This window comes from Crinia signifera, chromosome 9 (genome assembly GCF_055691185.1).
Source record: "Crinia signifera chromosome 9, ASM5569118v1, whole genome shotgun sequence".
Taxonomy (NCBI): Eukaryota; Metazoa; Chordata; class Amphibia; order Anura; family Myobatrachidae; genus Crinia; species Crinia signifera.
Window position 1 is genome coordinate 53,733,413 of NC_139225.1, and position 72,089 is coordinate 53,805,501.

Sequence of the window (72,089 nt, forward strand, 5' to 3'; positions counted from 1 at the left end):
AAAAATTGTAGATCTAATACTTGCTACTCATGACCAGCTTGTAGGCAATGTAGGAAACCAGATAGTTGCTTGTACCTTTTTCAATTGCTACTTGGATGGCTGCACAGTGGTTTGCCATTATCTCTTTAAATTGATATTATATCTTGCCCACATAGTATAAACCACATTGGCAAAACAGTATTTATATAATAAAGTGAAATACAGTAAGTACATGTTATCAAACAATTAATGGCACATTTTTGTACCAGTTCTTGGAAAAATATCTTCACTTATGAGTGACCTGCATGTCACACAACCGATGCAGCAGTGTATGTATGGGCAGTGGTGTAACTATGGAGGGTGCAGGGGATGCAACTGCTATGGGGCCCAGGCCTTTGGGGGCCTCAAGGGCTTAGCAGGTAATCCCCTGCACCCTTGAGTATTTTTTTTAAAGTTGTGGCTCGGCAGTGGAGCTGTCCCTTACATCTTTGCCCATTCCCCCACCTCCCCACCAGCATGTATGGTTTGCTTAAAGGAGGGGGAGGTGCCAGTCTGACTAATTCAGCCTCTGCTCTACCTTTATCCTACCTCTCTGATACTGCCAGGGCTCAACAGTCCCGGCGCAAAAATGAAAGAGATGCTGTGCTGCCTGCGGTGGGGTTTGCAGGAGACCCAGGGCTGGCACCACTATGGAGCCAGAGTACTAGAGAACTGGCATTGCTGTGGAATTCCGGTGCTGCTGTGTAGTCCCAATGCTGCTGAGGAGACCTGGTCGAGTCCCAGCACTGCAGAGGAGACTCGGCGCTGAAGAGGAGTCCCGGCGCTGCTGTGGAGACCAGGCGCCACATATGGTGGAGGTACACAGTGCAATTTACACTGAAGAAGGGGGAGGCACAGTGCAACCTGTACTGTACTAATTATATATTGTCTTAATTCTTACAAACTACTGCTCCCCCCCACACACATTTCCCCCCTCTCTCCTAATTTTTTTCTATCTCACATTACCTCCCTCCCCCAGCCTCCCCCTTTACTGTATGTCTCTCTGTCTCATCTTTTTCACTATCTTCTCTCTCTTGCCCTCTCTCACCCCCCCCCCTTTCCCTCTGTCTCACCTCTCTCCTATTTTGCGCTGTATCATACTCTGCCCTTCTCTCCCTGACACCCCCTCTTGTTCTTTTCTCACTCACCCCATTTCTCTCTCACTTCACCTACCCCTCACTGTCTAACCCAGCCCCCATCACCTGTTACCCCCCACTCACTCACCATCCCTCTGTCTCACCTCTCTCCTATTTTGCACTGTATCATACTCTGCCCTTCTCTCCCTGACACCCCCTCTTGTTCTTTTCTCACTCACCCCACTTCTCTCTCACTTCACCTACCCCTCACTGTCTAACCCAGCCCCCATCACCTGTTACCCCTCACTCACTCACCCTCCCTCTGTCTCACCTCTCTCCTCTAGCTATCTTTCTCTATCCCCCTAACCGCACTAAGGGGCCGACTCAGACCTCATCGCTAAGATTCAAATTCATCCCCATCCCCAATGGGTTTGCGCATGCATGAATATGCACATATGCAATCCCCCCTTTATCACACTCACCGGGGCATTTGCTGCGGTACTTGTTTCCTAGCACGGCCACAATCGCGGGCATCGCAGGTAAGTTTTAGTGGTCTGCGATGCGACCGACGCGATGCCCGCGATTTCCCATTGAAATGCATTGAAAAAAGTCAAAATCACGTTGGTCGCATCGCATGCGGCCAAAAAAAGCATGCGATGGTCCCGACGCGATGCCCGCGATTTCCCATAGGGAACAATGTTAAATGCCTCAATTTACCCAAATCAACATAGGGAACAATGTTAAATGGGCCAGAAACCCCAAAAAACACCCCAGAACAGTGAAATGGCCCCCCAAAATTAGTTAACGCCACCCCACGATGAACGTGAACCCGAAGCGTGGCGAGCGCAGCGAGCCCGCGAGGGGCGGCGGTACGCGTCCTCCGACCTTTTCATACCCCCATTTCATACTAGATGGGATGGGTGGGTGGGGTCTGTGTCCTGGCACTGCTTGTTCTGAATGCTGCCTCCCCCACTGGCCTGACTATTTAAACCCCTCCAGGCTCCCCCCTGCTCTCTCTGACTGGCTGGCCGGAGCACCAGGTGTGAAAGGAGGGGGTCAGGCCTACCTGCCTGCCCCCTGACCTTCCCGTCATTCGGACTTGGTCCGCCACTGCCCCGCCCCCCTATGGCTCTCGTGCAGCCGGTTGGCCTGCCGTCGACAGCTAGAGCCTGGCGTGCGGCCCGACCGAGGGTGAATCTGCAAACCTCAGCTGGCTCCTCCTGTCCCGTTGCCTTGCGCACTGCTTCTTCCCGCCACTGAGGCCCCTCTACCTGCCCCAGGGCCGAAAAACCCCCACCCTGCCGCTTCCACTTAGTTAAGCCCCCCGGCGCCTTTGCGTGCATTGCCCCTTTGCCCCTGTATAAGCCTGGTGCCTTCTGAATGCTATCCGTGCGTTGTATGATGCTTCACCTCTGAAATGCTTTTAAGCATTTTCGTCTTCCGCTGGCGCTCCCTTGTGCGCCTCTTGCCCGGCCGACCTGGGACTGTAAAATGCGCAACTCTGGCCCTCGCACTTTTGCCCATGCCAGGTTGTCCCGCACTGTTCCCTTAAAATCCAGGGACCTTATCCTCCCAACGTCGTTGCCGCCCAGGCGTCTTAACAACCGCCCCCGTGCAGCCCATTGCTCGCTCCTCGCACCTTGGTGCCTCCCCGAGCCCCCCCACCTCCCTGCCTGTCCGAACCAAAATACTTCCACTCCACACAAGGGGATGCTGCGCTGCCGCGACTCCCTCCTGCCTCCTGACTCGCTTAGGAAATGCCATGATGTCCATAAGAACATTACTTGTACTGATCTCTCCAACCATACATACCTTCTGGCCCTGCATCTGCAATACAGATTGCCCAACTGTGTGACTGCTATCACCTTGAGGGGGTGAGGAGAATGCGGCCCCCCCTCCTTCTCCCAGACCTAGCCTAGCATCTGTGTGCCTGTTATCACTATGGGAGGGTGAGAGGAACACAACTCCCCCCCCCCCTCCCCTCTTCCCAGACCCAGCATAGGATCTGTGTGGCTGTTATCACCCTGGGGGGTGAGGGATACCACCTCCCCCCTCCTCCCTAGGCTACTTTCTGCCATGAAAACCATGGCAACTACTAACCTGCCCTCTTGCCGTTTAACAAAGGAATTCCTATGGTCTCTCAGGAATGACTGAAAATGTCCATTATACCTCATTGCGAGCAATACTCCATAGCCAATGTCCATAAAATTCATTTTACAGTGGCTAATTTTTTTACCCCTTGTGATGGCGATAAGGCCATGCCTTTTAATATAGATTGGCCATATGTTTTGCTTTGTTATCACCCATAGCTTTGCTAGAATTTGGCTCTTATAATGCATAACCTCCCAGCATTGCTAGACATTCTACGTCCCCTGGCATGCTACCTAGCCTTGCTAACTCTCTGTTTTTTCTTGGATAATGCATACTGGCATACTATTATTATTATTATTATTATTATTATTATAAACTTTATAACCCACAGGGGTTATGCTAAAAGGGCCTGCCTTTTAACATAGCTGCATTTTGCAACCCGTCCTAGGCACCCCTACAATATCACCCCTAGCATCGCCAACATTCTGGTTCTCATAATGCATAACTTTCTAGCATTGCTAAACATTCTACGGCTAACATTCTGGACGGCTAACATTCTGGGTAATTATTGCCATCCCTTCTTGGCGTATTATATCCTGGATCAGGGGCGTAGCTAAGGGTTCATGGGCCCTGGTGCGAAAGGTCAAAAACAACAAAACAACAAAATTCTTTCCCCCCCCCCCCCCCCCTCCTCTGTAGCAGCAAAGACCTACAGCAGCCTGTTTATGTTACCTACTGCTGGGGTGCACGGAAAGCTCAGATTTAAAAAAAAGTGTTCTTTTCAAAGGCAAGGAAAGATGTCTGTAGAATGTGTAGAGTGTGTTAGAATCAAGTCCTTTGAAGTGTTGCAATTTATACCACTTTACTTACCTTAGAATTATCACCATCATAATCATTTATTTATACTATAGCACAGCTTCCATAATTCCTGACATTCATAAGTAAAAGTATTCAAATTTGGAGAGGAGACTTATGTGTAGGCGGCGGCGGCCAGTGAGCACCGGGACACACGCGAATACGCAGCGGCGACTGTCCTTCCTCTAACACCGCTCTATCTGCAGCATCAGGGGGAACCGGAGCCGCTGCAGCCAATCACAGCTCCGATACGGCCACCGTGTCCCGTCCCCAGCCGCAGGCAGCCAATAGGAAGGGGAACCCCCCCCCCCCCCCCGGGGAGGGTACGTGCCAGAGCCGCGTGACGTCAGCGCGACGCACGCTGGCCGGGCCCGCAAAGCACCACTGGGAACGGGTGCTGTTCGCTACCCTCATCCAGGACGGCCGGACAGTGGCGGGGGTTGGGCCCCCCTGGCTCAGGGGCCCGGTCACAGTTGCGACCGCTGCGACCCCTGTAGCTACGCCACTGTCCTGGATAATGCCTACTGGCATACTATTATTATTATTGTCATCATTTATTTATAAGGCGCCACAAGGGAAACAGTAACTACTAGACAGCCTTGCTAACCTTCTGGATAATGTATATAGAGCTCATGGTATCCTACATAGCATTGCTAAAATTCTGTATACCATCTACCTTGGCATCCTACACATTTTTCAGGTTATCAACATTTTCTTACCAATCCTGTGCGTCGTTAGTATTGCTCCTGCTTTGACCCTGGAAAACCTCTTCTCATGCCACCCGTTACCCGCGCCGAGCAATGCGCAAGGAGGTGAGCAAATGGATTCTGGCTGAGACTATGTGAATGCTGAAGCCACGCCGATCATAGCGGTGCCCGTACTTTGCTGTCCTGCCTGCTCACTGCGGCCTGATGGCCTGCCTTGACGCCTTCTTGGGCCGATGTATGTGCTCCTTCCATGTGGGTATTTGCTCATCTGCGGTGATGTGCTCCCATCTTCCATCCAAGCTGATAAACATGCTCACCCTGATGAAAATCTTGCTTCTGCCTCTTCTAAACGAAGTGCGCGGCTGCAGCCGACCCTTATTTCTCAAATTTCTTCTTTTTCCATGAAGTCCTCTTTTCCTGACCACCCTCTCATAACTCTCTTTTCCCGGCAACATTTTTATCTCTCATGGTCGACTGGTCATAAGGTCGACATGGGGTTTTTCACTGTTTTTTGAGCTGACATGTGCCGACAAGCGGTATTTCATGCCCTAACATCCACTAGGGCGTGGAGGAGGTTATTAAAGCTGTGGCGAGCGAAGCGAGCCACCGTGCCCGAAGCATCGCGAGCGATTCTCATTGCCAACTGTGTCCATGTCGACTGTGTCGACATTCGGATCAAAAAACAGTGAAAAACCCATGTCGACCTTATGACCAGTCGACCTTCCTCATGTCGACCTTTATGCAAATTCGACCTTAAGTCATGTCAACCTTGGCCCATGTTGACCTTAGATCAGGTCGACCTTCCTGCCAGTCGACCTAGTGGGGTCGACCTAATGACTGTAGACCTAAGTTCATTCTGATAGATGTACCGATTCCGTCTGTCTATAGGGGCTGTGCTGGAGGGCCTGGGGCATGTGAATATGATGTGACAAGTCTCCCTATTTGTGGGGGGGACTGGGGGCTGTGCTGGAGGGGGATCTGATTACGTGACATGTCTGCCTATGGGGCTGGGGGATGTACTCAGGCCCGGCGTCAGGAGGGTCAAAGGGTGCAGCTGACCCGGGCCTCGGCGTTCTCAGGGGCCTCAAAGCATGGCTGCGGTGATGATGCACTCAGCCGCCTACACAGCACCCTACTCAGCCGACCGCCCACTCAAACCTCCTGCTGCGCAAGTTCCTTCACCCACCACCCAGCCACACTGTGGGCGTTACATGTATAGGCGTCATTACTACTGCGGGCATTATGTGTATAAGTGTTGTTACTACTGTGGGCGTTACATGTATAAACGTTGATACTACTGTGGGCATTACATGTATATTTGTCATTACTACTGCGGGCGTTATGTGTATAAGTATCGTTACTACTGTGGGCATTACGTGTACAAGTGTTGTTACTACTGTGGGCATTACGTGTACAAGCGTTGTTACTACTGCTGGCATTATGTGTATAAGTATCGTTACTACTGCTGGCATTGTGTATAAGTATCGTTACTACTGCGGGCATTATATCACGCATTGATTATTGCAATGGTCTCCTTACCGGTATTCCTAAGCAGAGCCGGCCCTAGCCTAAATGATGCCCTAGGCAAGATTTTGGCTGGTGCCCCCTAGCACCGCCACTAGTTCCGCCTCTGACACTGCTCCCCTTTCCCAGCACCATCAACCCTCATCATAGCAGTCATCATTTTGGTGCTCCTACCTGCAATATTTGAAATAGAAACAGTGCACACATTTGGTGCGCAGCCCAAATAGGGGTGCGTTCTTGCTGGGAAGGGGCATGGCCACACAATTTTACCCCAAATTCAAATTATGCCACACAGTAGTGCAACTTTATTCACATTATATCATGTGATAGTGTCCCTTATTCATGTTACATCACATTGTAGTACCACTTTACCTTATATACATTACTCATCAAATTATACCCTTAGAAAAAAATCCTGAGAAAATATTGTATTTTAACCACCTCCATGGCCACACTGCAACCCAGCACAAAGCAGTGTGTGCTGGGCAGAGGAGAAGAGCTGCAGCTGCTGCTGTCACTTAAGGGGAGGGGGCCCAGGGCCCCCACTGGGCCCTCCCATCAGGCTTTGGCCTGGGTAATTTGTACCCCCTACCCCTTTCTCTCGGCACCCCTGATAATACCACACAGTAATGCCCCTTACACATGACACACATTATTTATGTCCTTATAACCGTAATGCCCCTTACACATTATGCCAACCTTTATTGATGCCCTTCATACACATGACACACATAATGCCCCTTACACATATGTTTCACATTATTAATGCCCTTATACACATGACACACATAATGCTTGTTACACATATGTCGCACATTATTAATGCATTTATACATGACACACATAATGCCCCTTACACATATGCCGAACACTATTGCACAACCAACCCACCCGCAGACAGCACTCGCACAGCCGCTAATACTGTGACCTCTGCCTCTGCTTAGATTCAGATGTTTCCTCATACATCTTGTCTCAATAGTCCATGCAGCTCCTGGCCCTTCTGCTTACGTTGGGTGCCTTTTTTGCTGAAAATTTGTCTTATTTGCATTGTTATGACCAGCACACACAAGGAGCTTCCGATGATTAAAATGATATGCGGCATGCCTATATTTTGTGTGCGACTGTGGCTGTACCTGCATACGGAATGCTATGTTACAGTGATTTCCATGAATACACTATTTCATATGCAGATACAGCCTCACTCACACAGAATATAGGCATGCTGCATATCATTTTAATCAGCAGAAGCTGCAGATGCCCCTAGGAATTCCAAATGCCCTAGGCAATTGCCTAGTGTGCCTATGCCTAAGGCCGGCCCTGTTCCTAAGAAAAGACTCTCACCACTACAATCCATTTTGAATGCAGCTGCGAGCCTGATCTTCCCGGCTAGACGTTCATCGTCTGCTGATCCGCTCTGCCAGTCCCTCCATTGGTTACCTGTATATTACCGCATTCAATATAAAATACTTCAATTTACATACAAAGCCATCACTCTGACTACACCGACTTATATCTCTTTGCTTATCTCAAAATATATCCCCACCGACCTCTCCACTCTGCACAAGATCTGCGTCTCTCATCCACATTCATTACTCGCTCCCACTTACACTTGCGGGATTTTTGTCGGGCAGCACCCACCTTATGAAATGCCCTTCCACGCACACTAAGACTCTCCTCTAGCCTCCAAAATGTCAAGCGTTCCCTGAAAACTCACCTCTTCAGGCTAGCTTATCATATTCAGGACCCCCACACAACCTCCAGTAGCATTCATATCTAATTGCATCCCATCAGGACCGTCTAGTAATCTGATGGAACTGCCATACTATGGAATTCTATCCTTATGTATCCCTCCTATTATCCCTATAGATTGTAAGCTTGCGAGCAGGGCCCTCCTACCTCCATGTCAGTTTGTCAGCCCAAATTTGATGTGTTTGACATCCCCTCCGACCCAATGAGCAGTCCTGTGCGCATCGGGTGGAGTGGGGAGGTCGGACAGGTTGCACATTAAATTTATTGAATCTGACCCATCATTTTTTTAGTACATCCTGCCCACTGTCTGCTGAACAGGGCTGATAGGTAAGCGGTAAGGGGCGCAGCAGATTCCAGCCCCTTCAGCAAGCCCATTTCTTGGTAATTAGTACCTGATCCCCCTTCTCCTCTCAACAGCCCTGATGGTGTGAGGTTGCTGTGCTGCTTCAAGACCTTGTCTACTTAAAATAATTGATGGCATCATGAAATCTGCTCTTTTTAAGAATTGTTTAATGAGAAAGTCTGGTCATCCGTCTTGACCTGAATGTGCAATTGGGTTATGCAACAAGACTGAAGGATGATAGCAAGTGCACCTCTAAAGTTGAGGGGCAATACATTTTTTTTTCACATGGGTAATAGATGTTTTTGGAATTTTTTTTTTTCTTTTTTTATTAAACCTTTTTATTAAAGTATTATTCAATCACAAAGACATAGAAAACATGACAATCTAAATTCAATTCATCTCCATTTTTGTCCGTCAAATTGCAAAAATGAGTAAAATTTCTTATTATACCTTTACTCTTTTATATGCCTTCTTGCCCTCCGCTATTCTTTCCTATCGAAGGACCGTTACTCATTTGGAATATTATGGTATTCTAACCACGGGGACCAGGTTTCCTTGAACATTTCTGTTTTCTCATCTACAATACTTGAGAGGAGTTCCATCTGATATATATGCCAAATGACCTCTTTTATGGTGTTAATGGAGGGGATTGCCTTAGTTTTCCAATTAGTGGCTATTTTTATCTTTACCGCTGCCAGAGAAAACATATACATTTTTGTATTGAGTTATCTACCCCTGGCATTTTTTGAGGAAGTATTAAGTATTCCGGGGCAATGGGAATGTCTGTCCCTGTTACCCGCTGAATTAAGTTAGCCACTTTCTTCCAAGTCTCTTGGATTCGTGGGCAACCCCAGTATATATGATTTAATGTGCCCTGTTCACCACATTCTCGCAAACATTGATTAGTAGCATCAGGGTAAATATGCTGGAGGGGGATCTGATTACGTGACATGTCTGCCTATGGGGCTGGGGGATGTACTCAGGCCCGGCGTCAGGAGGGTCAAAGGGTGCAGCTGACCCGGGCCTCGGCGTTCTCAGGGGCCTCAAAGCATGGCTGCGGTGATGATGCACTCAGCCGCCTACACAGCACCCTACTCAGCCGACCGCCCACTCAAACCTCCTGCTGCGCAAGTTCCTTCACCCACCACCCAGCCACACTGTGGGCGTTACATGTATAGGCGTTATTACTACTCCGGGCATTATGTGTATAAGTGTTGTTACTACTGTGGGCGTTACATGTATAAACGTTGATACTACTGTGGGCATTACATGTATATTTGTCATTACTACTGCGGGCGTTATGTGTATAAGTATCGTTACTACTGTGGGCATTACGTGTACAAGTGTTGTTACTACTGTGGGCATTACGTGTACAAGCGTTGTTACTACTGCTGGCATTATGTGTATAAGTATCGTTACTACTGCTGGCATTGTGTATAAGTATCGTTACTACTGCGGGCATTATATCACGCATTGATTATTGCAATGGTCTCCTTACCGGTATTCCTAAGCAGAGCCGGCCCTAGCCTAAATGATGCCCTCGGCAAGATTTTGGCTGGTGCCCCCTAGCACCGCCACTAGTTCCGCCTCTGACACTGCTCCCCTTTCCCAGCACCATCAACCCTCATCATAGCAGTCATCATTTTGGTGCTCCTACCTGCAATATTTGAAATAGAAACAGTGCACACATTTGGTGCGCAGCCCAAATAGGGGTGCGTTCTTGCTGGGAAGGGGCATGGCCACACAATTTTACCCCAAATTCAAATTATGCCACACAGTAGTGCAACTTTATTCACATTATATCATGTGATAGTGTCCCTTATTCATGTTACATCACATTGTAGTACCACTTTACCTTATATACATTACTCATCAAATTATACCCTTAGAAAAAAATCCTGAGAAAATATTGTATTTTAACCACCTCCATGGCCACACTGCAACCCAGCACAAAGCAGTGTGTGCTGGGCAGAGGAGAAGAGCTGCAGCTGCTGCTGTCACTTAAGGGGAGGGGGCCCAGGGCCCCCACTGGGCCCTCCCATCAGGCTTTGGCCTGGGTAATTTGTACCCCCTACCCCTTTCTCTCGGCACCCCTGATAATACCACACAGTAATGCCCCTTACACATGACACACATTATTTATGTCCTTATAACCGTAATGCCCCTTACACATTATGCCAACCTTTATTGATGCCCTTCATACACATGACACACATAATGCCCCTTACACATATGTTTCACATTATTAATGCCCTTATACACATGACACACATAATGCTTGTTACACATATGTCGCACATTATTAATGCATTTATACATGACACACATAATGCCCCTTACACATATGCCGAACACTATTGCACAACCAACCCACCCGCAGACAGCACTCGCACAGCCGCTAATACTGTGACCTCTGCCTCTGCTTAGATTCAGATGTTTCCTCATACATCTTGTCTCAATAGTCCATGCAGCTCCTGGCCCTTCTGCTAACGTTGGGTGCCTTTTTTGCTGAAAATTTGTCTTATTTGCATTGTTATGACCAGCACACACAAGGAGCTTCCGATGATTAAAATGATATGCGGCATGCCTATATTTTGTGTGCGACTGTGGCTGTACCTGCATACGGAATGCTATGTTACAGTGATTTCCATGAATATACTATTTCATATGCAGATACAGCCTCACTCACACAGAATATAGGCATGCTGCATATCATTTTAATCAGCAGAAGCTGCAGATGCCCCTAGGAATTCCAAATGCCCTAGGCAATTGCCTAGTGTGCCTATGCCTAAGGCCGGCCCTGTTCCTAAGAAAAGACTCTCACCACTACAATCCATTTTGAATGCAGCTGCGAGCCTGATCTTCCCGGCTAGACGTTCATCGTCTGCTGATCCGCTCTGCCAGTCCCTCCATTGGTTACCTGTATATTACCGCATTCAATATAAAATACTTCAATTTACATACAAAGCCATCACTCTGACTACACCGACTTATATCTCTTTGCTTATCTCAAAATATATCCCCACCCGACCTCTCCACTCTGCACAAGATCTGCGTCTCTCATCCACATTCATTACTCGCTCCCACTTACACTTGCAGGATTTTTGTCGGGCAGCACCCACCTTATGAAATGCCCTTCCACGCACACTAAGACTCTCCTCTAGCCTCCAAAATGTCAAGCGTTCCCTGAAAACTCACCTCTTCAGGCTAGCTTATCATATTCAGGACCCCCACACAACCTCCAGTAGCATTCATATCTAATTGCATCCCATCAGGACCGTCTAGTAATCTGATGGAACTGCCATACTATGGAATTCTATCCTTATGTATCCCTCCTATTATCACTATAGATTGTAAGCTTGCGAGCAGGGCCCTCCTACCTCCATGTCAGTTTGTCAGCCCAAATTTGATGTGTTTGACATCCCCTCCGACCCAATGAGCAGTCCTGTGCGCATCGGGTGGAGTGGGGAGGTCGGACAGGTTGCACATTAAATTTATTGAATCTGACCCATCATTTTTTTAGTACATCCTGCCCACTGTCTGCTGAACAGGGCTGATAGGTAAGCGGTAAGGGGCGCAGCAGATTCCAGCCCCTTCAGCAAGCCCATTTCTTGGTAATTAGTACCTGATCCCCCTTCTCCTCTCAACAGCCCTGATGGTGTGAGGTTGCTGTGCTGCTTCAAGACCTTGTCTACTTAAAATAATTGATGGCATCATGAAATCTGCTCTTTTTAAGAATTGTTTAATGAGAAAGTCTGGTCATCCGTCTTGACCTGAATGTGCAATTGGGTTATGCAACAAGACTGAAGGATGATAGCAAGTGCACCTCTAAAGTTGAGGGGCAATACATTTTTTTTTCACATGGGTAATAGATGTTTTTGGAAATTTTTTTTTTTCTTTTTTTATTAAACCTTTTTATTAAAGTATTATTCAATCACAAAGACATAGAAAACATGACAATCTAAATTCAATTCATCTCCATTTTTGTCCGTCAAATTGCAAAAATGAGTAAAATTTCTTATTATACCTTTACTCTTTTATATGCCTTCTTGCCCTCCGCTATTCTTTCCTATCGAAGGACCGTTACTCATTTGGAATATTATGGTATTCTAACCACGGGGACCAGGTTTCCTTGAACATTTCTGTTTTCTCATCTACAATACTTGAGAGGAGTTCCATCTGATATATATGCCAAATGACCTCTTTTATGGTGTTAATGGAGGGGATTGCCTTAGTTTTCCAATTAGTGGCTATTTTTATCTTTACCGCTGCCAGAGAAAACATATACATTTTTGTATTGAGTTATCTACCCCTGGCATTTTTTGAGGAAGTATTAAGTATTCCGGGGCAATGGGAATGTCTGTCCCTGTTACCCGCTGAATTAAGTTAGCCACTTTCTTCCAAGTCTCTTGGATTCGTGGGCAACCCCAGTATATATGATTTAATGTGCCCTGTTCACCACATTCTCGCAAACATTGATTAGTAGCATCAGGGTAAATATGTTTCAGTCTATTTGGGGTTAGGTACCAGCGCGTATAAATCTTATACGTATTCTCTCTGTATCGGATCGATTGAGAGAATGAAATCAGGTTCTGTCTGATTCTGTTCCATTCCTCCGGTGTCATCTGTTTCCCTATCTCCCCTTCCCAAGCTACTTCATGTGTCAATCTGCTCGACTTTTTATAGTTCAGTAGTAATTTATATATAATTGATATTAAACCTCTGGATGTTGCCCTCCTCTGACAAAGATCTTCTATCGTAGTCTTAGGGTAAGCGGTACTTGTTTCCTAGCACGGCCACCCCGACTTACATCGGGGTGGTCGTGTCGGAAAAATTGCGTCAATCGCATCGCATGCGATTTGGTTGCATGCGATGCGATCGATGCGACCGACCCGATTTTTTGATTGAATCAAATGTAAATCGGGTCCCTGGGACCCGATTTTACATTGGAATCCATGTAAAATATTCCCTAGACCCCCAAATTTTACTACGTAAACCCCACCCCACGATAGATGCCAACCCGAAGCGTGGCGAGCGCAGCGAGCCCGCGAGGGGCGGCGGTGCACGTCCTCCGACCTTTTCATTCCCCTACTATCCACGTCGGCGTGGAGTTGAGAATATATAGTGTGGCGAGCTCAGCGAGCCACCGAGCCCGAAGCGTGGCGAGCGGACGCATATAACTTCATGGGGTGACGACGGGGCCATATATAATGTGAAATGGGTCATATTGGCCCATTTCACATTTTTCACATTTTTTTCAATGTGAGATGGACTTAATCAAGTCCATCTCATCTTGTGCCATTATAATGGCACAAGACCGACGCGATGCTCACGATTTCAATGTTAAAAAATATTTTAACATTGAAGCCTATGGCAAAATCGGGGGCATCGCGTTGGTCGCGTCGGGACCAATGTCAATGGTCCCGACCGCTGCGATGCCCCCGATTTTGTACCTTTGCCGGCAAAATGGACCTGATTTCAAAGGAAATCGGGTCCATCGTGGGGATCGTGTACCTTAACTTAAAGGTACAAGATCCCCACGATTGTGGCCGTGCTAGGAAACAAGTACCGGGTAAGCTTTTTGTTTTTTGCTAGCTTTCATAAAGTAGCTGCGTATTTGAAGATATTGGAAAAAAAGCTTTAGATGGTATCTCATATTTTCCCTTAAGGTCCTCAAAGGAGGGAAAACCGCCAGAGTTTTCCAGTTCGTTAATAAATAATATATCCGTTTTTGCCCAAATTTTCTTTTTTTTTCATGGTATGAAATGATCATTTAAAAAAAAAGTTTTGTTTACTCAGGTTGACTTATATTTAATTTGTTTTAATATCTAACATCAGGTAAATATGACTAATATACAAAAATAGACTTGTTACCTGTATCCAGCACTCATTACCTGCAGTCCAGCACCTGTTACCCAGCACTTGTTACCTGGAATCTAGCACCTATATCCAGCACTTATTAGCTGGGACCTAGCACCTTGTACCCTGTACTTGCTGCCAGTTACCTGCACTCACTGCCAGTTAGCTGCACCTGATGACAGTCATCTACATATGCTGCCAGTTACCTGCACTCACTGCCAGTTACCTGCACCTGCTGACAGTCATTTACATCTGCTGCCATTCCTAACCAGTGTCCCCAGAGCCCACAATATGACTTACATAATTATGGAAGATGAAGCCCGGCCACAGCGCTGCTGCTCCTTGTTTCTCTCCCCTCTCAAGCTGACATCATCAGCCTGAGAGGTGCTCCCCCTGGCTACCAGCAGCTGTATCTGCAGCTCATTGCAGCAGCAGCAGCAGCAGGGAGGAGGGAGCCGGACGGAAGCACACGCAGCCATCTTCATTTCGGGCACAGTGCCGCGGCCCAGCACGGAGATGCTGCGGTGACCCAGTTAGGTAGGATAGCGGTCCATTCTGATATAAAAGGTGCCGGGCCCACCGGGAAACAGCCCGGTTTCTCGGTGGGCCAATCCGCCCCAGTATATATGTGGGGCATCCAGACCAGGTTTTGGAAGAAGTAGCAGAATACCTGGTGTGTAGCAGCACCTGGGATTCCTGGCATAAGGGTTTCCAGGGCAGCGTCACCTTGCTCTTAATGGTGGAATAGCTGCCCAAGTGATAGGCCGGGGGTGGGTGGGCTATTGTAGGGACCACTGGAGCCTTTGCAAAGTCTGTGATGCTGAGATTGCCTGTACACTACTACCTGTAATAAGGATTGCATTAACCTGAGAGGCTGTTCAAAATGAACAACAAAGTCTTCATCTGAGATATATATATATATATATATATATATATATATATATATATTTGCAAAAAATGGAGAAAAAGCGCACTCGTGAGTATATAAAAGTATAAATTTACTAATGCACATATGCTCACATACATCAAGGTTCAGGATAATCAGCTTGCCAGCATAATAGGGTACATCAACCGGTACGATGGAACAAGTAGGGAGACGTCAGATGGTATCAGGAAGGACCTTCAAGGCAGACCGCTCTCACCGCCGCACTCGCAGGCCTGTATCCAGGGACGTAACTCCACCACACTCCGGGACCTCTCACAAGTAAGCTGGAAGAAGAATCTTTTTATTGCACAATATTCCTTGACAAAGGGGTAATATAGACCCCGAAACGTTGGAAGCTACTTTTGCTACAATACACGTTTTATGCTTAAATTCCCAGAGTGCCGCGTTTGTTTTCTTCTATCAAAACTTCTATACCATTGATCCGGAGGGCACCTGGGTCCTGTACCTTACTGGAGGAGTGCCAGGCCTACTCCTATCGCTTATATATACTGTGTATATATATATATATATATATATATATATATATATATATATATATATATATATATATATATAAACCAAAATATAGCGAGCGCTAAGTAGTATTCCACCACCTGATACGAGTGTAATTTTTCACTTCATAGATTGATACATACGACTTTGTATAAACAGGATATTTTATTAAAACTTTATTTAAAAATCCACTGTTGTGTTCTTTCGAGATGTCAACAAAAATAACCCAACGCGTTTCGCCTATCAGGAAGGCTTCATCAGGGGGTTTTTTTATGCACACATGCACTGCAAGTGGTAGAAAGAATGCCAAACATAGATAAATAAATAAATAAGGGTCAGCGCCAATCCCTTTAGAATTTGGATTATACCCAGCAAGCGGAAGCCTGCTTCAGGTGAACCGCACAGCTGGAACGCATGTAGCGTTTCCAAATAGCAATAGCGTTAACCTTCACCTTCAGGTTGTATTATGCCAGGGATTAACCTAAGGTGTGGCTCTCCGACCCCAACTATGCCTAAAGTAAAATTATAAGTCCCAGGACTTTAAAAAACCCCCATAAATTACTTTTACACCTCTGGTCAGAACCGGATATGACCTCATCGGAGACTGCTATAAAAGAATCCACTGAGTACATCTAAGATCAGTCTGGTGGAAGTCTCACTAGGGAGAAGTCGTCTCTAGGTAAGGTTGCATTGGGATGTACTGGGCTATGTATTTGCTGTACCTCTGTATAAACATATCCTGAAATGTTGTATTTTAACAAATGAATTCTGTTTAAACAGCATGTTGAACTGCCTTTATGGTAGGTTTAACATGACTGGATTTGGAATAAGGGTAAAATCATACCAATGAAAAAACATGTTATGCATATACTGCATTATTTTTTATTTTCTATCAATTAAGTGTTTTGTGCCATTGAAAATCTCATTAAGGGAAATCAAGGCATATTGATGGATTAAAAAAGGTCTTTTAAGCCTGTTAAATACATCCCAGCTAATAAAGGGGACAGTAATAAGATCTCTTCTATATAAATCCGAATCATTCTGCTGAATGCTATATATTGTCCCTATAGGTATTTGCCACTTGCTTCCTGTGGACAATAGGAAAAACCTCTCCATCAGATTGTGAAATATTTTTATTTTATGCGTGGTATGTAAAACTTATGTCTTCACATGTTCCACAAACACCACAACAAAGTGGCATCTATGCTAATTATACACTATCTCCCTATTGATAGGCTTATAGCCTTTTTAAAGGTTGTGGAAAGTCCTCACTACTAGTGGGAAAGGATCCTTCTACCCAATTGTTGGATAGATCTCCCCCCACATGCGGTAGGTAAAACCTTTGTATACTGCTTATATACCTTAATCAAGCAGTTTAGGGTTAATATTACGCATTAGGCGGTACGTAAGACCTTTGTATACTGCTTATATACCCTATCTAGCACTTTAGGGCTAATACCACACACTCTTCCTACAGATAGGCTATCTCGCCTCTCCTATAATCCCTCAAAAAGGGCCACGAATAGTGAAAAGACCGATCCGGGCAGTTCTGCCTTCGGACCCCATATTACCATCGTAGGTACCATCTATTTCTACATGCTATCCTCCTCATTCGTTTTTTCCTCCTAAAAACCAGATTAAGAAAATTACTTTATCTCTCTAGATTGTGGGAAGTCCTATTAAAAACCTACACTTCCGTCAGTGATTGATTTTGCACTGTTCTTTCTCGGTATGTACAGATGGGGCCGGGCTCATCTTTGCAGGGGATGGCGATGGCGACGCCATCGCCATTCCCTGCTCCCGCGCCATCTGTGTGTCGGAAGGGGACGCGCGCGCACGAGGTGCGCGCGCGTCCCCTTCCGACGGTGCTGCCGTACCCTTCCGACGGTCGCCCGGTGCCCACACCGGGCGCCCGCACCCCCCCACAGCCTCCTCGGGTCCCCCCAGCCCCCCTCGAGCGGGAGGCGGACAGTATTGCGTCCGCCTCGCCGCCCGGCCGCCCGGATACTGAGACGCGCGTGCGTGGGGGACGCACGCGCGTCTCAGTCAGATGGCGCGCCGTGTTGCTGGCGGATCGCCAGCAGCATGCTGCTGGCGATTCGCCAGCAAGCATAAGGCCGGCGCTATCTGTACCTCCTTCATTATCGTACCACATCATTGTATATTTTTAAACCAAAAACATTGAATGAACAGTGTGATTTATTTATTTATTTATTTATTTATCTATCTATGTTTGGCATTCTTTCTACCACTTGCAGTGCATGTGTGCATAAAAAAAAACCCTGATGAAGCCCTCCTGATAGGCGAAACGCGTTGGTTTATTTTTGTTGACATCTCGAAAGAACACAACAGTGGATTTAAAAAAAAAGTTTTAATAAAATATCCTGTTTATACAAAGTCGTATGTATCAATCTATGAAGTGAAAAATTACACTCGTATCAGGTGGTGGAATACTACTTAGCGCTCTCTATATTTTGGTTTCTACATTTCTCAGTTTTGTCTCCCGCTAACAGGGGTGACATATAGAGTAGCTGCTTCCTGGTGGCGCACTTGAGGTCATCACCCATTTTATATATATATATAAAGCAGGGCCCTCATACCTTGGAGTGTCTATAAATACCCAGGTTTTTGTATCACTGTCTCCTTTGTAAAGCGCAACAGAATATGCTGTGCTATATAAGAAACTGTTAATAAATAAATAAAATATATAAACACGACCTTCCCCATGTCAACCTAATGCTTGTATCGACCTAACGACCTAACCCATGTCGACCTTCATGCATGTCGACCTTTATTCAAGTCGACCTCATGCATGTTCACCAGTGGCGTAACTTGAAATTTTGTGGCCCCCAACCAAAAAAGTATTCCCCCCCCCCCGCCCCCAACATTCAACATATTTTTTTTTTTTGTACCTACATGCTCATTGCCATTCAGTACATACACAAAAATATATATATGGGTTGCTTATGGCTGCTCCCACCATGCCCTGAGTGCATTTTGTCACGCCCCCCACCACCAGAGGCATATCCAGGAAAAAATTACAGGGGGGAAGGGTGATAAGGGAACATGGTTGTGGCTGTGTGGCCAGATGGGGGACTGGTGATGTGGCACCATACATCTGCTGTGAATATGTAGTGTCCACTTATAGTTGTTAGGGTTTAGGCTGCAGGAGGGTGGGTTATATTTAGGGGGAGGTTAGAGTTTAAGCTGCGGGACGGTTTTGAGTAAAGGTTGCAGCACATTAGAGTTGGCTGCAGGAGGGAAGGTCAGGGTTTATGCTGCAAGAGGGATGGTCAGGATTTAGGCTGCAAGCGATCTTGTTTTAGGATACGGGAGGAAAGGTCATAGTTTAGGCTGTTGGAGGGAATGTTAGGGTTTTGGATATGGGATGGAAGGTCAGGGTTTAGGCTGTGGGAGGGGATGATTAGGGATAGGCTGTGGAAAGAAAGGTCAGAGTTTAGGCTGCTTGCTGAAGGGTTGGGGTTTAGGCTTTGGAAGGGAAGGTACTGTAGGGGTTTTGGCTGCAGGAGGGAAGGTCAGGGTTTTGGCTGTGGGAGGGAAGGTCAAGTTGCAGGAGGGGAGGATTAGGGCTAGGCTGTGGAAAAGGTCAGGGCTTAGGCTTTGCAAGGGATGGTCAGGGTTTAGACTGTAGGAGGGAAGATCAGGGTGCAGAAAGGGAGGATTAGGGCTAGGCTGTGGAAAAGAAGGTCGGGGCTTAGGCTGCTGGCTGGAATGTTGGGTTAGGCTGCGGAAGGCTTGGTCTCACCCCTTAAATCCGCCTCTGCCTGCCGCAAAACTAGGCGGATTGCAGTGGCTATGTCGCCGGGTGCTACTCCCGCCCGGCAGAGGATATGGGGAAGCAGGGAGGTGCCGGGCAGCAGATCACCACACAATGACAGGCAGCATAATACTATAAGGGGCAGGCTGGGTATTTTAAAGGTGCCCCACAGATTCCATCGGCGCTGGCTCCCCCAAGCCACCACGGAATCTGCCTCACCATACTTACATCAATGATGTCGACCTTCAGTGGTTGACCTAATGCTTAGAGACCTAATGTATGTCTATCCAATGATCCCATTCCAAAAAAAGCGGATGCACTGCCCACCAGTAAAAGCACACACATACGTGCTTTTACCCCAGCCCCTCCCTTCCTTCCCACCTAGAAGATGCTATATCCAATTGGAATTGCTCTATCTAACGCCATCTAGTGGCCACCAGCATGCATATCACTGGAATTGCCCAATGGAGGTGAGGACCAGTTTAAGCCTTTTATTATATGGGATTATTAATCACACACGGCTGTTTTTATATATACATATATATATATATATATATATATATATATATATATATATATATATATATATATATATATACATATACAAGGGGTGGTGAATACACAGCGCTTCGAAATCACTCAGTCCAGCAATAGAAAGCCTGTGTCAAGGCTATATAGTCACTAAAGTCCCAATAAATTCGGACTGCAGCTCCCTCTAAAATAGATTCCCTGGATCCTCAGGAATAGAAGACATCTGTAAACAATAGAGAGACAGAGGGGCGCTCCATAGTGCATAAAAGTTTTATTTTCAAAGAAGCACACAGCAGGATGAACAAGCCAAAAGATATTGCTCGTACCATAAAATTCATCAGTTGTGGGCTGGATACCACAAGGTTACAACATATAACCAGGCCAGGCACGTCCAGCATCAGTCCGGGGCCCCGACAGGATACCCGGAAAAAGCAGCGTGGGCTGTATACATACAGCCCACGCTGCTTCTTCCCTCACGGGTTAGGGCAGCGTGCCGATATCCTTTGCGGGAACAGACAGCGGGAGGACTCCTGGACCAACACACACAGCGAGCGTCACCGTAGCCACGCCCTAACGCGTTTCGTGGAACACTTCGTCAGAGGGCGTGGCCTACGGATGCTCGCTGACCATCTTTATGAAGGGACGCAACCACTCATTGCGTACCAGATACTGACAGGCAGATGTCTCGGCCTATCATCGCGGGGTTTTTTTCCCGCTATCGTCACAGCCTTTTGGCCTATCAAAATGTGGTATTAGTAATGACGGGCAGTTATTTGGACCAATAGCTTTATGCACACGTCAGAAATGAGCCTGTTACAATTTGAAACCGGACTTCATTTGTAAACATTACCACTCGCAATATGAATATCATTAAGGCTTTTCCTTAAGCAACAATAAAACACATAATGAGCAACCTTATTATAAAAAACAGCATTCCGCTGCGTTGACACAGTAAATACAGTTAAAAATAAGGTTAAAAATAATGATGATAACATTTTAGCGATCTTCATCTATACATATAACATGATTCTTAAAGGCATAGTACCTATAAATAAAAAACCATGAAAAACATATAACCATCATGCAATTCACCACGTAGAAATGACAAATCTCAGTACCATCAAAATAAAAGAGGTTTTGTGCATATAATAGTTTTGAACGATTAAGATCAACTAATGACGATGTATATTCTGAGAGGCATTTTTTAGACCAGGACCCTACAAAACAGGGACCCCGACCGCCATCTTTGATGGTTTAAACCCCAGTAGGCCTAAAAAGAGGACGAGGGGAAAGAGAGGAACAGGAAGCTCTAGAAAGAGAGCCCAAAATGCGGAACCTGAGATAAACACTGAGATTACTAATATCTTTAACCTCTCAAAGAGAAAACTCACCCCCATAGAAACTAAGGTCCTACAAAAAGGGTTATCTTTTGCCCCATCAAGGCAACCCACCAAATTTGACCTCTACATTGATTTAAATCTCTTTATAAGAAAGTTAACTATTAAGAGACACTTCCTGAGAAAATCAGACGCCCCCATAAGAAACTGGGAGAATAGTAGTCAAAGTCATGAGAGGACCATAAATACATCGGGACTACGTCCTAAGTCCACTTTCTTCCCTGTGGAATCAAAGGGTGTCCACATTGATATGTTCTCTGATTTAGTTAAAAGAGATTTTGAAAAACTATATGAAAAAAAGAACTCCAATAATTTTCATAATAGACATATACAGACACACCAAAAGAACTTAAATAAAGCGGAGTCTGAGGCTTTGAAAAATTTGGCCACAGACACCAATATTGTTATAAAGTGTGCGGATAAGGGGGGTGGGATAGTTTTGATGGACCGAGAATTTTATGTTGCTGAGGCTTATAGACTTTTGAATGACGATGTTTCATACAAAAGGCTGGGGAATAATCCTACTAAGGTCTATATAGATGAATTGCAGTCTCTTTTAAAGAGGGGTTTGGATTCTCATGTTATAGTAAATGATGAATACAAATATCTGTTAAATCTGACACCTTACTATGCCACCTTTTATCACCTGCCGAAGGTGCATAAGAATGCACAAACACCTCCCAGCAGGCCCATAATAGCTGGGATTGGGTCCTTGACCTCAAGAATCTCGGAATATGTCGATGTTTTTCTGAAAAAATATGTTCCGATGCTTGATTCTTATGTTAGAGACTCGACACATATGTTGCAAATTTTGAGAGATGTGGTATGGGAATCAGAGTATAAATTTGTAACTATTGATGTTGCCTCTCTATATACATCAATACCACACAATAAAGGTATTGATGTGGTAAGAAAAACTCTAGAAGGAGATCCCGATATATTGGAGGATAAGACTGACTTTGTTTGTGATTGTTTATCTTTTATTTTAAGTCACAATTATTTTGAGTTTTTAGACGAGTGGTTTGTGCAGACTTGGGGCACGGCGATGGGGACGATATGTGCCCAAGCCTGGCAAACTTATATATGGGGGACTGGGAAACCTCCACCCCCATGATATCACAAAATGAGCATATAAGAGTCTATAAACGATGTATCAATGATATATTGATCATATGGAGTGGAGGAGAAAGTGAATTTGGGGGTTTCATGGAAAAAATAAATTCAAATCCGTACAACCTCAAGTTCACATACAATATACAATCTCATAAAATAGAGTTCTTAGATCTCTTACTCAGTGTTGAGAATTTTCCTTCTATTACTTCTATAGAAACATCAACTTTTTTCAAGGAAGTCGATAGCAATAGCTATCTGGAGTACTCCAGTTGTCATTTAGACTCCTGGAAGAATAATATACCATACTCGCAATTCCTGCGCTTAAGAAGGAATTGCACAAATATAGAAGTGTTTGAAAAACAGGCAGAAGTATAGAAAGACAGATTTAGAGAATGGGGATACCCCACTAGTCTGGTACAATCTGCATTTTCGAGAGCCAAATCCCTAAACAGGGAAGATACTTTGAAATATAAGCAAAAGAATCTCAACACAGATGATGAAAAATTAAACTGTCTCTTTGTTACAAAATATAGTGACAGACAAAAAGAGATAAAAAGTATTATGGAAAAAAACTGGCATATCCTGAAGATGGACCCAGTTCTAAGAGAACATATTGAGGATAGGCCAAAGGTGATCTTTAAAAGAGCAGATACTGTAAAATTCATGGTGGCAAAAAGCCAATTAGTGAACCCCACCTCAAATGAAACCCCACGTAATATGCTGGATATCAAGGGATGTTTCCCGTGTGGACGATGTAAGGTGTGTCCACACATAGAAAAAGGGGATAAAATTAGAGATAACAAACGGGTTAAGCAATTCATAAATTGTAACACAACTTTTGTAGTTTATTTACTTACTTGCGGATGTGGAAAAGCTTATGTTGGTAAAACCAAGCGTTGTTTAGAAATTAGGATGCTAGAACACATCCGCAACATTAAGAATGGAGTTTTAAACCACAGTGTGCCACGCCATTTTAAACAGTTTCACAATGGAGACCCATCAAGTCTAAAATGTAAGGGTATTGAAATTGTGTATCCCAATAGAAGAGGGGGGGATAGGGATCAAGATTTGATCAAAAGAGAATCCTTCTGGATTTTAAATCTGAATACCCTGGTCCCTGAGGGATTAAATGAAGGATATGAAATTACCCCCTTCCTGCGTTGATTTTTAACATATATATTTTTAATATATGTATTTTTATATTATATTTATATATTTGTACTTTGTATTTTACATGTATTTTTTTGATGTATTTTATATATGATGAATTGATGAATATTGTATGGGTCACATTACCAAAGTGATGAATTGCATGATGGTTATATGTTTTTCATGTTTTTTATTTATAGGTACTATGCCTTTAAGAATCATGTTATATGTATAGATGAAGATCGCTAAAGACGGTCTCTCCTACCCATACAATGTTATCATCATTATTTTTAACCTTATTTTTAACTGTATTTACTGTGTCAACGCAGCGGAATGCTGTTTTTCATAATAAGGTTGCTCATTATGTGTTTTATTGTTGCTTAAGGAAAAGCCTTAATGATATTCATATTGCGAGTGGTAATGTTTACAAATGAAGTCCGGTTTCAAATTGTAACAGGCTCATTTCTGACGTGTGCCTAAAGCTATTGGTCCAAATAACTGCCCGTCATTACTAATACCACATTTTGATAGGCCAAAAGGCTGTGACGATAGCGGGAAAAAAACCCCGCGATGATAGGCCGAGACATCTGCCTGTCAGTATCTGGTACGCAATGAGTGGTTGCGTCCCGTCATAAAGATGGTCAGCGAGCGTCCGTAGGCCACGCCCTCTGACGAAGTGTTCCACGAAACGCGTTATGGAGTGGCTACGGTGACGCTCGTTGTGTGTGTTGGTCCAGGAGTCCTCCCGCTGTCTGTTCCCGCGAAGGATATCGGCACGCTACCCTAACCCATGAGGGAAGAAACAGCGTGGGCTGTATACATCCTGTCGGTGCCCCGGACTGATGCTGGACGTGCCTGGCCTGGTAATATGTTGTAACCTTGTGGTATCCAGCCCACAACTGATGAATTTTATGGTACGAGCAATATCTTTTGGCTTGTTCATCCTGCTGTGTGCTTCTTTGAAAATAAAACTTTTATGCACTATGGAGCCCCTCTGTCTCTCTATTGTTTACATATATATATATATATATATATATATATACAAAGTGGTGGCAATTGCTTTGAATTATCGAGGGTATATCAGAATGTATATTTGATTAGAAATGTTAACTTACAAACAGAAGACTAGAAGTGCGAACACTACGGTATGTAAGTGACTCACTGAGATGCGTGGGAAGGCATTTGCCCCCTATCACCTCTACCATTGGCTCTTGCTTTCAAATTAACAGCAAATAAAATGTCAGGTGTTTGCACATTTGGTAACATCCATTAGTCTGTTTGTACAGTGTGGACAGCACTCAAAGTGAGCCAATTCTGACAGCCCTGTGTGTGCTAATCATAAACCTCTCACCTCTCCCACACTCCATCACACATTGCATCTCACGCACATAAGAATATCAATAAATATTATCTGCAGTATGATTGTGCTAATATTTCTGTCCCAGTAATTTAGTAATTCTGTACAATATGCGATCTCTTGGTTCTAGTTCTTTTTTTACTCTCAACCTGATTATTTTAACATGTATGGTAACCTTGAAATATTGTACAAACATAAATGTCAATTGCATTACAAGATTGCTGCTAATAATAGGTGTACACAATGCATACAAATACATTGAAGTGAACTGAACTACTCTTTCACATCAGGTTCTATGTGTCTTTATTGTTTGTATTCAGATATTTCTAATGATACAGTATGTTTCCGTGTGCTATGTATGCCACTTGGTATTTCAGAAAAAAAGTTACAAATATATCAGCCAGAATGCAACTACAGGTACTTGTATTTTATAGTAATTAAGGTTCAGCTAAATAAATGTATTTAATTCCCTGCCTGGGACAACGGTAAAAAAAAATGTTAATTGATTTTACTCAATGATCACAAACTCTACTTTGCACCTTTTACACCTTATAATGTAAATCTAAAATCTACAGTTGTCTCTAAAGTGGTGTAAAAATGTTTAATGTTTAAATTCTAGAGCTGCTCCATAAACTCAGTCCAAGGCTTTCCTTAATGTGTTTGGGAATTATCCTGTCAAGTTTGATCTAAAAGCTACAATATTGTACATACAGTACACACATGAACTCATTATATTAGAAACATTAGATGTTTCTAATATAAAGGTGTACAGATGGAGCCGGACTTATTGTTGCTGACGAACCGCCAGCAGCATGTTGCTGGCGATCCGCCAGCAGCATGTTGCTGGCGATCCGCCAGCAACACGACGCTCCATCTGACGGAGACGAGCGTGCGTCCCCCACGCACGCGCGTCTCAGTATCCGGGCAGCGGGGCGGCGAGGCGGACGCAATACTGTCCGCCTCCCGCTCGAGGGGGCTGGGGGGGACTCGAGGACACTGCGGGGGGTGCGGTCGCCCAGTGTGGGCACCGGGCGACCGAGGGCAGCACCGTCGGAAGGGGACGTGCTCGCACCTCGTGCGCGCGCGTCCCCTTCCGGCATACAGAAGGCGCGGGGCAGGGGATGGCGGCTGGCGTCGCCATCCCCTGCAAAGATGAATCCCGCTACATCTGTATGTTCCAAAAAGATATATTCTAGCGCTTTCCAAAAATAAACTTCAAAACCATATATACAGTACACTACTGTTCAAAGTTTGGGGTCACTTATAAATGTCCTTATTTTGGAAGAAAAGCACAGTTTTTTTCAATGAAAATAACATTAAATGAATTAGAATTAATTTATAAAGGCCATTTCTCCCTTCTTATTCTTCTAGATCTCTCAGTTGCCTTTGAAACTGTCGACCACTCTCTTCTCATACAAACACTACAATCCCTAGGTCTTCAGAACACAGGCCTTTTTTGGTTCTCATCCTACCTATCTAATCGCTCTTTCAGTGTTCGCGTCTCTGATTCTACCTCCTCCTCACTGCCTCTGTCCATTGGAGTACCACAAGGTTCAGTCTTAGGTCCTCTGCTTTTCTCAATCTATACCTCCTCACTTGGGAAAATACTCAACTCTTTTGGATTTCAGTATCACCTGTACGCTGATGATACTCAAATCTATCTAAAGGCCCATACACACTAGTAGACTTTCATTTCAAAAGACTTTGCCAAAATCTTTGATAGATATATCTTTCACCAAAGTAGTGCGTACACACTAGACTATTTTCCTCAAAGAGCGAGAGATTTTCAGGAGGCGAAAGACTTTGCTGAAAATCTTTCATATACAAGGCTATTTACATAATAGTCTGGGTTTGAATTCCAAGGGTGGGAGCAGGGTCCATTTTAATCAGTGCATTCCTGTTCTTGGTGCCTGATTCAGAACTGATTGCTGGCAAAATCCCGCCCACGTGCACGGCAAACATTTTATTTGTAGCCGTGCACATAGGGAGAAAATTATTCACACCATCATGTCCATTACACATTATACCACATACTAGAACGCCCATTACACAATATGCCACACACCATTGGGTGATCGGCAGTGGGTGATAGTGATGGATAGCGGGTGACAGCAGTGTAAGGGTGGTGGATGAGGGTGACGGGCAGTGGGTGATAGTGACAGATAGTGGGTGACAGCAGCATGAGGGTGATGGGCAGTGGGTGATAGCAATGGATAGTGGGTGATAGCGATGGATAGTGGGTGACGGCAGCATAAGGGTGACATCGGTGTGAGGGTGACGAGCAGTGAGTGATAGTGATGGATAGTGGGTGACAGCAGCATGAGGGTGGTGGATGAGGGTGACGGGCAGTGGGTGACAGCAGCGTGAGGGTGATGGGCAGTGGGTGATGGTGACGGATTGTGGGTGACGGCAGCGTAAGGGTGGCCGGTGATGGTGACGGATAGTGTACTGGCTGGGGGGGCACATGCCATCCTGCCACCCTGCCACCCGACACAGTCCGCTACTGGAACTTGGGCCCCTAGGATTATGGGGCCCTAGGGCAACTGCCCATCAAGCCCTTGCATTAAGATGTCCCTGAATATATACATTGCTGGCCTGTGCCAGCAATGTATATATTACTTGCTAATACGTAATCATTGGTGCCCTGTGGCACCAATAATATATACATTGCTGGTCTGTGCCAGCAATGTATATATTACTGGCTTATTAATAACATTGGTGCCCAGTGGTGCCAGTAATATATACATTGCTGGCATGTGCCATCAATGTATATATTAAAGGATTATTAATAACAGTGGTGCCAGTAATATATACATTGCTGACCTGTGCCAGCAATGTATATATTACTGCATTATAAACATTATTGGTGGCCAGTGGTGCCATCAATATACACATTGCTGGCATGTGCCAGGAATCTATATATTAATGGATTATTAATAACATTGGTGCCCAGTGGTGCCAGTAATATATACATTGCTGACCTGTGCCAGCAATGTATATATTACTGGCTTATTAATAACATTGGTGCCCAGTGGTGCCAGTAATATATACATTGCTGACCTGTGCCAGCAATGTATATATTACTGCATTATAAATATCATTGGTGGCCAGTGGTGGCAGAAATATATACATTGCTGGCATGTGCCAGCAATGTATATATCACTGCCTTTAACATTGGTGGTCAGCGGAGGAGCAGGGAGGATGCGGCCAGTGGGCTGGGGGCGGGGCGTTCGGCTGGGGGGGGCGGGGCGCTCCGACGTGCTGCTGTGTACTGTAGCCTGGAGGAGGGGGAGAGGAGGCTGCGCTGCGTGCATATCTGCAGCCTGTGACCGGACAGCCTGGGAGCGAGGAGGGGTGAGTATAAGCAGGGGGAGGGAGCAGGCAGTCAGCTGGGCTGAAAGTCTGTGATCTTTCAGCCCGGCTGCCGTACACATTTAGCGATGATGGCTAAAAAAACAGCCATCATCGCTAGATGTGCTGGTAAAACCAGCAGACTTCCCACCTCGCTAGCGATGATGCGGGAGCGCGCATCATCGCTAGTTGGGGATCTCTGGCCCATACACACTAGGCGATTTTCAGCTGAAAATCATCAAGTGTGTATGGGCCTTAACCTCCCCGGAATTGTTACCATCAGTATTGCTCCGTGTCTCTGAATGTCTTTCTGCTGTTTCATCTTGGATGTCATCTCGCCACCTCAAACTCAACATTTCGAAAACAGAATTAATTATATTCCTGAAAGCCAAGAGTAGTTACCAACCTGATATCTCTATCACTGTTGAGAACATAACAATCAATTCTACTCCACAAGCTCGCTGACTAGGGGACATCCTCGACTCTAAACTGTCCTTCATTCCTCACATTCAATCTGTCTCTAAATCGAGTTAGATGCATGCATCTAAAAAACATATCCAAAATTCATCTTTACCTTTACACCTTGCAAAAACTCTAATCCATGCACTCATTATATCACGCATTGATTATTGCAATGGTCTCCTTACCGGTATTCCTAAGAAAAGACTCTCACCACTACAATCCATTTTGAATGCAGCTGCGAGCCTGATCTTCCCGGCTAGACGTTCATCGTCTGCTGATCCGCTCTGCCAGTCCCTCCATTGGTTACCTGTATATTACCGCATTCAATATAAAATACTTCAATTTACATACAAAGCCATCACTCTGACTACACCGACTTATATCTCTTTGCTTATCTCAAAATATATCCCCACCCGACCTCTCCGCTCTGCACAAGATCTGCGTCTCTCATCCACATTTTTCATCTTGGATGTCATCTCGCCATAAGGAACTGTCACACACCCTATTTTCTACTAGAAAGGAATCTAGGACGCGAGGGCATGAGTATAGTTTAGAAGAAAAAAGATTTCATTCAGCTAGTAGAAAGAATTTCTTTACGGTCAGAACAGTCAAACTCTGGAACTCTCTTCCCAGAGAGGTGGTAACGGCTGGCTCATTAAATGCGTTCAAGGCAAAGTTGGACAAACATTTACTGGAGAAAAACATCCATGGGTACAAATAAGAAATATAATTTGTCTGTAAAATACCAGAACCTACCAAATTAGCAATGGATATCTATACCAGGTTGAACTAGATGGACGCAAGTCTTTTTTCAGCCTTACCTACTATGTAACTATATGTAACATTCATTACTCGCTCCCACTTACACTTGCAGGATTTTTGTCGGGCAGCACCCACCTTATGAAATGCCCTTCCACGCACACTAAGACTCTCCTCTAGCCTCCAAAATGTCAAGCGTTCCCTGAAAACTCACCTCCTTCAGGCTAGCTTATCATATTCAGGACCCCCACACAACCTCCAGTAGCATTCATTGCATCCCATCAGGACCGTCTAGTAATCTGATGGGACTGCCATACTATGGAATTCTATCCTTATGTATCCCTCCTATTATCCCAATAGATTGTAAGCTTGCGAGCAGGGCCCTCCTACCTCCATGTCAGTTTGTCAGCCCAAATTTGATGTGTTTGACATCCCCTTCGACCCAATGAGCAGTCCTGTGCGCATCGGGTGGAGTGGGGAGGTCGGACAGGTTGCACATTAAATTTATTGAATCTGACCCATCATTTCTTTAGTACATCCTGCCCACTGTCTGCTGAACAGGGCTGATAGGTAAGCGGTAAGGGGCGCAGCAGATTCTAGCCCCTTCAGCAAGCCCATTCCTTGGTAATTAGTACCTGATCCCCCTTCTCCTCTCAACAGCCCTGATGGTGTGAGGTTGCTGTGCTGCTTCAAGACCTTGTCTACTTAAAATAATTGATGGCATCATGAAATCTGCTCTTTTTAAGAATTGTTTAATGAGAAAGTCTGGTCATCCGTCTTGACCTGAATGTGCAATTGGGTTATGCAACAAGACTGAAGGATGATAGCAAGTGCACCTCTAAAGTTGAGGGGCAATACATTTTTTTTTCACATGGGTAATAGATGTTTTTGGAAAAAAATTTTTTTCTTTTTTTATTAAACCTTTTTATTAAAGTATTATTCAATCACAAAGACATAGAAAACATGACAATCTAAATTCAATTCATCTCCATTTTTGTCCGTCAAATTGCAAAAATGAGTAAAATTTCTTATTATACCTTTACTCTTTTATATGCCTTCTTGCCCTCCGCTATTCTTTCCTATCGAAGGACCGTTACTCATTTGGAATATTATGGTATTCTAACCACGGGGACCAGGTTTCCTTGAACATTTCTGTTTTCTCATCTACAATACTTGAGAGGAGTTCCATCTGATATATATGCCAAATGACCTCTTTTATGGTGTTAATGGAGGGGATTGCCTTAGTTTTCCAATTAGTGGCTATCTTTATCTTTACCGCTGCCAGAGAAAACATATACATTTTTGTATTGAGTTATCTACCCCTGGCATTTTTTGAGGAAGTATTTAGTATTCCGGGGCAATGAGAATGTCTGTCCCGGTACTTGTGAGTTATCTGGACGCCCGATTTTTTGATTGTATGCCTTAAGTTAAGGCATACAATCAGATGCGATGCGATGCGATATCGCATCGCATCGCATCGCATGCGACCATCGGATGCGATGACCCGATTTTTCCATAGGAATCAATGTTAAAATGATTCCTATGGAAAAAGGGGTCCTTTTCATACCCCTACTATCCAAGTGGGCATGGAGTTGGATATAAACCTGTGGCGAGCGTAGCGAGCCACCGAGCCCGAAGCGTGGCGAGCGAAGCGAGCCCCGCGAGGGGACGGTATTCCGTGTCCCCTCGCGGGGCTCGCTACGCTCGCCACGCTTCGGGCTCGGTGGCTCGCTACGCTCGCCACAGGTTTATATCCAACTCCATGCCCACTTGGATAGTAGGGGTATGAAAAGGACCCCTTTTTCCCATTGAATTCCATGTTAAAATGGACTCAGTCCATTTTAACATTGATTCCTATGGAAAAATCGGGTCATCGCATCGCATCGCATCCGATGGTCGCATGCGATGCGATGCGATGTCCCGATCCGACCCGATTTTAAAATCGGGCGTCCGGATAACTCACAAGTACCTCTGTCCCTGTTACCCGCTGAATTAAGTTAGCCACTTTCTTCCAAGTCTCTTGGATTCGTGGGCAACCCCAGTATATATGATTTAATGTGCCCTGTTCCCCACATTCTCGCAAACATTGATTAGTAGCATCAGGGTAAATATGTTTCAGTCTATTTGGGGTTAAGTACCAGCGCGTATAAATCTTATACGTATTCTCTCTGTATCGGATCGATTGAGAGAATGAAATCAGGTTCTGTCTGATTCTGTTCCATTCCTCCGGTGTCATCTGTTTCCCTATCTCCCCTTCCCAAGCTACTTCATGTGTCAATCTGCTCGACTTTTTATAGTTCAGTAGTAATTTATATATAATTGATATTAAACCTCTGGATGTTGCCCTCCTCTGACAAAGATCTTCTATCGTAGTCTTAGGGTAAGCGGTACTTGTTTCCTAGCACGGCCACCCCGACTTACATCGGGGTGGTCGTGTCGGAAAAATCGCGTCGATCGCATCGCATGCGATTTGGTCGCATGCGATGCGATCGACGCGACCAACCCGATTTTTTTATTGAATCAAATGTAAATCGGGTCCCTGGGACCCGATTTTACATTGGAATCAATGTAAAATATTCCCTAGACCCCCAAATTTTACTACGTAAACCCCACCCCACGATAGATGCCAACCCGAAAAGTGGCGAGCGCAGCGAGCCCGCGAGGGGCGGCGGTGCACGTCCTCCGACCTTTTCATTCCCCTACTATCCACGTCGGCGTGGACTTGAGAATATATAGTGTAGCGAGCGCAGTGAGCCACCGAGCCCCAAGCGTGGCGAGCGCAGCGAGCCCCGTGAGGGGACGCATATAACTTCACAGGTATACGCGTCCCCTCGCGGTGCTCGCTGCGCTCGCAATGCTTCGGGCTCGGTGGCTCGCTACGCTCGCCACACTGTATATTCTCAACTCCACGCCGACGTGGATAGTAGGGGAATGAAAAGGTCGGAGGACGCGCACCGCCGCCCCTCGCGGGTTCGCTGCGCTCACCACGCTTCGGGTTGGCGTCTATCGTGGGGTGACGACGGGGCCATATATAATGTGAAATGGGTTATATTGGCCCATTTCACATTTTTCACATTTTTTTCAATGTGAGATGGACTTAATCAAGTCCATCTCATCTTGTGCCATTATAATGGCACAAGACCGACGCGATGCTCACGATTTCAATGTTAAAAAATATTTTAACATTGAAGCCTATGGCAAAATCGGGGGCATCGCGTCGGTCGCGTCGGGACCAATGTCAATGGTCCCGACCGACGCGATGACCCCGATTTTGTACCTTTGCCGGCAAAATGGACCTGATTTCAAAGGAAATCGGGTCCATCGTGGGGATCGTGTACTTTAACTTAAAGGTACATGGTCCCCACGATTGTGGCCGTGCTAGGAAACAAGTACCGGGTAAGCTTTTTGTTTTTTGCTAGCTTTCATAAAGTAGCTGCGTATTTGAAGATATTGGAAAAAAGCTTTAGATGGTCGCTCATATTTTCCCTTAAGGTCCTCAAAGGAGGGAAAACCGCCAGAGGTTTCCAGTTCATTAATAAATAATATATCCGTTTTTGCCCAAATTTTCTTTTTTTTTATGGTATGAAATGATCATTTAAAAAAAAAGTTTTGTTTACTCAGGTTGACTTATATTTAATTTGTTTTAATATCTAAATCAGGTAAATATGACAAATATACAAAAATAGACTTGTTACCTCTATTCAGCACTCATTACCTGCAGTCCAGCACCTGTTACCAGGGGCGGATTGGCCCACCGGGAAACCGGGCCGTTTCCCGGTGGGCCGGCACATTTTACAGTCATAGCGGCCGCCCACCCTCCCTGGCTGGGCCGCGGCCACCAAACCGCCATCTCCGCGGTTACCGGCCGCGGCCGCAGCAAAATGCCCTGAATAAACATGGCCGCGGCTGTGGCCGAAGTTAAAATGGCCGCGGGAGGGCTGGTGCGCATGTGCGGCCGCACACAGCACCTCCCGCGGTGCTTACAGCCCGACTGACACACTTCCGGGTTTTGCGGCGCCACCCTTCTCCCCGCCAGCGGAGCTCTGAATCTGAAGCCGCGCAAAAAATGAAATGTATGTGAGCGGCTGCTATGAGAGAGAAGTGCGAATTCTTCAGTAATGTCCACAGCTGTGTCTGCTTTCATTGCTGCTTTGAGTAGGGCACTCAAAGCGGCAATGAAAGCAGACACAGCTGTGGACATTACTGAAGAATCTGCACTTCAGGGCGATGGTTTCTGCTGGGAATCAGAAGCAGCGGTCGGGTGCCGGGCTCGGGGGATCAGCAGCCAGAGGAGCCGGCTGGGTGACAAGCAGAACAGGCAGGGATCGAATGTGTTGTTCCTCACTTGATTAGTATGCCTGGGGCTCCACTCTACACTCTCCCTGCACAGGCTGCTGCTGCGTGCTGCTGAACTTCCTGTGTCAGAAGAATGAAGCTCCAGTTCTATAAAGGTGGTGGCTGAGGGCATGATTCATCGGGGTACTGACAGGTAATGCACTTCCACTGTACAGTGTGTTTGTCACTGTGTGTGCATGTTAGTTTGCCCTCCCCTGCCCATTTCAGTGACAGATGCTGTAATGGAGTGCTTTCAGCCAGGACCCTGACACTGCAAAATGGCACCTAGCTGCTCTGAGATTACTATCCCTGGCCCCACTGCCCCAATGTACACCATAATTCTCTCTCCTGCTCATCCACCCACCCACTATTCCTCCTCTCTCCTACTCTCCCACTATTCATCCTCTCTCCTGCTCTTCCACCCACTCTTCCTCCTCTCTCCTGCTCCATCCACCCACTCTTCCTTCTCTCTCCTGCTCCATCCACCCACTCTTCCTTCTCTCTCCTGCTCCATCCACCCACTCTTCCTTCTCTCTCCTGCTCCATCCACCCACTCTTCCTCCTCTCTCCTGCTCCATCCACCCACTATTCCTTCTCTCTCCTCTTGTTTCTCCCACTAATCCTCCTCTCTACTGCTCTCCCACCTTTGCGATAACATTCTCCCCCAATTACAGTGCACCCCCTGTCATTTTTTCATCTGGAACATGCATTAGAGTACAGTAGCCAAAGAAGGAGGGGGCAGTTTAGACTGGAGGAGAAAAGGGGAGGCCATCCTTTAAGGCAGTGGTTCCCAACCCTGGTCCTCAAGTACCCCCAACTGTGCACATTTTCCAGGTCTCCACACAGAATCACAGGTGACATAATTAGCTCCACCTGTGATCTTTTAAAACGTGTCTGAATAATGAGTGCACCTGCTGGGTGACCTGGAAATGTGCACTGTTGGGGGTACTTGAGGACCAGGGTTGGGAACCACTGCTTTAAGGGACAGTTTCTGCAGGGCAGGCATGCCATCTGCATTTCCTCTGCCACAGTGCAGCCCACCTTCCCATTTAATCTGCTGGATCCCTTCCCCCATCCCAGAGCTGTCATATGCTTTGATACAGGCAGAATGGGGCTCTGGGCATGGCCAGCGGTGAGATGATGTGTCTAACCAACTGCGTCTCCATGCTTAGTGACTTATATTTCAGCTAACAGTATAGGTGCAGTAGACAGAAGCTGGGCTCCCGGGGGGGTGTAAGAGCAGGGTCAGGGCACAGCATACTGCAGACTTTGGTCACTGAGCTGGAGGGAGTGAAGACGGTGAAAAAAATCGATTTCCTGCACAAGCTGTAATGTCACTGTAGTGTAGCATTTACAGTGTAGTGATATAGTGCTGCATATTGAGGGAATGTACTGTAGTGTAGAGGAGTGGGAGCAATGTACTGTAGTGTAGAGGAGTGGGGGCAATGTACTGTAATGTAGTGATTTCTTTCAGTGTAGAGATATACTGTAGGACCTGATTCTGGTTGGCTTAGACTTGCGGAGTCAGGTCCTAGACCTGGGCGGGCGGCTGACGTCCTGTGGTGGGAGGCAGGTTGGTGGGGGCCTAAAACATATGTTTGCACCTGGGCCTACTAGATATTAGTTCCGCCACTGAGTGCTGTGTAGGGAGATCGGTGCTGCTGCTGTGATCTGTGCGGTGCTGGTAGGTGAGGGTTGCTGTGCAGGAAGAAGGGTTAGGGGTGCTGACATGCTGAGATAGGTGTTGGTTGCTGTGTTGTGCTGGAACAGGGGTGGTGAGTGTGGCGAGATGGCATACAGGGATGGGTGCTCTGCTGTGATCTGTGCTGTGCTTGAAGAGGGGTTTTAAATGAGGGGTGCTGTGCTGGGTGAGGGGTGATGGATGCTACATAGTAAGGAGAGAGTCTGGGGTCCTGTGTTGTGAGGGTAGACTATGCTGTATAGAATGCCTTCTGTGGTAGGGCTGTAAGGGACTTTACCCTAACATCCCCCCGTCATTTAGGTGCTTATTTTTTTTAAATCTAGTTTAAGCTGCAGCTGACACCAGAGACGGGAACTGCGGTCTGAACCTTGCGGGAACCAGAAGCAGACAGCTAGAGACGGGAGCCTGACCCATAAAGCTGCTTGAAGCTGACACCAGAAGCAAGAGTCAGGAGCTGAGGTATGAACCTGGTGCTAGCCGGAAGCTGATATCTAGAAGCACGAGCCTGGAGATCGGATCGGACACTCGCAGCTGCCGGGAGCTGGCAACTAGAAGCAGGAGCCGTGCAGCAGCCTGGAGCTGACAGCCGGAGGTAAGTCGGGGGGTCGAGCGCAGCTTAGGATGTGGCAGTATGGCCCTCTACCTCACAAGCTGCTTCACACCACACTTGCACCAATGTTACATAACTCCCTCTTTCTCTCTCTCCGACTTTCCCTTTCTATCTCTATCCACCCCTCCGTCACTCTTTTCCTTTCTCTCCTTTCCTTTACACCTGATTTCTGCCTCCTCTCTATTTCTCTCCCCTCTCCTTCTCTCTCCTCTCCTTCTCTCCCTTCTCTCTCTTCCTCTCTCTCCTTCTCCTCCTCCCCCCCTTCTCTCTCTCTCCATCCTTAGCCTCTCTATCTCCCTCCCTCTCATCCTCTCTTATTTTGTCTCTCCCTCTCCATTATTATTATTATAATTTTATTTATAAGGCGCCACAAGTGTTTTGCAGCGCCGTACAAAGGAATAATACAGGGAGACAAAGCTTGGCATAACATTGAATAAATAACAAAAATACAGTACAAATAAAGAGCGCCACAGATCAATACACATTACAGCTTGGATATAAGTAGTGAGGACTCAATCAACATACAACTAGAGGCTAGATGCCAATGATGGAGATGAGTATGCGGACAAAGATGGTCACTGAGTGTTGGAGTATAGGAGAGCTGTGAATGACATGTGAAGAGAAGTGGGCTTTGACAACAGGAGGGAAGAGGGCCCTGCTCAGAGGAGCTTACAATCTAGTAGGAAGGGGAGACAGACAGATTGCAAGAGGTGCAAGCGAGTGGGTGATGGTTAGATAGCAGGATGTAAACAGGCAGGGGGTTGGAGAACCAGCTGGTTTATGCAGTGGAAGGGTACGCTTTGATGAATAGGTGAGTTTTCGGTGCCTGCTTGAAGCTTTGCAAGGTCAGGGAGAGTCTAATGGAGCGAGGGAGTGCGTTCCACTGAAGGGGTGCAGCACGGGCAAAGTCCTGTACTCTAGAGGCCCCCATACACTAGCCGATTTTGGTCAGATTTCTGCCAGATCAGTCGGATCTGGCAGAAATCGGACCAAAATCGGCTAGTTTGGATGTCCCCTCAGATCCGATGCGCGGTCCCGTGCGCATCGGATCTGCGTCGGGTGGTCGGACCTGCTGCACGTCCGACCACCCGACTTGGGACCTAGTGCGGCGGTAGAGGGAGCAGGGGGGGCTGGGGACGCTGCGGGGGACACAGGCGGCATAGAGCCGCGCAGGGGGAGACGGCGGGAGCTGTCAGTATTGAATAAAAAAAAAAAAGCCCATACAATGCATGGGCGACCTGTGATTGGCTGAGCGCTCTCTCAGCCAGTCAGCAATTGGCTGAGAGAGCGCTCAGCCAATCACAGGCAGCCCATTCATTGTATAGGCTTTTTTTTTCTACCATTGACAGCTCCCGCCGGCTCCCCCTGCCCGGCTCTATGCCGCCTGTGTCCCCCGCAGCGTCCCCAGCCACCCCCGCTCCCTCTACCGCCTCGCCGCACAGACGCTGGGGGGACACAGACGTGTCACCCGCAGCGTCCCCAGCCCCCCTGCTCCCGCCTCGCCGCACAGACGCTGGGGGGACACAGACGTGTCCCCCGCAGCGTCCCCAGCCCCCCCTGCTCCCTCTACCGCCTCGCTGCACAGACGCTGGGGGGACACAGACGTGTCACCCGCAGCGTCCCCAGCCCCCCTGCTCCCTCTACCGCCTCGCCGCACAGACGCTGGGGGACACAGACGCTGTTCCCCGCAGCGTCCCCAGCAGCGGGGGACACAGAGTCCCCAGCCCCCCCCCCCCCTGCTCCCCGGTTTTTTTTACATGTGATAAATCGAGACGATTTATCACATGTAAAAAATGGCACATCAAGTGCCAGTCTAATCAAGCTCCCCCGGGGAGCAGCCGGGGAAGCTCAGGGGGAAGTCGGGGGCGACTTGTCCTAAGGACAAGTCGCCCTAGTGTATGGGGGCCTTAGCATGGGAAGCAGTGATCAGGGTGGAGGAGAGACGACAGTCGTCATTTCCCTCTACCCCTCTCTTTCTATCCCCCTCCTTTCTCTTCCCCTCTTACCCTTCTCCGCCTCTCTCCCTATCCATTCCCCTCTATCCCCCTCCAGCCTTCCCCTCTTACCCCCCTTCCCTTCTTTCCCTCTGTCCCCTCTCCCCCCCCCCCTCCTCCTTCCCCACTATCTATTTCTGTCACCTCTCTCTTCTGTCATCCAATGCCTCTACCTGCCATCCTCTGTCACACATTGCCTTCCCCTGGCATCATCCACTTACTACCTCTTTTACTCTCTCCCTGAGGTCACCCACTGCTTCTCTCTATCACCCTTTGTCTCTCTCTGTAAACCACTGCCACTCTTTCTCCCACTATCCATCCCCATCGTCCACTACATCACCCTCTACCTTTCCCCGGTGTGACTGTCACTATCTCCCCATTTCCCTCTCTCTCCTGTTGGTCTCTGACTTTTTTAGACATCACTCTTTGCCTCTTCCTGTTACCTTTTCACTGTCACCCACTGCCTCTCTACATCATTCCCTTTGAGACCACACCATTGTAAGGCCATGGCCACTGTTCCAGTTTTTTTACTGTTTGCACTGGGAGCCGAATTGCCAAGAAACAGTCCAATTGTTTTTGGCTGAGGGGATCAAAATTTCTAGTTACGCCACTGAAACCCCCCCACCCCCCCCCCCCCCCCACACACACACACACACACACACACACAGCCTAACCGTAACCATACTCGCACCCCTGAGGCCTAACCTTAACCCTACTCATATCCCTCACAGGCCTTACCCTAACTAAAAAAAACACACACACAACCTAACCATACACCCCCTGCCCCCCTGCAGCCTAAACCTACTTCTACACACAACTCAGCCTAACCCTAATAATAATTCCCTGAAGCCTAGCTATAACCATACAAATACTGCTCCCCCCTGTCCCCTTATCCACACTACTACTACTACTCCAGCCTGCTGCTGTTTCCCACTACTGCTCCCAGCCTGTCCCCTTATCCACACTACCACTACTCCAGCCGGCCCCTGCTTCCCACTACTGCTCCCGCCTGTCCCCTTATCCACACTACTACTACTACTCCAGCCTGCTGCTGTTTCCCACTACTGCTCCCAGCCTGTCCCCTTATCCACACTACCACTACTCCAGCCGGCCCCTGCTTCCCACTACTGCTCCCAGCCTGTCCCCTTAACCACACTACTACTACTCCAGCCTGCCCCTGCTTCCCACTACTGCTCCTAGCCTGTCCCCTTATCTTCTCTATTACTACTCCAGCCTGCCCCTGCTTCCCACTACTGCTCCCAGCCTGTCCCCTTATCCACACTACTACTACTCCAGCCTGCCCCTGCTTCCCACTACTGCTCCTAGCCTGTCCCGTTATCTTCTCTATTACTACTCCAGCCTGCCCCTGCTTCCCACTACTGCTCCTAGCCTGTCCCCTTATCTTCTCTATTACTACTCCAGCCTGCCCCTGCTTCCCACTACTGCTCCTAGCCTGTCCCCTTATCTTCTCTATTACTACTCCAGCCTGCCCCTGCTTCCCACTACTGCTCCTAGCCTGTCCCTTTATCTGCACTACTACTCCAGCCTGCCCCTGCTTCCCACTACTGCTCCTAGCCTGTCCCCTAATTTTCTCTATTACTACTCCAGCCTGCCCCTGCTTCCCACTACTGCTCCTAGCCTGTCCCTTTATCTGCACTACTACTCCAGCCTGCCCCTGCTTCCCACTACTGCTCCTAGCCTGTCCCCTTATCCACACTACTACTACTCCAGCCTGCCTCTGCTTCCAACTACTGCTCCCAGCCTGCCCCCTGCTCCCCTCCAGGCCTCACTGTACAGTACCCACCCATAGCCACTATCCGCTCAAACCCCTGGCTTCCAGTATATACCTCTCTGACTTGTACACTACCGACGATATCCCTGCCCCCCCAGGAACATACACTGTCCATGCTACCCCAAGTCCTCCTAGCCACAGTACCCCCACCCCAGGGACATATACTTTCCACACTTTTTTGTGTGTGTGGAGCTCAATGTGTTTTTATTTTATTTCTGTGGGGGCTAATGGTTAATGTTTGCCCTGTCAGGGGTCAATGTATTTATTTTACCTGTTTGGGCTATCAGTAAATATCATTGTTTTCTATTTGAGCCAGTGTTTTATCTGGGGGGGGAGAGGGGTGACAATGTGTTTATTCCTGTGGGGGGCAAATTGATTTTGATGTTTGTTTTTTTCTGCTGGTGCAAATGTGTTTGTATTTTCCTGCGGGGCCAGTCCATATATTTGGTGCACGGCCATGCACCAGGGCAGTGTAATGGCATTAGCATATAGCTGCAGATGCAACTGCAGCAAAAGTTGCAAGAAAGGCCGCAACTGCATGCAACCTGGAATTCTACCCTATAAGTAGGGATCCCGCCCCCTTTCACAGACCCCACCCCCTCAGCAGACTCCACCCCCATTAGGGCTGCTTCCATAAATTTCCCGGGCTGGTTTTTCATCCCAATCCGCCCCTGCCTGTTACCCAGCACTTGTTACCTGGAATCTAGCACCTATATCCAGCACTTATTAGCTATGGACCTAGCACCTTGTACCCTGTACTTGCTGCCAGTTACCTGCACTCACTGCCAGTTAGCTGCACCTGATGACAGTCATCTACATCTGCTGCCAGTTACCTGCACTCACTGCCAGTTACCTGCACCTGCTGACAGTCATTTACATCTGCTGCCAGTTACCTGCGCTCGCTACCAGTTACCTACACCTGCTGACAGTCATCTACATCTGTTGCCAGTAACCTGCACCAGCTGCCAGCCACCCGCACCTGCTGCCAGTTACCAGTCATCTGGTTCCTGGACAAGTCTTTTTCTTCTTCACAATCCGGTCCAGTCATCTGGTAAAGGTTCCCGGACAAGTCGCCTTCTTCTTCTTCTTCTTCATGGTCCGGTCCAGTCACCTGGTTTAGATTCCCGGACAAGTCCTCTTCATCCTCTGTGGACTCCATCCCGGTTACCCAGTTGTCCTTCTGGGTTCCCAGCTTCCCAAACTAACCTTTTCTTCCGGTGCTTCTTCTATGAGAAAGACTTACATTAAAACTGCTACTCTTTAGTCTCCTCCATACCATGACACCCTAACCTCCGGGCCTCAGGCAGATCCACAAGGTACCACTAGCATGACAGTAAGCTCTGGCCCAATGGATCCGGCTGCCGGCCAATTGTACTCGCAGTCCGTCAAACTCACGGTCCTAGTTCGTCTTGGAGAAGCCAATCTAGGACATTGTACGAAATCTCCAAATAAGTCACACTCTTTACTCTCAATACAATTTTTTTTGCCTAGAGGTCCACTTACAGTACTAGCACTATTGGATTCTGGTGCAGCAGCAAACTTCATTTCCTCACAGTTCGTGATCCATCATCATTTGAGCTCTCGGGAACTTTCTCAGTCGCTCCAGTTATCTGCCGTGGATGGGAGTCTCATTCCTCAAGCCTCCATCACAAGCCAAACCACTCCCATTAAAATTCAAGTTGGGGCACTGCATCAAGAACAGTTGTATTTTCTAATTATACCTAAAGCTTCCCATGCCATTGTCTTAGGGATCCCGTGGCTCCAACAACACTCCCCAAACATCGATTGGGTTACAATGGAGGATCTCTCCAGGGAACGAACTGTTACCACACCTGTCTTCCTAAACTGCTGCCAGTCCAGTCCACCTCTTTTACGCCTCCTGAACTCCTTCCTCAGGTCTATAAAGCTTTTTTCGACGTCTTCTGTAAAACATCTGCTGACAAGTTACCTCCTCATCGGCACTGGAATTGCCCTATCAATCTTGTCCAAGGTAAAACTCCTCCAAAGGGTCGAACCTAACCTCTCTCTCTCTCCCGGAGACTGAAACTATGTCCCAGTATATCAAAGTGAACTTGCTGAAAGGGTTTATCCGGCCCTCCTATGTCACCTGCAGGGGCCGGGTTCTTTTTTGTAAAAAAGAAAGATGAAAGCCTGAGGCCCTGTATTGACTACAGAGGATTAAACAATAACACCATTAAAAACAAGTATCCGCTTCTCTTGGTAACCGAGTTGTTTGACCGAATCAAAGAAGCCACGAAAGTCTTCACGAAACTTGACCTCAGAGGAGCATATAACCTTATCCGTATCCAGTCAGGTGACGAGTGGAAGACGGCTCTCAATACAAAGGACGTTCATTATGAGTACCTTGTCATGCCGTTTGGTCTCAGTAATGCACCAGCGGTGTTCCAGGAATTCATGAACGAGATATTGTGCAATTTATTATATTACTCAGTAGTTGTTTATTTCAACGACATTCTGATCTTTTCCCAGAGCATCCAGGAACACCGTCAACATGTGAAAGAGGTGCTTCAACATTTACGATCAAATCAGCTGTAAAAAATGTGAATTCGAGAAAACTTCAGGGTACTTGTTTCCTAGCACGGCCACACCGATCATGATCTTGGGCATCGCAGGTAAAAAAATTGCGTCGGCCGCATCGCATGCGGGCCAAAAAAATTGCATGCGATGCGACCGACGCGATGCCCCTGATTTCCAATAGGGAACAATGTTAAATGCCTCAATTTACCCAAATCATCATAGGGAACAATGGTAAATGGCCCAGAAACCCCCCAAAACACCCCTGAACAGTGAAATGGCCCCCCAAAATTAGTAAACGCCACCCCACGATCAACGTGAACCCGAAGCGTGGCGAGCGCAGCGAGCCCGTGAGGCAGAGGCGTAGCTATCATGCAGCAGCCCCCGCGGCTGCTTGGGGGAGCAAGCGCCAGCGGGCGCCAGCGCACTGACATCTGGCTGTCACTGTGGCTGAGCTGAGCCGCGCTGGGCTGGCAAACGTCTCCTCCTCTCAGGCTGATCTCGCGGCAATTACAACCTGAGAGGAGAGAATCACAATGCAGCCAATCTGCAGCGCTGCGCTCCCTACCCACTGCGCTGATTGACAGATCAGCTCCTCAGTCCTGGCTTGCACACTGAAAGCCAGCTCCGTCTCCTCCTTGTCAGCTGCTCTAGTCCTGGGAGTCCCAGCACGGCAGGCAGAAGCTCCGCCTCCCAGCTCAAGAGGAGGCAGCTGCTTGCAGAGCAGTAAGGGATTCTTTGGGGACATGTGTGTTCAGGGCCACCATTCTCCAAATTGCCATCCTTGATTAAAAAAAGAGCAAAGAATAGATGGAGTTGACACAGTGTCCCAGCTGGGGGTGGGGCTTCCCAGCACGGAGTAGTGAGTACAGCCTGCACTCTGACATGGCAGTTAGGAGCTGCCAGTGCCACAAATCTGTAAGGTACTATGTACTGTATGTGTCTGTACATGTCTGTGTTTTGGCATAACTATGTATTGTATGTGTCTGTGCATGTTTGTTTTGGCATACCTATGTATTGTATGTGTCTGTGCATGTATGTCAGCATATTAACTATGTATTGTATGTGTCTGTGCATGTATGTCAGCATATTAACTATGTATTGTATGTGTCTGTGCATGTTTGTTTTGGCATACCTATGTATTGTATGTGTCTGTGCATGTATGTCAGCATATTAACTATGTATTGTATGGGTCTGTGCATGTTTTGTGTCGGCATAACTTTGTACTGTATGTGTCTCTGCATGTATGTGTCGGCATAACTATGTACTGTGTGTCTATGCATGCATGTCGGTGGTTAACTATGTACTTACTGTATGTGTCTGCATGTATTTGTCGGCATAACTATGTACTTTGTGTGTCTATGTGCATATACAGTATATGTCAGCATTATGTGTCTACATATATGTGTTAGTGTAAATATGTACTGTATGTGTCTGTGCATAGGGAGGTGGTTAACATCCCTTCAGACCAAAGTATACAGGGTGGTTTAGCATTAGGCCTGGGAGTGTTTGTGTTTAGGTTTAATCACTAGCTTGGGTTTAGGGTTAGGCTGCGTGGGGGCAGGGAATTTGTCGTTATGCCATGGGGAGGGAATATAAAAGCGTGGATTAGGATTAGGCTGCAAGAAGAAAGAGTTAGGGGAGCAGGCGGGAGGTAAGTATACTTACCGGGCCCCTGTTGATATTCTGATGACCGCTGGTCAGTATCTCATCCGTATTAGTATCCATATTCTTGTGCATATATGTGTCTGTGTGACTTTATATACCAGAAGTGTCTATGTACCTGTATATAAGTGTCTATGTACTGTTTAGGTAACTGTATATGTGTGCTGTGTATCCCTCCTAGCAACTGGAATGAAGTTACGCCACCACTGGCTACCTCTGCAAAAGGCAGGCTGCTCTTCAATGTATATCTATATGGGATGCATTTGAACCACCGGCGGTCAGGATGCCGGCAGTCAGAATACCGACGTCAGCATCCCAAAGTAGAGAATCCTGACAGGTATCAGGTGAGTATACTTCCCCTTCCCCTGCATCCCCCCCAACCCTCTCTCTTTCTGCAGCCTACCCCCCCACTAGGGCTGGATTAAGGGTAATCCTCTAGCTAGGGCCCCCCTGTGGTCAGCATGTTTTTTTTTTTTTTTTTAATATATAGGTTTATGGCTCAACTGTGTGCGTGTTATGTGTCAGCATTGTGTATGTATACTCTTTATGTGTGTGTGTTGGCAGTGTGTAGCATATATATATATATATATATATATATATATATATATATATATATATATATATATATATATATAGTATATGTGTGTCCGCAATCTGTATGTAAAATGTGTGTTTGTGTCATTAGTGCGTATGTATACTATAGTGTCAGTAGTGTGTATGTATACTATGGTGTCAGTAGTGTATGTATGTATACTATATGTGTGTTGGCAGTGTGTATGTATACTATGTGTGTTTGTGTCAGCTGTGTATGGCTCTCGGCAACATGCGGTGATGTGATATGTGAGTGTCTGTGTATACAAAAACCTCCTCAAGAAAATCCTGGGTTTATACCTGAGCTGGCGTCTGTAGAGTCTGTGTATGGCTGAGCATGTGCAATATGTATTGAATGTGAAAGTTTCCTCCGTCCATCAGGAACCATCGCAGTCTCTTGCCGTATCGAGCGACGTCACCCGGCAGACGGAGCAAAGACGAGCGGCAATTACACGCCGCATCACGCTGAACTCTGCACCCTGCATCCAGCTTGGATAGTATTAGGGCAAGCACAGGTACCACGGACATTTCACATTCTCTCAAAGGAGCTGTATAACATCTTGCTAACAATTTTTCTTTTTCAGGTGTTTTTTCATTCTTTTAATCTTTCCCTTCCTTTATTCTTTATCTTTCTTTTATCACAATAGCGCTCATCTTTTTTTCCCTAAATTGCCTTAACTTTATTGAGCAGCTGTGAAGTTTTTAGTTTTTAGCGCAGTACACCCCTCATTTTAATATGTATGCAATGTTTTATTTATATATATATATATATATATATATATATATATATAGCAACAGGCATGTAGATGGCACTCTCAAGATTGTACAAATTCTGCGCGGCGGCAGCAAGAATGAAATAAATGAATCAACACAGGCTTGTGTTGATTCATTTATTTCATTCTTGCTGCCGCCGCGCAGAATTTGTACAATCTTGAGAGTGCCATCTACATGCCTGTTGCTACATCTTTTCTTCGAAAAACGGAAAGGCACCTCAAGTATTTGCACCCATAAGGAAGAGTGCCGGGACCCCCTATTTTGGCAGGGGGGAGCAAAATTTATAGTTACGCCACTGCCGTGAGGGGTGGCGGTACGCCGACCTTTTCATACCCCCACTATCCACGTCGGCGTGGAGTTGAGAATAGAATAGTGTGGCGACCGCAGCGAGCCACAGAGCCCGAAGCGTGGCGAGCGGACGCTGATACCTGTGAAGCCCGCGAAGGGACGCGTTTACCTGTGAAGGTATCCGCGTCCCCTCGCGGGGCTCGCTGCGCTCGCCCCGCTTCGGGCTCGGTGGCTCGCTGCGCTCGCCACACTATTCTGTTCTCAACTCCACGCCGACGTGGATAGTGGGGGTATGAAAAGGTCAGAGGACGCGTACCGCCTCCCCTCGCGGGCTCGCTGCGCTCGCCATGCTTCGGGTTCACGTTGATCGTGGGGTGGCGTTAACTAATTTTGGGGGGCCATTTCACTGTTCAGGGGTGTTTTGGGGGGTTTCTGGGCCATTTACCATTGTTCCCTATGATGATTTGGGTAAATTGAGGCATTTAACATTGTTCCCTATGGGAAATCGGGGGCATCGCGTCGGGACCATTTAAGCCTTTTTTAGCCGCAAGCGATGCGACCGACGCGATTTTGACTTTTTTCAATGCATTTCAATGGGAAATCGGGGGCATCGTGTCGGTCACGTCGCAGACCACTAAAAATTACACCCGATGCCCGCGATTGTGGCCGTGCTAGGAAACAAGTAACAACTTCAGTTCCCTTCTTGAGCCTCATCATCTCAGACACTGGGCTGAGTATGGATCCCTCAAAAGTCCAAGCAGTTCTTAATTGCCCACAACCCATTACTCTTAAATCCATTCAACGATTCATCGGCTTTTCCAATTACTATAGGAAATTCATCAAGAACATTTCATCCATCATAAGTCCCATCACTGCTTTAGCAGGAGCCAACCCTTCCAAGTGACCTCCTGAAGCTGTAACAGTGTTTTAACAATTAAAACGAGTATTCACTTCTGCCCCAGTTCTTCTACAGCCTGATTGTTTGTGTCCTTTCATTCTGGAGGTAGATGCCTCTTCCTTCGGGGTTGGAGCTGTGCTATCACAAAAGTCTGAGGATGGCCGCTTGCATCCTTGCGGGTTCTTCTCCATGAAGTTTCTTCCTGCCGAAAAAAACTATCCGATTGGTGAACAAGAACTGCTAGCCAACAAATTGGCCTTTTAAGAATGGCGTTACCTGTTGAATGGGGCCAAGTTTCCCATATCTGTGGTCACTGACCACAAGAACCATATTTACAGAACGCCCAGTGCCTAAACCTGAGACTAGCCCGATGGGCTTTGTTTTTTACTAGATTTAAGTTTGTCTTGTCTTTTCGTCCCGGATCCCAAAATGGCAAAGCAGATGCTCTATCCAGGTCATTTGCATCATCCATGCAAGATCACACAATAAGTCCAGTTCTAAGTCTTACAGTTTTTGCGAAGACCTCTGTGCTGTCTATTCCTCAAGGGAAGACATCTGTTGATGTTGGTCTCAGACCATCTTTATTACAGTGGGCTCATTCGTCTCATTTTTCTGGCCATTCTGGAATCAAAAAGACCTTAGAGTTCATGAAGAGAGCATATTGGTGGCTTGCTATGAAAACAGATGTCACTGATTTAATCTCATCTTGCATCCAATGTTCTCATCACAAGTCCTCCCATCAAACTCCTGCTGATCTTCTTCAACCCTCTATACCCAAGACCCCATGGTCACACGTGTCCATGGACTTTATCACCGATCTACCTCCATCACAAGGGTTCAACACGATCTGGGTCGTCATTGATCGTTTCTCAAAAATTGCTCATTTCATTCCTCTGAAGGGCCTTCCCTCTGCTCCCAAATTGGCTCAAATATTAATTGCTGAAGTATTCCAGTTACATGGACTTCCGAGAGAGATTGTGAGAGGGGGGTACAATTTGTGTCAAGGTTTTGGAGGGCGTTGTGTAGTGCTCTACAAGTGAAGCTGAATTTCTCCTCGGCCTATCATCCAAAATCCAATGGCCAAACAGAGAGAGTGAACCAGGACTTGGATGCCTTTTTGCATCTGTACCTATGTTCCTCCCAAGATAATTGGAAGGAACTTCTGCCGTGGGATGAATTTGCACATAACAACTCTTACCACTCTTCCACTGAAAATACTCCGTTCTTCATTGTATATGGTCCCAATCAACGTGTTCCAGAGTTTCAAAGTCTTCCCGTTTTTGATTTACCGGCAGTTAACTCTTCTATTCAATTCTTCTCAAATGTCTGGAAGAATGTCCATGCTTCTTTATGAAAAGCCCCCCAATGTTTCTGACGGGCAGTTCCAAGACTCAAAGTAGGGGACAGAGTTTGGCTCTCCACTAAAAATATTAGACTCCGGCTTCCGTCTATGAAATTTGCACCTCGAATCATTGGTCCATATGCAGTCACTTCTGTGATATCTCCCCAAGCTTACAAATTACAACTGCCTCGTTCCTTGAAGATTTCAAATACATTTCACATCTCCTTATTAAGACCATTGGTGTTGAATCGCTTCCAGAATAAAGTACCCAAGTCTGCTCAGCCTCAATCTCGTCACGATGTGGCCTTTGAAATTAAGAAAGTAGTAGACTCAAGGATTCGCTCTGGACAAGTTCAATATCTGGAAGATTAGAAAGGCTACGGTCCAGAGGAACGTTCTTTGGTGGATGCTTCTTGCATTGATGCTCCCATACTTGTCCAAATGTTTCATCAACAAAATCCAAGGAAACCATGGAAGTGTCCAGAGTCCACTTCAAAAGGGAGGGGTGCTGTCACGGGCGGTGCTGGGGCGTGCCGCTCACCTGTTCATCTCCGGTGGTGGGGTCTGCTGGCCATTCGTCTGGGTGCAGGACAGGGAGCGCGGTGTCCAGTCTTTCCGGCCGTGACCATCTTCTTGGGGCCTCCGGCATGCACTCCCGGTAGGGGAATAGGGAGTAGGTGTTCGTCTTCTGTAAGGTTCCGCCATGTTGTTGTAGCCGGCCAATAGCGCCGGTCCTCAGTTCAGCGCCATCAATTAGGATCAACCCAGGGGGATAAAGCTGATCTCTCTGGGGCATGCAGATGCCAGTGCTTTGTTGTCAATCGCTTGGGAGGAAGCTTCAACCTGTGCTCCAGTTCATGCTCTTTACAGTACCAGTTTCCCAGCTCTTGTTACCTGCAATCCAGAACCTGTTACCCAGCACTTGTTACATGGAATCCAGCACCTGTATCCAGCACTCATTACCTGCAGTCCAGCACCTGTTACCCAGCACTTGTTACCTGGAATCCAGCACCTATATCCAGCACTTATTACCTGGGAACCCAGCACCTTGCACCCTGTACTTGCTGCCAGTTACCTGCACCTGCTGACAGTCATCTACATCTGCTGCCAGTTACCTGCACTCGCTGCCAGCTACCTGCACCCGCTGACAGTCATCTACATCTGCTGGACAACAAACATTGTTTGGAAAGGGGATTTAGCACTGGCACAATTATTTTAAGAGTCACTCAATTCAAATAACTTTTGTCTTAAATTCACCTCCACTGTAAACACTCACCAAATTAATTTTTTGGATATAGCAATTTCCATAAAAAAACAATCAAATTACAACTGCCACTTATAAAAAAGATGTAGACAATGGTGGCTATTTAAACTACCATAGTTGTCACTTTAAAGCATGGATTAACAATATTCCTAAAAATCAGTACTGTAGAATTAGAAGGAATTGTTCGGATGAAGCTCAATTTATGGAACAGATTAAAGATATGACGACTACATTCTTAGAACAAGGATACCCAGAATGGTTCTTAGAGAAAGCAAAACAAGAGAGTACCAAATTGGAAAGAACCACTCTCCTTAATTCAAAAACAACCCAGAAACCAGTATTCCTAGAGAATCCCATGTTTATATCTAAATTTAATACACACTCCAACCAACTCAGAAAAATAATCAAAAATAATTTCAAGATACTAAAATGTGACAATGTGTTAGCACCATATCTGGAGGATGAACCAAAAATGATCTTCAGAAAGAATAAAACAATAAAAGAGATCCTAGCACTGAGTCATTTTAAAAATGAGAAAATAATAGAAAAACAGGAGGACAATACTAGAAAAGTTTGTTATAAATGCAATAAAAACAAATGCTTTCACTCTACAGCTTTTGGGTCCTCTTTTGAAATAAGAAATAAAATCAATTGTCAAACGATATATGTGATACATCTCATTACATGCATCTGTGGATCTCAATATGTAGGTCGCACAATCCGCACATTGAATACAAGGTTCTTGGAACATAGAAGAAATATAATTAAGGGTACTTTAATGCCCCTTTCCCAGTGCAGCTCTTAAACGGTATATTGCAGTTTTTTCCCCACAATTTACCGTTTAAGGCTGAGGTTGGAAAGCGGCAGAGTTTAAATACCGGTTAAAGTTAACCGGTATTTCAACCCGTTTTAAAAGCAGAGTCCTACACGTTTAAATACCGTTTTTAGCCTCTGAAACGGTATTTAGTAAAAAAAAAAATATCGTCCCCCCCCCCCCACTGCCATAACCAGCACCAGGCTGAAAGAGCTGGGGCTGATATAAAAAAATCAGGAAACCCGACAAATAGGGCTTCGCTGATTTTTTAAGACCAGCCCAAGGCTCAAGGGCCGGGGCTGGTTCCCAAAATACGGGGGACAAAATGAGTAGGGGTCCCCCGTATTTTAAGAACCAACCCCAGGCACAACCAGCTAGCAGGGTAATGCCACAGCCGGGGGACACTTATTATATAAGGCCAAAGCATTAACCCTACCGCCCAGTCAAGATTAAAGAAAGAGGGAATCACCAGTGTAACTATAGCTGCTGTATCGGGAGGGTGTAAGGCTCCCAAAAGGTACAAAAGTAGGATATATGGAATATGATAAAAGGCTCGGGTATTACTGAATTTATTACAATATTAAAATACAAATAATAAACAATACATTGCATATGAGAATTCTCAAAAATATAAAAATGAAAAAATGATGATAAAAATATTAAAAAAAGGATTTTCCGCTAGCATTCTATATTGGGGCCAAATGAGTATTTTATGTCCAAATCAACACCGGGGTGTATAATTACCATACGTGGTGGATAACCTTATTTGGAATGGGTTTTCAGAGTCCCAGAGATTTCCCAGTGGTGGATTCCTGGACCTCTCACAATAGATGGAATAATGTGGCAGTCCTTAAGGTACGGCTGGTACCAAGATGTAATGGCTGCAGATTCCAGGAAATCCAAAGCGATAAATACAGCAAAACTGGTCCGGGTATGGTGTCCTCTGCAATTGCAAGGTTTGAAAATGGAGCTGTGTGTGAGCTGGATGGCTCTCCAATAGAGTGCTAGAGCAAGAAGTGATGGCTCAACGCGTTTCAGCGTGTTCACATGCCTTCATCAGGAGCTTTTTAAATATTTTTATCATCATTTTTTCATTTTTATATTTTTGAGAATTCTCATATGCAATGTATTGTTTATTATTTGTATTTTACTACCGACCAGTCAGCCTGGCCAGGGGTCCTGGGGGAGTGGGGACCCCCCAATAAAGGGATTCCCCCCTCCAGAACTTACCTGACCAGGCTGAAGCCTGGTGCTGTCCTCGATGCCCCTGGTAGGTGGGCATCGAGCTGATCTTTGTGTAAAAAAAATAGATGAAAAAACCATTGTTTTAAACTGTGGAACTATGAGTCCCAGCAAGCCTCCCCCGCAAGCTGGGACTTGGAGAACCACAAGTCCCAGCCTGCAGGGCATTGAAGGGCCCGCTGGGTCTTGTAGTTCCACAGTAAAAAAAATAGTTAAATAAACACACTGACAAGCCAGAAAAATAAAAGTTTAATACATACATTACACAAACACACTGATACTTACCTATCTTGATCCTGTAGGTAGGTCCCAGGGTCCGGCCCGTTGGCTTGGTTCCGGGGCCTTGGTTCCGGGGCTGGTCCGGGTCCGGGGCTCCAGGGCTGAAGAGTCCGGGGTCCTGGATCCGTAGTAATCCAAAGGGTTACCTGGGGAAGGAAATCCTACTCACCTGTCCTCTGGCGTCTACCCCGGCATCTTCACTTCAAGTCGCGCTGCTCCCGGCTGCTGGTACCCGCTCCGCTGTACACTAGAGACGCAGAGATCCTTCATCCTCGGCGTCTCTACTCAGAATGATTTCTGGTCAGGAGCTGACTTTCTCGGCTCCTGATTGGCCGCTAGGCGGCTTCTGATTGTATGTTGTCTGTTTTGACCTTCTGCTCTTCCTGACATTTGTTGCTATTTTGTGCGATGAAATATGGAAGGCTCTGATATAGGGAAATATAGAACTCCCCTCACATCTAAATTGTAGATAAATATTTTTCTCTATTTTTGATCTCTATGATAAGTTGATTTGAGATATAAAGGTTCTAGGTATATGTAAATTCATAACTTATCTTTTCTGCAAAATTAAATAAATACTGTATGTTAAAACACACTTGAGTTCATATATATTCTCACTTGGATAAAGAGTTATAAACAAATAAATAATAATACAAAAAACTGAAGTTTGAATTTATGCGGGTGCTCCTGAGTGGGAATCGAACTGGCCTTGGGTTCCTAGTCGTGCGCTCTGTCTCTGCGCCACTGTGATCTTCCTTTTGCAATTATAGAAGAATAGCTATTCACTACACATTTGTAATTAATGCAGCTTCTAATGTCTTGTTAAATAAGTTATTTGATGCCATTATAAGTAAATAAATGAATAGATATTTTGTGTATATTGGATTAATTTAGAATAATCCGTATATAACTTTGAAAATTTATTTTTTATTATCTTTTAAATATGTTGTTTCTATTTTGAATGTGATTATACGTAAACCAAACCATGCACAGCTGTAGTCATTAATGCTGAAACTAACCCACACCTGATTAACACACAGGTGTGAGCTAATGGATGCCTTGAAACGATTGGCTGAACCACCCCTTTATACCTGGTCAGTAGCACTAATCTTCCATCTTCTGAGGAAACCGTCAGCACTTCACAGATGGAGAAACGCGTCAAGAGTGTGTTTATATTTCCACTCTTAAACTTTTATCTTATCCTTGATCCACGATCTGCAAACATCTTGTTAAATACACAGCAATTGGAAAGGAGACCTGCGGTGATCCTTTCTACTGAGTAACAACACGGCTAATCACACCAGTCCTAAGGTAATCTCCACGGCGGCTCCCAGCACCGACTCCCGTCCATCGGAGTCACGCTGGTAGTAGCGGGACCTTGGAACTAATTCCTGCCACACTACAACGTCTGCTCCCGGCACTGGCTCCAGCCAAAGGAGCAAAACCGGTAGAAGCGGACCCAAGTACAGCGGGACTATTTCTTCAAAAGCCGGTAATATCACCTAATATATAATTGTGTTTTCAAATGCCAAACCGTTCAGGCGAATTTCATTATTAACAGAGACTGTTTGCACATGATATTCTGCTAAAGAAGCGATATCTTTTTCCTTACAAAATATATTTAAAAGGAACTTTACCAGCCAATATTAACTGGAACTTTTCCAAGAAATTAAATTCAATAAAGGGGTTTTGAGGCACCCAAAAGTCTAGTATTTAGAGTGGATATAATTGACCTATATTAATGAAATAATTGCAACTTTTTACTACTAAATATATTAATTTTATGTGTATGTAATTGTTTTATATATGTTATTTTTATTTTGAATAAATAAATCATAATAGATCAATACAGTGCGCTCTCTAAGTACATTTTCTTTTTCTTGGGTCCAGATTTATTCTGTTCTGGGAGCAGCATCCCAGCTGTGTCTATTTAAATATTATTATTTTTAATCCATTTTTTGAACAATTAGTGGGTGCGCCTGATTATACTTATTTAAGTATCATCTTTCTCTTATCTACATCTGCTGCAAGTTACCTGCACACACTGACAGTCACCTACACCTGCTGCCAGTAACCTGCACCTGCTGTTTGTGCCTGCACCGGCTGCCAGCCACCCGCACCTGCTGCCAGATACCAGTCATCTGGTTCCTGGACAAGTCTTCTTCTTCTTCACTATCCGGACCAGTCATCTGGTAAAGGTTCCCAGACAAGTCATCTTCTTCTTCATGGTCCGGTCCAGTCACCTGGTTTAGATTCCTGGACAAGTCCTCTTTATCCTCTGTGGACTCCATCCCGGTTACCCAGTTGTCTTTCTGGGTTCCCTGCTCCGCAGCTTCCCCAGCTGGCCTTATCTTCCGGTGCTTCTTCTATGAGAAAGACTTACATTAAACTGCTACTCTTCAGTCTCCTCCAGACCATGACACCCTAACCTCCGGGTATCAGGCAGATCCACAAGGTCTCCCCAGCGTGACACGATTGCATGCGATGTGTGCATTACAATCGCATGCAAATGCAATGCGATAGGAAAATCGCATTGCATGCAAAAAACCGCTTGCGATGCGATTTTTTTAACGCTAATACACAAGTACCCAAAAAATAATGTTATATAATATCAATCACATATGTACAGAGCATGGCCATAGCTATAAATGCAAAATAACTTTGAAACATACAAAAAACTGTAAGGGATATACAGGTCATAGATTAATAATGTCTACATAATACGAACGGTAGATAAATATCTGCATGATAAATTAGCATACATAGTGTCTCACATAAATTGCAGTGAATGTTCTCATAAATTATATTTAGTTTACATCAACATGGATATTTCAGAGTGTTCATTGAGGCCATTGGGTAATAGAGTTCCTAGGCGTATGATCCATCTTTCTTCACATTTTAATAATTTAAGACCACGATTACCTCCTCTGTTGGATGGAGGAATGTGGTCTATCATCCTGTATTTAAGTGAAGATAAGGTATGTTTGAGTTGAGCAAAATGGCGTGCGACTGTTTGGTCGCTATTCTCTCATTCCTTCACACCCAGTAGTACCATTGTTATATTGCTTGCCAAAAGTGCATAAGTCCCTGATAGACCCCCCAGGCAGACCTATTGTTGTCACTAGAGGGTCTCTCATGCAACCCTTGTCCATTCACTTAGACAGTTTTTTTCAGCCATGTATCCAAAAACATCCCCATTACTTAGTGGATACAAGTGTCTTATTACGTAAACTACTGTACAAACACTACCAAATTTGGGTGAAAATGTTTGCATGTTCACCATCATTGTTTGCTCATTGTATACTGCCATTCCACACTACATGGGGCTTGTAGCGTTACGCCACTTCCTGGAGCATAGTGAGGTATACATAGGGCCTAGCATTGACTTTGTTATTGAACTAATGCATATGGTACTTACAAAAAAATTATTTCTGTATAATAACCAATTTTTCCTATGCCCCCTCATATGCCAATATTTTTATGTTTGTATTTGAGTAGAGTTTATTTTTCGATAATGTCGATATTGGTGCCAACATTGTACAATACAATCGTTACATAGACGATCTCTTGATCTTTTGGAGAGGTCCTCCTGAACAGCTATGTAGCTACAGAGATCTACCTAACAGTGGCTCTGATCCTATCAAATTGACCTATGGATTTGATTATCGTGAAATAAATTTTTTGGATGCCTCGATAAAATTGATACACAGGTTAATCTCTATCTGTGTTTATACGAAACCCACAGATAGAAATAATGCCCTGCATTATATGAGTTGCCACTGTCGGGCTACTATAAGAAGGCTTCCATACATGCAAATGCTCAGAATAAGAAGAATTGTATCAGATAATGCCATAGCATCCACACAAATGGATGACATGATTTAAAAAATTGTGATGAGAGGCTAACCACGTCCAGAACTTATGGCAACCAAAGCCACAGTAATGGGCTTGGAACGTAATGATCTTCTCACAACCAAGGATACCACTCCAAAATCCTTGGCAGCGTTACCTTGGGTCACTACATATAATCAGACCAGTCTGGCCATTAAACAGATTGCGAATAAACATTGGCCTCTTGTACAGACAGACCCTGACACAGGTATAGGTAACACTAAACTTCTGATGAGCTATAAACGTTCAAGAAATCTTAGGGACATTCTTGTAAAGTCAGACTTGTAAAAATCATGGGTGCATAAAGGTGCTCCTGTGTGACTTGTCAATATCTCATTCCAGTAGCTACATTTAACCATGCTCAAACAGGCCGTGTCATGCAAATCCAACATACTCTGACATGTACTTCCCAATATACAGTGTATCAAATCATATGTCCGTGTGGACTCACATATATAGGGGAAACGGAATGTTCCTTTAAGGAACGCATTGCGGGCGACAGATCGGCCATAAAAAAGGCCATAAATCTGGGGAATAGCGACCAACCAGTCGCACACCATTTTGCTCAACTCAAACATATTTTATCTTCACTTAAATATAGGATAATAGACCACATTCCTCCATCCAAAAGAGGAGGTAATCGTGGTCTTAAATTATTACAATTTGAAGCAAGATGGATCATACCCCTGGGAACGCTAGTACCCAACGGCCTCAATGAACACTGTGGAATATCCATGTTGATGTAAACTAATATAATTTATGAGAACTTTCACTGCAATTTATGTGAGACACTGTGTATGCTAATTTATCATGCAGTTATTTAAATACCGTTCGTATTATGTAGACATTATACCTGTATATCCATTACAGTTTTATGTATGTGTCAAAGTTATTTTGCATTTATAGCTATGGCCATGCTCTGTACATATGTGATTGATCTTATATATAACTTTATTATTTGTTATATTTTCAGATGCCCGCAGATTCACTTCATTCATTTATGTACATTTGTAACCATGGTGATGGGAACACAGATGATATCACAGGAGCTGGCCGCATGTCCGAAGCCAGTGACGTCATTCAATCGTGCTGCTGCACCGGGTGATGATAAAAGGTTTGCTGTATTCTTTTAGCCTGATGACAATGCCGTGCTGGCATTGAAACATTGCCAATAAACTTGTTCTACTGACCTGAACGCTGCATTTTTGGAGTGCCGCACACCACGGAAGATTTATGCTAACTACAAGTGCGGGCACCCAGCTAAATCACTTATAACTAGGAGGCTTACTACTAGAAGGCGATAGGACGATAGAAAACGATATATAGTTTATATGGCGAGTGCAGCGAGCCCGCAAGGGGGGGCGATCCACGTCCCCCCCCTTGTCAGGATTTTGGCGGCCGGGATTCTGGTGTCGAGACTTTGAGCGCTGGGATTCCGACCACCAGGATTTCAAACCAATCCCATTATAAACAATCTAGAAGCTATTTAATAGAAAAAATTGACCCTTTGTTAGTTTGCTCCTAATGTACTCCTTTTTTTTACATAAAGGTTAGGGCAGGGGTTCCCAAACTTTTTTGAATCATGGCACCCTAGCGTATCAGAATTTTTTTCGCGGCACCCCTAGGCCCAAAAACAATGAATTAGATTGGGTTTATATGCGATTCTTAGGGTCAGTTATGTGCTAATGGGCATGATTTAATTCTGATTGTACACATTTTATGATTGGCAGCTTCCAGCACTGGTTTTGCCCATAAATAATTAACCATAAATAAATTGAATTGGTCCTGGACCACCAACCTGGGGCACCCCTGCAAGTGTCCCGAGGCACCCCAGGGAGCCACGGCACACAGTTTGGGAACCACTGGGTTAGGGTTAAAAGTAACGCTTGGTTTTCCTTGCCCTTCAAATATGAAGAAAGATTGCACATTTCAAGTAGGAGGGAGAGGGACATTATGAATAAGTTAAACTTCCAATGAGATTATTACAGTATGGATATTTGTTCAATGCCATCCTTTCATAGAAAAGACACATTGGCCCACTGTTATAGTTAAACATTACACAGGAGCATTTCTCATCCTGGCAATAAAATAAGTTTCAACAGGTCTTCTGCCTTTTTCTTTGACCTTTTCTTCTTTTTTTTTTTTATAATCATAAAAAACTGGTTAAACATCATCCAAGTTATATGACACTGTGGCGTCATTTCTTATTGATTCGTAGCATGATGGATCGAAGTATGTCAGATATTGTAAATGCAATGTAGACAGCAAATGACTAGAATCCTTATAGTTTTGTATGAAGCAGGTCTCTCATTAGAATAACTAGGTGTTAGGTGTGCTAAGAGTAGTATACGGGCTAAGACAACAAGGATAAAAGCAGAGCATGACACTGAGGTGGTAAATGTTGATAAGTGCATTATGTGTGCTAAGAGTAGTATACAGGGTAAGACTACAAAAAACATCAGAGAGTGGCACTACAGCTGAAAATGAGAAGCAGAGGAGCTGTGACCAGTGCTGTGTGGGTGTGGCCAGAGTCACACTCACTTGTATCACACTGGTGATGTATTAAACAATTATTATTGCTGGATTTTAGGAGTGTGCCCACTTGGTTGATTTAGGTAGATCAGCCCCTGGAACTATATATGGTACTCTAGTGGTACTTTAAGTGGAGCACCCCATTGCTGCTATCTGGATTGGGAGTGCGGATTCCTCACATCCTGACTGATGGGACACACTACACCTCTTTGCTGAATATAAATTTGGTGAAGATATCAGTTGGATTTTTGTTTATCTCCCCAAACAGTCAACACCCCTTCTAGGGGGCTGACTCTTTTTGGTTCATCTACCATTTAGGATCGAACACATTTCTGATCGATACCTTGTTACCCCTGAAGAAGTCCCTCCGGGACGAAACGCGTAGGGTCTTTCGGGAAAAAATACTTGTCAAAAGTGGTATCAAACATCAGATTAAATGTGATACGATTATTTGTGTGAAAACCAATTGTTTTTATATTATTGTACAAAATAAATTTTTATATATTGTCCTATCAATGTATACATAATTTGGGTGAAACCTACACTCCCTGGGTGAAACTACGCTCCCCTCTATACTTCTTCTTTCCCTATGTCTATTTCATACCTCTATTAACAGCGAGGTATTTAGAGGTGCAGCTAACCTCACACCGCAGAAAAGGTCACAACCCCCCATCTCTTGATATATATATATAGAGTACCAGGTGGTCGAGCAGCACGTCCTTAACAGGCATTCACGGTGCAGGTGCCATCCAATTTCCCAGCAGGGAACACAAATACAGGCAGGAGGCAGCACTCTTCAATATAAAGCACACGAACAGCAGGAGTACTTCAACAGTTTGAACCTTTATTAGTTCGTCATCAGGAGGTAAAATTCACAGTACAATGAAGTATTATTTATACTAAACAACAGAATCAGTGCACAAATCATACTCACGTATTCTCCCGCCACCGCCGGAGGTGCCGTGACGTCAGTGCGACAGGCGCACACCATGTGCATCATCACGCTGGTAACACACACCATTGGCGCGAAGCGTGAGACCCGCGTTGCCATGGAGACAGCATAACAAAGCCCGAGAGTATTCCTGTACCATTTCCTGGTCAGGTTACCTCGATCGGGCTTACGTCATGTGACCAATGACGCGCTGGTATACGGAGCATAACAACAACAAAAAGTGAAATCAAACTACCATAACCAATAAAGAAAAACAAAAAACATATATTTAAAAACATGGAAGAGACCAATGTCAGAGGGCAATACCTACATTGGTAATTTGTATCTGTATAATACACACAAGCAGTTTGTCAAAAATTGTAACAGGTACAGACAGCATAATTGTTAGTGTGTGCAATAGCAATCTGATACAATATGACAGGACAAATCATGGAACAATAAATTTCAAAGGAAGCAATGTAAACCCCTGAACTCATTGAGCCCCTTCGGGGCCACGGTGTTGAGACACTGGATCCACTTTGCTTCACACTGTAGAAGTTTAAGGGAGCGATTTCCACCTCGGATAGTGGCTGGAATATGATCGATGATCATATATCGTAACATCGGCAATGTATGCCGCGCCTCCAGAAAGTGGCGAGCCACCGGTTGATCACTAGTGCCTTTTTCAAAGGCTAATTTAATGGCATGTCGGTGACCAGCCATTCACTCTCTCAAAGTACGGTCTGTTTTACCAATGTAATGTAAGGAGCACGGGCAGGATATCATGTAAACAATAAAGCGAGTGGTGCACGTCATCCTATGGCGCAACGAATAACGTTTACCACTGTGGGGGGTGGCAAAAAGATGTGCTGCGATTGACCCGATTTGCACTGATATTCCTTCACAGGTATCTCGTTTGCAGCCTAAATCTGTCTTTGAACCTTGTCTAACAATGTAAACATTAAATCCTTTATGCATGCACTTGAACATGATGTGGCTACTAATGTGGTGTCTAAACAAATTGGTAAGCATGTGTCCAGGGCAAACTTGTCTAAGGAGGAGTTTGATGCCTTGCGTGATTTGGGCAACTACACTGATTTAGTCATCCGGCCCGCCGATAAAGGCGGTGCCGTGGTACTACAGGATCTCAGTGACTATAAAAATGAGATTATCAGACAATTGTCTGATTCTAAGGTGTACAGCCCTTTGGCTAAAGATCCTACCATGACGTATACCGCTCTGCTGAATAACATTCTCAGCACAGCAGTGGCTGATGGTATTATCTCCACCGAATTAGCCACTGCACTCACTGTCCAACATCCTGTAGTGCCACTATTATACACGTTGCCCAAAATACACAAAAGGCTTCAGGCTCCTCCTGGTAGACCGATCATCGCAGCACGTGGGTCACTTTTTCAGAACGTGTCCACGTATATCGATGCAATATTACAGCCCTGTATAAGGAATTCACCTGGACATCTGCTTGATACTACATCTTTTCTTAATTTGATTAATAACATCGGTACTATACCCATTGATAGCCTGTTGTGCAGCATAGACGTTACCAGCTTGTATACGATCATACCCAATGCAGCTGGGATTGCAGCTGTTAGGAGTCTTTTGTGTGGCAACATTCATTATGTCGGACCTGACATTGATTTTGTCGTGAATTTACTTGATTTTGTGCTCACGCATAATTACTTTCTTTTCGACAGGACATTCCATCTGCAACTCGTTGGCTGTGCGATGGGGAGCAATTTTTCCCCATCGTACGCCAACGCGTATATGATGGTCATGGAACGTGAGATATTCTTTCAGCATATCGATATATCGCGTAACATTTTTTTGTATACGCGTTATATCGACGATCTCTTTGTAATTTGGACAGGGTCTAAAGATGATTTTGTTATGATGATTGAACAGCACAATGCTACTGCTAGCCCTGTAAAGTTTACCTACACTGTAGACAATACCTCAGTAAATTTTTTGGATGTGGCACTTAGGATTGTGGACGGTACGGTGGTGACTTCGGTTTTTACCAAGCCCACCGACCGTAACACATTCCTACATGCCACTAGTTGCCACCCGAGGTCCAGTAAGTTCGGTCTGCCTTATTCTCAGTTTCTAAGAGCTAGACGCATTTGCAGCACTGAGGCCCTAGCCATACAGCATATTGATATAATGCTCAATAAATTCCTTGCTAGAGGCTATGATGCTCGTCTGCTCAATGAGGCGAAGATTAAGGCTTTGTCCAAGGACAGGGAGGCTCTTCTTAGATACCAACCTAAGAAGACACGTGCAGAGAATCGTCTGCCTTGGGTCAACCACTTTAATGTTTTAAGTGGTGACATCAACAAGACCACTAAGCGATTGTGGCCACTTATACAGATGGATAACACCCTCCCATTAGGTGATACAGCGATAATGCTGTGCTACACTCGTGGCAGGAGTGTGCGCGACATTGTCGTTAAATCCGATGTGACCCGCATTTGCGAAGCTGGGAGCATACAATTTCTGGGACAGAACCCGGGTTGCTTTAGGCGTCTTAAATGTATAACCTGCAGGGCCCTTATTACCGGCACATCTTTTTGCCACCCCCACAGTGGTAAACGTTATTCGTTGCGCCATAGGATGACGTGCACCACTCGCTTTATTGTTTACATGATATCCTGCCCGTGCTCCTTACATTACATTGGTAAAAAAGACCGTACTTTGAGAGAGCGAATGGCTGGTCACCGACATGCCATTAAATTAGCCTTTGAAAAAGGTACTAGTGATCAACCAGTGGCTCGACACTTTCTGGAGGCGCGGCATACATTGCCGATGTTACGATATATGATCATCGATCATATTCCAGCCACTATCCGAGGTGGAAATCGCTCCCTTAAACTTCTACAGTGTGAAGCAAAGTGGCTCCAGTGTCTCAACACTGTGGCCCCGAAGGGGCTCAATGAGTTCAGGGGTTTACATTGCTTCCTTTGAAATTTATTGTTCCATGATTTGTCCTGTCATATTGTATCAGATTGCTATTGCACACACTAACAATTATGCTGTCTGTACCTGTTACAATTTTTGACAAACTGCTTGTGTGTATTATACAGATACAAATTACCAATGTAGGTATTGCCCTCTGACATTGGTCTCTTCCATGTTTTTAAATATATGTTTTTTGTTTTTCTTTATTGGTTATGGTAGTTTGATTTCACTTTTTGTTGTTGGTATGCTCCGTATACCAGCGCGTCATTGGTCACATGACGTAAGCCCGATCGAGGTAACCTGACCAGGAAATGGTACAGGAATACTCTCGGGCTTTGTTATGCTGTCTCCATGGCAACGCGGGTCTCACGCTTCGCGCCAATGGTGAGTGTTACCAGCGTGATGACGCACATGGTGTGCGCCTGTCGCACTGACGTCACGGCACCTCCGGCGGTGGCAGGAGAATACGTGAGTATGATTTGTGCACTGATTCTGTTGTTTAGTATAAATAATACTTCATTGTACTGTGAATTTTACCTCCTGATGACGAACTAATAAAGGTTCGAAACGTTGAAGTACTCCTGCTGTTCGTGTGCTTTATATTGAAGAGTGCCGCCTCCTGCCTGTATGTATATATATATATATATATATATATATATATATATATGTATGTATATATATATATATATAGAGAGAGAGAGAGAGAGAGAGAGAGAGAGAGAGAGAGAGAGAGAGAGAGAGAGAGAGAGAGAGAGAGAGAGAGAGAGAGAGAGAGAGAGAGAGAGAGAGAGAGAGAGAGAGAAAATCTTGAAAAAATCGCACTCATTGAAATATATAATAATGCAGGGTGCCGGTCAAAAAAATAGACAAAAAGATTCTTTCTATGTAGCAAAGCTGTAAACAGCAAAGTCACAAAGCAAGTGGGCCAGCAGCACCAAATTAATTTATGTGGCTTTTTTAATGCAACATCAGCCAGAAGTATCCATCAAACAGTTCCCCTTGTATAAATGGGGACAAACAGCATAACAGTCAACGATACCGTTTCGGTGTACAGAGCACCTTCATCCTGGACTGCTCAAGTCAAGTCCAGGATTAAGGTGCTCTGTACACCGAAACGGTATCGTTGACTGTTATGCTGTTTGTCCCCATTTATACAAGGGGAACTGTTTGATGGATACTTCTGGCTGATGTTGCATTAAAAAAGCCACATAAATTAATGTGGTGTTGCTGGCCCACTTGCTTTGTGACTTTGCTGTTTACAGCTTTGCTACATAGAAATAATCTTTTATATATATATATATATATATATATATATATATATATATATATATATATATATATATATATATATATATATATATATATATATATATATATATATATATATATATATATATATATATATATATATATATATATAAACTCAGATTCAGCGACTATGTAAAAAAACAAATGCAAACTTAAGCATTTAAAACAAACTTAAGCATTTAAGAATTTTGTACTAAATGTATTTATTTATATTTTAACAATCATCAATCGTCAATCGAACAAAAACAATCGTCTTTTGTATGAGAAAATGCAAGTGACTAGAGCTGGATTTAAAGCTCATGAGGCCCTAGGCAAAGTACCGGTCTGGGGACCCCTCCCTACATTTTATTCCAGATTGTGCGTGACATACTCTACCTATAATTGCTCAATTGAATGTAGATCATCATTACATACAAATCTGATTTAGGTCCTAGGTCTTTTGGAAGTAGACTTAAAACCTGTCACATTTAAAGTAGACCGTTCGCCGCCCGCCCACATACAGTGTATACAAATATTTTTCATAATATCAAAGAATGTTGCTTAACAACATTTTCACTAGTCTCTAATAAGTCATTAGGCAGTACTCTCAGTATCATTGGTTCAAAGACATCATATTTCTTGGACTGGACAGAATCTAGGTAAATAAATTAGTGTGTAAATGAGACTGCAATTCCACCTTACAAAGCACTTGTATACTCTGGGCATGACTGAGTGTAAAAGAGGCAGGTATAGTTGTAAAGGCAGGGCTGGCGCAGTTGAGGGGGGAAAAAGATATAGAGAGAGAGGTAGGTAGTAGAAGCGTTTCAGGAAATGTAGTCTTTGCTGGATGCTTGATCAGCCACTGCAGAACCACCTCCTAAGTACAGCACACACAGTAGACAGTTCCCCTACTCCCTGTAGTTTAACCATTACGCCCACTGCTCACATTGACTTTGCTCCTGCCCTAGACATGGTTCTAAGTTCAGAATTCCAAGTTTGGCCCAGTGAGGTAGGACTTGGCAGGCTGGGGCTGGTATGTTCCAACTTCCCAGCCCTTTTTCACTGCCCCCCCCCTCCCGCCCTCATAAGTTCTGATGTTCAATGCAAAAAGACAGAGACTCATGGATGCTGGGCAATATTTCAATGGGCCCCCTGTGTGCCCACCAGGCCCTAGATGGGGGCCTAGATTACCTTGTGGGAAATCTGGCCCCAAAACTGACTTTAATTTCCTAAATATACAATTAAAAAGAGAGGAACACAGGTATTGAGCAATAAGATAGTATTATTTAGATAATGTGATTTTAGTGACACACCAAAATCAGTGTATGAGTATAAAAGGAAATTTTTAAAAAATGGAGGGTTAATAAAACACCTATGGTAAATAGTTAGAAAATAGCAAGGGTTGTATATAATACTGTCCAAGTTTGCCAGAGGTGTGGGATGTCAGCCAATAATAGCCATAATTTGGAGCTGCAGTAATTTAAAAGGCAAAACCAACCTGTTTTTTGGGTACTAAAAAACTACAGCGATAAGCATGGTTGTGGTATAGCGGGCAACATCCTATCTTCAATAGAATAAGTATATTTACCCCTTAGAGTCTATTGCCAAATTGCTAAAGGTCATGATAGAGCTCACGGAAAAGAATTGGAAGATAAAATTATGACTACAAAAAAAAAAAATCTGGAAAGTAGAAAGAAATTCTGAAGTACTGTATCTACTGACAACATAAAAATACTAATGACAACCTTAGATCAACCCTGGTTACAACATACAAACTGTTCCCCACAAATCTTATAAATCCGAAATGTTATTCAAATTTAATTTATTGTGTCATTTTATCTTGAAGACGATTTATGATATAATTGAGGAGTAGAATATTAAATAAAATAATTTGCAAGGAGACAAAGCAGGTACTAAATGAGACAACAAAAAAATGGAGAGGTAACAATGGCATACAAAATATATTTGAAAATTCACAACATAAAAAAAAAAAACATTTTGAAAGGTAACCCAATTATAAGATAGCATACATAATGTATTGACTAATATTAGGGCAGGCTTTAAAATGTACCAAAATAAGAAGTGAAAAAAACAATAAATGTTCACAATTAAATTGAAAAAAAAGAATGAATTAAGAATGAAGAATTTAAAAATAGACAAATACACAGAAAATTTAATTTTAATTTAGGAAAAAGCAATAGATCCTTTTGGATCTGACGTGCACTGTATCCGACCCACATTATATTCTGCACTGTATCTGATGCACACTGTAGCATCACTGTACACTGTTTACTGACTCACACTGTATTCGATACACACTGGCCCTTATTCTGGTTCACTCGCAAAGGCAAATTCCTTCTCAAATAAACAAAACCATGTGCACTGCAGGTGTGGCAGATGTAACGTGCAGAGAAAATTAGATAAATTAGAAAATACTGGCTGCTTTACTTTTACACTGCAATATAGATCTCACTTTGACGTTAAAACCCCTGCAGTGCACATGGTTTTGTCCATTTGAATATAAATTTGCCTTTGCGAGTGAACCAGAATAAGGGCCACTGTATCTTGAACAGTACAAATGAAAACGTTTTCACACACAATAGCAAAAGTTATAATGCAGGACAAAATGTAATGATGCAAAACATTTAATGGAGGACAATAAATATATAAATAAACTACTTGATATTATGGATGTTTCCACTGAGGAGACATCTATGATTTCCACTTCAACATCTTCCACATAATGGTATCATATGAAAATCAGAAATAAACCCACAATTTTTAATGGGGCCTCCAGGTCTGTATATGCCTCTATGTTTAATAACGGGAGATGAATTGTTTTTAGATATTCCTTGATTTCTTTAGAGCTTTTATAAGAGTGGGTAGTATATATCTTAAAAAAATATGACCTAAAGACTTCTTCTATCTCGGGATTCTTATATACCACTTCCCCTTCTTCATTAGTAATCATACTAATGGTTTTGGATAATTGTTCTGCTCGTACCAGCAAAGCAAGATGTTTACCTGATCTATCCGAACTACAATAATTTACCTGTGATTTATGTTGCATAATCTTTAGATTTTCCAGTTTTATTGCATCTAGCCAATCTTTTTGTGCCTTTTGCCAAACCTGATAGGAATGATAGGTATTCTTTTCCAAATATTATTTTTCCTTAACTAGGCTGTTATCCGCCATTTCCTGTATCTTTTTAGTTCGGCAATGCTATTCCTGAGAGTACCCCGGAGATAGGCCTTAAAGGCATCCCATAAGATGGGTGCCTTCACTGACCCTTTATTTAATTCCCAAAATTCTATCCACTGTTCCTCCAAATCCATTTTCGCCCCAGCTTTATTTAACCAGTTTGGATTAAAGCTCCAAAAGCTACATCCTCGATCACAGTCCAGGGAAATTTTCATGTATACCGGCAAATGATCTGATATGCCCCTTGGTTTACACTCTATTTTCTGGACTTGAGGGATGAGGCCTTTGGAGACTAAAATAAAATCAATCCTAGAAAATGCCTGGTAGGATGTGGAGAAACATGAAAATTGCAGAGAGGAGGGATTTCGTAACCTCCACGGATCTTCCAAACCTATATCACGTATAAAATTTCCAAAATCTTTGTTACTCCTAGGTTTACCCGCTCCACCGCTACTCCATCTATCTAATTCAGGGTCTAGGATGTTGTTGAAATCACCCATACATATAACCGAGGCATTGGGGGACGTGGCCATGAATTCTTCAGCTTTTACTAAGATATTAAATGAGAAGGGAGGAGGGATATATATGGACAGAATTATAAACTGCATGAATTACACAATCAATAAAGATGTAGCAAAAAATATAGAGTTAAAAAAAAAAATGACCAAAAAGGTGGTAGTGACCTGTGTTCATAGTTTCCGGATATCCCATGTCTGCAGGTACTTCAAGGTAGGAAGTCTGTCTTGATCCAGATGGTGAAGAAAAAGGGCCAACTCTCTGTTGAAACTAATGCATTTCAAACTAAAACAGTTCTTTTTCAAGGCATACAGAGAAACATACATGTGGGCTTTTGTCAAATACATTTTATTAATTTTGATTTTTATCTTTGTCTCATGTTTTGAAGTCGTTCTCCAATAAAGCTTTGTATCCAGCCTTTCTAGTGAGTTGAGGTATGCTTGATTAAACCTCTACTAGGTTGTTTGACTCTTATAAGCGGTTGTGCTCGAGAGTGATCCACTCCTACCTCTTGCATCTTGCACAGTATCTGACAAACACTGTATCCTGTGCTGTATCCAACCTGCACTGTAACCCGCACTGTATCCGTGGTGTATGTTTGTTGGTGCAGTGTGGAGTAACCCTGTGTGTGCTGCTGCAGTGCGGTGTGACCCTGTGTGCAACTGCAGTGGAATGTGTACTAGTACCACTGTTTGGTGTACTGTGAAATGGTATGAATATGTGACCACGCCTTTAATAGTTTTTCCCTTTTTTGAGTATTGGCACGCGGGGAACCATTTCCCATTTTGGCACAGGGCACCAAAATGTCTAGTTACAGGCAGCACAGGCACATGCAAAAACTCAATCCCGTACTCATCTCTCATACCCATACAAATACACACTCCTCTCCAGTTCCCCACCAGGGAAATCCTATGTTCCTTCATGATGGTGACATTAAAGGAATTGAAACAAATAAATTATTGCTATGCAGGGTTAGAGAAAAATAAGTTTCCCAACTCTGTAGGGGCTCTGTAGCGTGTTTTATAGCTCTAAATGTGACAACATTGCAACCACAGATTATTATAAAGATGCCCTAGTGAATTGTTAAAGGGAAGCGCTTTTATGGCATCACTGCCAGCAGCAGACACATAGAGCCCTGCATAGTGGTGCTGATGTCTCCCTCCCTGTGTACAGCTGCTTTGCGCGGCTGCGGCTACTGTACTAATAGCCTGTGCCAGGCGCAGATCCTCCCATTGCTCTCTTTCACTGTACTGGGGAGAGATACCGTCCTCCTGCCACCTTATCTTTGTGAGTGATGCCAGGGCTCTAACGTGCCAGCTCCCAGCCAATGTGTGTATTTTCCCATAAGTAAGATGTTGCTTGGCTGCTCTCTACAGTGTATTAGTTAGCCTATTGAATATTTTATGCTATTGTACCACCTTATGGCACATTTTTTAATACATTTTTTTATTTAACAAATCACTAGTGCATCATTTGAATAATCTGTGGTTATTTTGTTGCATTTGGACTCCAGAGCCCTCTGAAATAGGTACCTTGTTTTTTGGTAATCCTGTATTTTAGAGAATGGGAAAAGATGATAGAGATTGAACATAATTTTATATATATATATACATACAGTGTGTGGACCGCGGCACTGGGGTCTTCAATAAACTCAGACATACAATTGCCCTGTGGGTTAACGTTTCAGCCTTTATTCAGGCTTTTGTCAAATCAGCATACATATATATATATATATATATATATATATATATATATATATATATATATATATATATAGATTCTGAAGATCGGCACTGCTGCTGACCAAATTGAATGTCCGTGGTGCCTTCCTTGAGGTTATAATACCAAGTAGTCCCCTTGTAACTGACGGCGCAGCTCCAGTGAGGTAGGCGGCACTCCAACGGTTAAGTTCAAATAAATGCAAAATTTATTTCAGTGAGCCATTGCCTACGTTTCAAGACTTGCGTCTTTTCCTCAGGGCGTGTAGCTAAAAAATAAAGTGCTGTGCAGAAGACCCTAGACATGTACAACCTTACCTTAAGTAGCGTGCGTCTCTGTGTATCGTGGGAGACCCGGTGTGTGTGAGCGCGGCTTCCGGCTGCTGTTTCTCCGCCCTCGTCACGTCCAGGCCGTTGCTCAGCAACAGTGGAAGCTTGCGCTCCACTCTCTTCCGGGGCTCCTGTGTGTGAAATTAGAATGTTAGACCAGTAGTGCTTTACTGGATAAAGTGACACGTGCAAAATGTAAAAAATCTTGTGTGGCTACTTTTACTATATCGTGCTTTAGACTATAATGGAACTGGAAGCGAAATATGTAAATGTATGATAGCTATTTAAAGCTTTAATGCATAAGCTCCGTTAGAGAAGTCTTTGTCCTGTAATGAAAACTACTAATAACGACTCTATGTGTTTTGTATTGATCAATGCTAATGTGAGTCCTTGCCTACTCAGATGGAAAAGCAAGGATTAAGACATAGGATCATATTATACAGTGTACACAATTATATAAAAAATTATATAAAAACATTCCAAGAAATTTTTTCGTTTAGTCCTACAGGCGCCATGGTATTTAGTTTAAAAATCCATTCTGATTCACGTTGGTTCAGGATTTTTTGCCTGTCACCACCCCTTGCCAAGGGGGGGACGTGATCGATAATCATACAGCGCATTTCTGACAGCGTGTGTCCACATGCTTTAAAGTGCTTAGCGACCGGTTGGTTGATGTCCTTTCCTTTTAGAATTCCTGTTATTGCTGATCTATGTAGGGCAAACCGCTCTCTGAATGTCCTTATGGTTTGGCCCACGTACATCTTCTGGCAAGGACAAATGATGATATATATAATAAATTGGGATTTGCAATGTACTATATGTTTGATCTTGTGCTCTTGTCCTGTTTGGAGATGTTTTACCGTGTGGCCCGTTATCATATGGGAACAGGTCGTGCACGATGGGCACTTGTAACATCCGGGTTTCTTCTGTTGTACACCAAATATGGATTTTAAGGGGGGTTTTGTGATGTTGGTTTTAACCAGAAGGTCTCTTAGGTTCTTTCCCCGTCGGTAGCTGGGCATAATTTTTTTATTTTTAAAGCATGGAAGTTGTCGGTCACTGGTGACTATTGGCCACACTGCGTTCAATGCCCTTGGTAGCACCTGACTGGCAGGTGTGTAGGTAGTTACGAATGGAACTTTGTCAAATGTCTTATGTTCCTTGCTTGACAAAAGTTGACTTCTGGGGATCTGTAGTACTTGTGCCTTTTGACACTGGAGCATGTGGTTATCGTATCCACGTATCCTGAATTTTTCTATCATAGAGTCCAGGCTGGCTTCTAGGAGGGAGGTGTCACTAGTGATACGAGCTGCCCGTATCATTTGTGACTTGGGTAAGCCACGTTTTAGCGCTGGGGGGTGGAAACTACTGTGTTCCAATAGGGTGTTCCTGTCTGTGTCTTTGTTGTATAGACTGGTGCTGATGGTGCCTTCTTTGATGGTGATTGTTACGTCCAAATAATTGATGCTGTGTTGATCCATACTGTGGGTCAATTTGATGGGGCAATCCCATTTGTCGATATCCTCAAGTACCGCAGCTAGTTGGTGGGTGGTACCAGCCCAAATTAACAACAAGTCATCAATAAAGCGTGTATATAAAATAATGTTTGAACTAATGCCTGGGTCTGTAAAAAAGAATTCATTTTCTTGCTCAAACATAAATATATTGGCGAGTGAAGGCTTTTTCAACCAATTTCACAATTTCTCGACAATTTGGTTCAACCGTATATAATGGCTCAGAAATCATTCTTGAAAGACACCACGCAGTTACTAATCAAACTATCCAAAATTGAAAATCTGCCACCAAACCCGGTACTTTGTACTATGGATGTCAAAAACTTATATACAGTAATACCACATGCACACGCCATCAAGGCCATGAGGAATTTTCTGTACAAAGTCAACTTCAGCTCTCTTGACATCCCGTTGTATTTGGAACTTTTAGAACTCACATTAATACGTAATTACTTTTTGCACAATGGGGCTTATTATTTACAGTTAACAGGTTGTTCCATGGGGTCAAACGTCTCGCCTTCACTCGCCAATATATTTATGTTTGAGCAAGAAAATGAATTCTTTTTTACAGACCCAGGCATTAGTTCAAACATTATTTTATATACACGCTTTATTGATGACTTGTTGTTAATTTGGGCTGGTACCACCCACCAACTAGCTGCGGTACTTGAGGATATCGACAAATGGGATTGCCCCATCAAATTGACCCACAGTATGGATCAACACAGCATCAATTATTTGGACGTAACAATCACCATCAAAGAAGGCACCATCAGCACCAGTCTATACAACAAAGACACAGACAGGAACACCCTATTGGAACACAGTAGTTTCCACCCCCCAGCGCTAAAACGTGGCTTACCCAAGTCACAAATGATACGGGCAGCTCGTATCACTAGTGACACCTCCCTCCTAGAAGCCAGCCTGGACTCTATGATAGAAAAATTCAGGATACGTGGATACGATAACCACATGCTCCAGTGTCAAAAGGCACAAGTACTACAGATCCCCAGAAGTCAACTTTTGTCAAGCAAGGAACATAAGACATTTGACAAAGTTCCATTCGTAACTACCTACACACCTGCCAGTCAGGTGCTACCAAGGGCATTGAACGCAGTGTGGCCAATAGTCACCAGTGACCGACAACTTCCATGCTTTAAAAATAAAAAAATTATGCCCAGCTACCGACGGGGAAAGAACCTAAGAGACCTTCTGGTTAAAACCAACATCACAAAACCCCCCTTAAAATCCATATTTGGTGTACAACAGAAGAAACCCGGATGTTACAAGTGCCCATCGTGCACGACCTGTTCCCATATGATAACGGGCCACACGGTAAAACATCTCCAAACAGGACAAGAGCACAAGATCAAACATATAGTACATTGCAAATCCCAATTTATTATATATATCATCATTTGTCCTTGCCAGAAGATGTACGTGGGCCAAACCATAAGGACATTCAGAGAGCGGTTTGCCCTACATAGATCAGCAATAACAGGAATTCTAA

At 44.6% G+C, this 72,089-nt stretch overlaps 1 long non-coding RNA gene across 1 annotated transcript; it reads left to right on the forward strand.

The window, feature by feature from the left end:
* The first annotated feature begins 33,887 nt into the window (after positions 1–33,887).
* On the forward strand, positions 33,888–53,426 carry LOC146036583 (uncharacterized). Its single transcript, XR_014460866.1, has 5 exons — positions 33,888–34,046; positions 35,918–36,186; positions 44,372–44,534; positions 45,163–45,296; positions 52,723–53,426. It is a non-coding gene; the product is annotated as an uncharacterized LOC146036583 (long non-coding RNA).
* Positions 53,427–72,089: the final 18,663 nt, after the last annotated feature.